Here is a 71133-nt window from a genome sequence, read left to right on the forward strand (position 1 = left end):
CATTTATTGACCATTTTATTACTGTGCATCACCAGTTATATTGAACTTTATGGTACGAGCCGTCCAGAATCTTTGTGCACTGAAGAGCACTTTGGCTCTGAATACGGCGCTCTGCTATTGGATTTGTCCACAAGCAAATGGGAGCGGTGACAGTTTCACTGTGATGGAGAGCCTTTGGCCATTCCCAGCGACTTCCTTCTGGTTCACTGGCTCCGGATCCCACTTTAGAACAAGGTGAAGATTCTTTTGTGATTTCCCGTTTCCTTAATTTGATATAAAAAAAAATAATAATAAAAAAAAATAGAAATGTTGGACTGAATTCAGTTGAGATACAACACAAACGTTACAACGTTCCCGTATAGTTCGGGGAATGTTGAAAAATTATGAATACAGGGTAAATATTATTATGTGGTATTATGAAACTGTGCATGAATGTAAATATTATCGACGGGCGCGGAGTTGAAGAGGAAAGAACGAGTAATAGATTTACAGTTTCTCTTAACAGACATCAGTCATTTCAGACTTCGTGTCCAGAATATAAAATGAGACTTACTCACATAATCGAGAATGTGTCTTTTTAATACGATCGCTGGTGGAAGGATTGAGGGTCACATTGATGTAGACTGATTGTAGCTGTCTTTCTTCAGACTGAGGACAAACGCCGCAGAGGGTGATTAAATCCAGGCCCTACGCTCGGTCGCTTCTGGGGCGGATTTTCCAAGAGCAAGGGACTTGGCGCCGGGGATCCTGTGTATTTTCCACCCTGATCTCTGCTTGGCAGAGGCCTAAATAATAAAGCTCTTTTTACTGAGCTGCTCGGGGTTCCCTGTGTACAAACACAGGCCCCCTCCCACCCCCTTGTCTCTGCTGTTTTAACATGACCCGTCGCCATGGGGGTTTACCTCACACCCCGCTAAGCTCCTGCCCTGCAGTTGTCTGAAAAGTGAGCCCCCACTCTGGCCCAGACTCCCCCCCCCCCCCCCCCCCCCCCCCCCCCCACACACACACACACACACACCCACACACACACATGCACACACTCTGGGGTCAAGCCAATTTGGTCTTGAGGTAATTTTACCAGGACCAAAGTGCACAATGCAGGTCTTGATCAGCGAACAGGGGAGTCAGCTCACAACCATGTCAACTAAATCTTAAGTAAAAAAAAAAAAGAAAAAAGTCCAGAGGTTAAAAAGTAATGTAATTAAATAGTTTACAGTGCAGTGCACACCGTAGTCATACCTATACCTCTCTGCGAGTCAGTATTCCACATATGTTTTCGTGTTGGGACTGTTATTTTTAATTGCATCATGGAGCGCGGTAGTGTGTGAGTCCAGCGCGATCACGGAAACGTAGCGAGCGGTGATGAAACGTCCATTCATGCGGCCATGCGTAGATGTGTGTTTATTTAACTACTGTGCAGGTTAATCTGGGTCCTCAAAGCCTGGTGCTGTGTGTTAGTGCCAAGGCTCACAAACCTTGTGCACTCTGATCAGGCTGCCAGCTTTGAAACCTGAGGCGGGCCAGAGAAACCTCCTCCAAAAGCCACGGCCCAGGCCTCTTCTGCTCTCGGGAGAAAATTTAAAGCTAAATCAAAGATTTTTTTTCTCTCTCTCTCTCTCTCTCTCTCTCTCTCTCTCTCTCTCTCTCTTTCTCTCTACTAGCTGCTGCATGAATACCTCACTTGTCATAAAACGTGTGTTTTACAGTAGAAAATGTTCCCTGTGTCCAACAGCAGCGTTGGTCATTACAGTGTGTCGCTGACAGGATTTGGTAGCACCTTTACCTCCATATGCCCACGAACATAAAGCATTTAATGGAGATCCAGGCTCTGCGTAGGCGGAGAAGCGCGCTCTAAAAGCCAGAACAGTAGCTCGGCGGCGGAGGGAAAATTAAGTGATTTTTCCATTTTTATACCGGCTGAGCCATTTTTCCCATGAACAATAAAAGGAAAACAACACACAAGCCTCAGGGAACACTGGAAGGAATTAGTCCCCAACTGCAGTAGCTAATCAACACGGCCACAACACATGCTGCGACGCCCTCTTTTTTTTTCTTTTTTTTTTTTTAAGCTTTAAGGCAAACACCCGTTTTAGAGTTTTTGAGCTATAACCGCTGTGAGCCACATGAAATTCAGCAGGATGTAAAGTTGTTGATGGTCTTGCGAGAAAAAACACACTCTGGGGTCAAGCCTGTTTGAGGTAATATCACCGAGACCAAAGTTTAATCGTGGTCTCACTAGAAAAATAAAATAAAAACAAGATTTAATGATTTTTTGATTACATCTTTGATGTGGTCAAAAAAAAGAAAAATCACCTTCATCAAAGGGCAAGTTAATTATGTAGAAATATCAGCAGAGGACATTTCTCCTCTTCACATTAACTACTGTAAGATTTGACGTGAGGCCAAACAGACACACACACACACACACAAAAAAAAAATCTGTGGTTCATGTGTGTTTTTGGACGTTCGGAATATAAAACCAAACATTCGTTTCAGCGTATTTATTATTTCAAGCCCTCATCATCAAAACAACTAGACAAGGCCACACGCACTCAAACAAACCGGGGGGAAAAAATATGAAACTGAAGTAAGAAAAATGGAATTCTTCTTTATCTTCTCCGCGGAGTGAGGATGGAGAAAACGCTGGTACCAAGCACAGCTCCTCTGGCTCCGCGCCAGGGTTAAATATCGAGAATCAGTTTACAGTTCGACTTGTCAGCAGCGCCTCCCTGCCCTGCAGTCCATCTGCGAGCGAGCTGAATGCCTCCAGAATGTGCGAGGATGTGGCGCCCGCTCGGCAGCCTCTCCAAAATACACCGAGCGACCATCTGCGTGTGACAAAGTCTCCGCCACACTTGCTTGTATTTCACTTTTTAGCCCCGGCTGCGCTTCCATCTCCTCAAGTTTTCGAGATGGGTCTTCTCCCTGTAGCTGTTTTGATACCCCTTTGATATATTCTTTTTTTTTTCTGTTTTTCTCATTTCTATAAAATGATTTGCTTTATGCATCTCTCTCATTTTTTAATTTTTTTTCTCCCCCCTTCCTCTGTGCCTGCGCTCGGGTTGCACACAGCTCCCTCTTTACTACTGTGTGTCGTACGTGGCCAGCACCATCAATCTGTGTTGCTGTTTGAACAGGCAACACAAACAGGAGGCCCCTGCGTCACGCTGCGCTCCCTCCCGGCCTCCTCCCTCAGCGTTTCACCGTCCGCTCCGTGCCTCCGCGAGTCTGATGCCTATCTGCGCGCTAACTGGCAGCGTCACTGGCAAAAATTAATGGTTTATTTGAAGCTTCTGCAGCGTGACACAAAAAAAAAAGAAAAGAAAAGAAAAAAAAAAGGCCTACAATCTACTCGCTAAACCCCGTGTGCAATAAACAGCTTAGAACTTGCTTACAGAACGCTGTTTTCCTCCTATCTCTGATGACAAGCTAAATATAGTGTTTATCATTTTAGCCGTGTATTTTTGGTTTTGGGTTTGCGGGCGCAGGACGGATCATGGTGCGGATAGTTGATAATATCTGTGAAGCGCCAGCAAGCAGATAGGATCGGCCACACTCGGGGCAATGACGCACTTCGCCATCATGCACTGCAGAATAAATCATCATGCCATGGAGTGAGGTACACCATCACCCATCCTGTGGTAATGCTGGTAATACTGGCTATCTGTGTCATTACTATTCCCACAAGGCGTCTCGGATGTGGCCGTGCGATGATATATATATGTTGAGGTGCCATTTATGTTGACAATTTAAAGGAATAGTTCCACATTTCTTGGGGGGGAGAAAAAAATAAGCCTTACTTCCTTGTTGATGAGGACATTTAACGTAGAACCAGAGGCAGAAAATGAACAGCTTAGCGTAAAGCTCTGTTCTGTCAGAGATGAAATAAAAAATAAAATAACAGAATGTATCTACCAACACGTCTAAGGATGACGGAATATCTCCATATGGTGTTTGACAAGATGATTGGCGCACAAACAAAAACACACACAAAAGCATTTGTGGGTTGAGCTTCAGTCATGTTTTTGTCATTACTATAAATCCGTATATTACTGGGAGTGTACCTAAACTGATACTCATCAGGAAATCACAACACACAACTCCCTCTTAAGCCACAAGGGCTAAACAAATGTGACATAACATGTTAATGTGTGGGATTGTGGTACTGGCAGGCAGATTTTAAAACTTAAGCTAAACTACCTTTGGCTCTGGTAAGCTCACACACACTTAAACGCTCCTCCGTGTCTTTACGACCAGCACGCCCCGGCCGCACCAGAGGAGGGAGAATCATGCCGCGCTCGGCAGCACCGAACGCCGCGTTGTCAGACGCAAAAGGCGCAAAAGAGGGGCGAGGACGACAGCTTGCCAGACGCAGTCAAAGCCGGCTTAAACGGCCCGGTAACGCCGGCCAGGTGTTCCCAGTTAAAGCCCCACGCAGGACCAAGTAAGCAGGCCCAGGTCGCCGGGCTCTGTAGAAAATGAAAAAATATTCCCTTAAACTCAGCCTAATATTATTTAAATAGTCCAGAATGAATATATCAATGAATAAGTGTATAGTTTGTGTTGAGCAGCATCACTTAAATCATTGTCATTAATTAGATCTTTGGATTGATGCGTTTTATCGTCTTTGTTTCTCAGGTGTTTTTTTATTTCTCTTTTGGGAATGGTAATTATTTTACAATAAGCCTAGATAATACACCAACCAGGCATAACATTATGACCACCTTGTGCCTCTGTTACAGATACAGTTTGACTCAGCTTGTTGCAGTGAATCCCACAGATATTTGATCAGTTTGGGATCTAGTGAATTTGGAGGCTAGGTCAACACCTTGTGCTGTTCTTCAAATATTTTGAGTTCTTCTGTTTTTGTGTGTATGCCTGTGTCAGGCTGCATCCCGCTGAGGACGGCTGCTGCCTCTATGGGGCGGTCAGTGTTATTTACTTCTCCTGTCACACTTTATACTTATAACCCAGTAGAGCAAACATGTCCATGTGTCACATGTTGTGGTTTTTTCCGATGTTAAGGCGACGAGCTTTTCCCAAAACAAGGATTGTGGCTTCTTTGTGAGCATGACAGCAAATCTCCCAACACTCGTAAAACCTATTTAATGAAATAAAGTTTCCTCCTCTTCGTATCTAGATCTGCTCTAAACACACATGTCTGAGTGTCAGAGCAGAAAAACACGGGAACCAAAGGAGTGACAACACTTGGAGAAAGAACCGAGTGACCCAACCTTTTTGCACGTAAATTGTTCCAAGCGGCTCTGAAATGTCATACGCATACAAGGGGCCTTATTCAAACACCCATTCCTACATGTGGGTGGGCAGGAGTTTTCCTAATGAGGCCGAGGTCACACCCTGCAGCGCCCTCATCCTTTTTGTGACCTCCATGTGTACCGTTCCACGTAAATTGCTCTCAAAGAAAGACGGGATAGTTTTGACACACAATGCCTTTTACCTTCGAGGCAACTTTGCATCCCGTTCATTCCGCTTCCCGCCTATAACCAGCTTTTAAAAGTAGTGAAATTCAGCATTTCATTCATCAGGTAATTTGTTAGAAGAATTATAAGACACTGAAATGCAGCTGATACTTCTACAGGTCCTTGTGCTGATGTACTTACAGTACCAGAAAAAAAAAGAAAAACTCATGAAAGAAATTTCATAAAAGCGATCCATGCCAAGGATCAGTCACAGGCTAACTAGAGAACAATGAGATCATCAGAGAGTCAGTCGAATGGGAACCGTTCTCCTCTCAGTACTGGCCTTCAGTCAGGATGATCTCATAACAGAAATGCTCAGAGGCAAGTTTATCTCTTTATGACGACGGGTTCACTAGTGACAACCCGTACTTTAGTCATGGCTTATCTGTATCTGGCGTTTTCAAAGTTGAGTTCAACACACACTCACACACAAACACACACAAAAAACACTATTATTTGTATGTAAAGAACTGAAATAAGTTCAGATGCTTCTGGGCATATGTGCCCATTTGTGAGGACAATGCTGTTTGTATGTAAAAAGGCCGCCATCATGTGGCCACATGAGGTGAACACAGCCTTCTATTTATTTATATTTAATACATCAGAGGTCTTCAACATTTTTCAGACCAGGAACCCACAAACTGATGGAGAGATTAAGTAGGGACCCCTACCTGCTATATGTGTTATATATTAAACTCAGCCTAGTGCTATTTACAAATATACATTATTATTATTATTTTACATTCAATATTAAGCTATCCCTTATGCCTTTACTAAAACATGTTGGATTCATGTTAATGTGTATTTAAAGAAATTTAAATTTGTCGGGGGGAAATTTAAAAATATATGTATAAAAAAATGTCTAATCAACCAAAGATTTTGCAACCCCCCTGCAGTGCCTCCACGGACCCCCTAGGGGTCGTGCAACCCCTGTTGAAGACCCACACTCACTGGTCACTTAATTAGGTACACCTCTTCAGTTGCTTGTTAACACAAATATCTAATCAACCAATCGCATGGCTGCAATTCTGTGCATTTAGGCATGTAGAGGTGATCAAGAGAACTTGCTGAAGTTCAAACTGAGCATCTTAATGGGGAAGAAATGGGATTTAGGTGACTTTGAACATGGTATGGTTGTTGGTGCCAGACGGGCTGGTCTGAATATTTCAGAAACTGCTGATCTACCAGGCTTTTAACACACATTTATCTGTAGGGTTTACAGAGAATAGTCTGAAAAAGAGAAAATGTCCAGTGAGCAGTAGTTGTGTGGACGAAAATGTGTTGTTGATGTGAGAGGTCAGAGGAGACTGGACTGACTGGTTGGAGATGATAGAAAGGCAACAGTAACTCAAATAACCGTTAAACCGTTAAAACCAAGGAATGCAGAATACCATCTCTGAACGCACAACACGTCCAACCTTGAAGAAGACAGGCTACAGCAGCAGCTAAGAACAGGAAACTGAGACTACAGTTCACACATGCTCACCAACTCTGGACAATAGAAGATTGGAAAAATGTTGCCTACCTGAGTATTGTTGCTGACCATGTCCATCCCTTTATGACCACAGTGTACCATCTTCTGACGGCTACTTCCAGCAGGATAATGCACCATGTCACAAAGCTCATATCATCTCAAACTGGTTTCTTGAACATGACAATGAGTTCACTGTACTCCAATGGCCTCCACAGTCACCAGATCTCAATCCAACAGAGCACTTTTGGGATGTGGTGGAATGGTAGATTCTCATCATAGATGTGCAGCCAACAAATCTGCAATCGTAGTCACATTAATAACTTGAAATCAAATACCTTTTCTATCTTTCCATCGTTGTTGGACGTTGTTGCGCCGAAATGCTTTTGCATCTTGTGTAAAAGTGTTCTACTTTATCACAGCAGGCTTTATCTGTCAAAACAAAGACATATTCGACCATGGCATTGCCTTCATCTCCGTTTGGTTTATTCATAACAGGATAAGACAAGTTACATGAGCTCCTCCAAACACCTGCATGCAACTTCAGTCTTCTCATCAATGTCTTAGGCATGACTTCACGCTGCGGTTCCTGCAGAGATATCGCTCCTGTTTGTTGCTGTGTGCTCGGAGCTGAAAGACAGCTAAGGGCTTTGTCTTTCAACACACCTCACATTGTTATCAGTGCCATTGCCATCGTGACAATGTGATGATATACAGCACTGCGCTAAAAGTAAACAGTGAATTCCAAGAAAAAAAAGTTAGTGCATCTCAAACTTCCAAATACTTGTTCACAGTCATTTACTGTGGCTTCTATCACCAGTGAGTTGATTAAGTTCCTGGAATCAAGTGACTGATGTTTGTCTGCCACTGGAGTGGCCAATTCAAAGTAAGGAGACTACATTATAAAATTAGGTTACGCTTCAACAATAAAATCTTCCATGGAGGGCAGAACCCAAAATCCCAAATCATACCAGTGCAGTTTAAAACAGCAACAGCTCTGTGCCGGTTTATTTAAACCCAGACCCTGAGTCCATGAAGGGGTCAGGGTCAAACATCTCCACGTCCTTGAAAATAGCTGTGTACGCCTCTGACTGCTCATTTAAGGTGCAAAATGGGTTCGTCTCCTTCAAATGACGGATAAAAAATTAAGCATTTACACCAAAAAAATATTGCAATTAACAATTTGTCTCTATTGTCAGATGTAATGAAGCCGAAATAGCCAATTTGGAGAACTTTCCTAGGGCAGCCTGTACTGAAACCTCAAAAGCTTCTCTGCTTCACTTTATTGTAAAAGACATTGTATTTCTGCCGCTTCTTCATCTATTACCGAGGTGGGTGGAGGAGTTAAAGGTTGAAGACTGAAGCAAACCTGGTTCATTAGACCTACACCTTTCTGCTTGAGGCCTTCATCAGGGTCATCCAGAAACACATTATTAGCACCAGTTTGGACTCTGTGCTGCTGTGTTCCATCTTCCTTTACAAGTAGTCCATATATTAGGATGTTTAGCTTTATTGCCAAACAAAGCCTTGTCTTCGCAAATCCACGGGTCATCTGGGACCTTTCTGTGTGGAGTTTACGTGTTGTCCCTGTGTCTGCGTGGGTTTTCTCCCGGCACTCCGGCGTCCTCCCACCGGCCAAGGACACGCTCGTTAGGTTAGCGGCACCTACGACCAATCTGGTTCTAAAGTGGCCGTAGGTGTGCGTGTCAGCTGCTCATGTGTACTCTCGTTACACTTGAGGTTTCAAGAGGATATAGCCCTCCCCCTCCTCCCTCCCTCCCTCCCTCCCTATCTACACCTTCTGGGTGTTTAGGGACTCTGAGCTAAAGTGGGTGTCCTCTCCGTATCTGCTACCTTCATCCAGGACTCATTGGCGTCTCACTGCTGAAATACTTTAGTCCCACCAGCTCTCGTCATTTCGCTCTTCAATTCCAGAGCCTTTTTTTTTTTTTAATGTACTGCACATTCACTTGCGGAGCATGATACAAAATGAAGAGCGGGAACGTTATAAATAAAAGATTTTATTTCATGTTAAATAAGTAAACACTGATGTTGTTACAAATGCATCTACACAACTAGTATTTTTGCCAGTTCTTCCCTTATTGAGGACTGCCATAGATTAGGACGCCTTTCACAATCTTCCATCGAAATGAATCACAACGCCACGCACGCCGCATTTACACCAAGCACTATTTATACAAAGGCAGCATCAGAGTCAGCTCCTCGGCTCGGCTGTATATACAGTACTACACGTAACTGACCGCACGTTCTAAAAACAGACGAGGCACGACAGGAGATTTAGTGCGAGCTTTAAATTTCCACTTAAATATTAATAAAGTGATATGTCTGATCAGTGACTTTCATGCGCTCCTGCACTCACACAGTTGTACATCTAAAAACTTCCCGAAGGAGATCACAGTTATTTTATTTATTTATTTATTTATTTTTTTAAGGCTTCTCGTGTCCGTGTGCGCGTCTATAACTTGGCCTCTTTGATGAAAGGAGGAGTGTCCAGGTCTCCATCCTGGCCGCCAGAAGGTCCCTGTGTATGAAAAGGAGCAGATTAGTTCGACGGATTCATGGATTGGACACAGACATTTACTTTTGCATCTGCTGCTCTCAGGTGGGTTGGTGTAACGTCGCCCTAGAGTCGTCTAATTCGCCAAAGCCGGTGGCAAAATGTGTTTAGCTAAACACGACATGCTATGCAATGTTGTCCAACAGAAATTTGGTATTCATACACACAATTTGGTATTCTGCACAAAAAACACACAGGGGGACCCATAACGATAGAAGGGAATTTAAATAAGTCAACTGTATAGAAAAGTTTAGGCGTTCTGAATTAAAATATGAAGCAATAATAGCATTAACATTAGCTGTCGTGAAAATGTTTAACATTTTTCTTTACTCTTTAAAATAGAAAACGAACTGTGGCATCAGCTCTTATTTGGAGAGAACAAGAATATTTCCAGAGCTTAATAAAATGGTAATATACAAGCAGCTAAATGAGGATCTAAAACAAATACAATAATATACGGTATAATAATACGTTATAATAATTGCACACTCTGTCCATTGTCTGAAATGTTTTTGAGAAATGGCTGTTACGGGGGACTGTGGAGGATGGAGAAACTTGTCCGTTAAATGGTGCAGAGAAAGGCAAAGAAAGCTCCACGTGTGGCTGCAAAGAAGAAGCTACAGAACGGGGTTAAATGGCAAGGAGTGCTTCTGCTCCGTTCCCCTACACGTCACGACAAAAGACACACATCCGCAGGTGTGGGATTAGATTTTAAGATCAGCCAATGGAAAATGCAAGAAGCGGTAGAGCAAATAAAATAAAATAAAATTTAGAAAGAAAAAAAACAAAAACGTTCCATTGAATATCAGCATGCAAACCATGCAAATAGATAGAAGATAGATAGAAGGGGGAAGTGAGAAGAGGATTCAAGCACCAGCTCCTTTTAAGAAGCTTGTAGACTTCTAACTCTAACGTCACTGGAAGCCAAAAAAAAAAACATCTCTGAGCTAAGTGTGATCTGTTAAAGGAGCAACTGAAAACCACTAAATCAAGAGAAGAGAAGGGTCATCAATCCAAAGTTATGCTGATTGCCTGAAGCTAAAGCAGATAAATATAGATAAATATAATGTATATATTATAGTTTATAGGTTATCTAGGGATACCCACACCTTAAAAACATTCCCTGTAATCTACAGTAACCCAGGCGTCTCTTTTTATTATTATATGGTTATTGTCAGAGATGTACATACGGTATGCAGGCTACGGTGAGGTTAATTATTACTTCAGCTGAGAAAGCAAAGGGGCAGAACACATCAGAAAGTAAAACAGCCTATAAAGATCATTATTTATCGATCTGCAGAAACGAAAGGAGACAGAGCGGGTGGGTTTAGCAGTGAAGGGTGAGAAAGCATGTGCACGATCAGGAAACAGTGTGTGGTGATTGTTCTTGTGCTCCTACCTTTGTGCATCTGTACGGTGAGCTAAGATTTGAGAAGACTTATTTTTTTCATTTTCTTATTTTTTTTTTTTCTTTTTTTGTGAAGGAGAAAGGTTTATAGATCAGGCTTGAGAAGGAGGAGTCTGCTGCTGGGAGATTAGCGCTGTGGCTCCGTAGTCTTGTCCCGACATCTGCCTCTCCGCCTAAAACAACAGCTACTGATCACTTCTTGTTCATTCGGTTTATAGCCGAGTGAAAGTGGCCTGGGCCTCCAGTCTGGGGCGAAGTTTTAAATGGGTCAAGTCGCTTGAGTTACTCCCTGAAAGTCCATCGGCCGCCCAACATTTTTACATATTTAGAAATATGCTAGCATTGAATGCGAGGAACGTTACCGTCAATCATCTATAACTTCGCCGCAGAGATTGGAGACCCACCCAGAGATGAGAGGAACCATTACGACAGAAAATAATCTCATCTAATCTAACCTCAGTGAGCGTTTGCAGTAGCTTTGTTAGTAAATACATTTTATTCATACGTATGCATTTTAAACGACCTAAATGAAATCACTTCATGCAGGACCACATTAACATTTCTGGAAGCGCACCGTCCACTCTGTCTTAAACATGCAGGTCCCTGAAACCTCTCAACAAGCGCACCCATATTCAGTAGCGTCTTTACGCGCGGACATGCAGGCCGCCTGAAAACAACAGCAGAATTAGGCACAATGAGGAGCACACACGAAGCTGTTAGTGGAGCAGCACGAGATGCTCATGGGACTCCGTCCGCATGCCTTCGATGCAAATTTACGACGAGCAGAGCAGCAACGCATGCGCCTTTTTCCCTGCAGACATTTTGATTTGGGACAGCAGGAAAAAGCACACGCGACATTGACAACTTTAAGGCCGCGACTCATGGGTTCAGCTGCCGCCGAGTAGAGGCTTCCATGACTACTTGATGTAGCTGTCGAGAAACGTTGGATGCTCTGTGTTCATGCTTTCATGTTGTCGGCCCCTTAGTTTTACTCGTGCAGCAGAAAAGACTGGACAGAGAACTTCTTTGTTTTTCAAACATGGACGCATACTGCCTTTCTCTCGTGTTCTTTTTTCTTCATTCTAATGGCCGTGTCTGTGGTTGTTCCCTTTCCAGCTCGAGACAGCCTCCAACCAGTCGGCGTTTTGGGCCCCACGCTGTGTAGTCACCCTAGGGCGCAGGTGTCAATCACAGCATAATTTGCGAAGAGCGGAAATTACATAGAAGACTGCAATCTTTCAATTAAAGTAACCGCTATTCCTAGCAGACAGCCAATGTGCCTAAATTGCAAATTATAGGGTATTATGCTGTTATATTGCTGGTCCGGCCCGCTTGAGATCAAATTGGGCTGTATGCAAAATGAGTTTGGCACCCCTGCCCTGAGGCGACGCCATGTTGGCATCTCCAAGGACTGCACCCATTTCTATAGCCTCCACATGAGCTTTATTCCCACATTATGTCAATTGCGGTTGATTTTAGTACTATGCTAATATCTAAACATGCATTTATTATTTAGAGTGTTTGCGCATGTGCTTTCCTTGCTGTTCCACGTCAAAATGCCTTCGGAGAAAACGGTTTATTTCGCTTCATTCTACCGCCACCGCTGCAAAACATCACACCCTGCACTCGCTTCAACACTTACAGCTTCTAAGGCCAGCTTGTTTGCACTTTGCCTCCGTAGATCCGACTTGATTAAACCTGCAGGAAAACACAGACACAGAGAGATAACGATACACAACAAGGAAATAGCAATGAAAGAGGAGAATGAAATATACTGCTGTGAAATTGAATTAGTACAAGCCATATGCAGACAACAAATTTAGAAACTGTGATTGATTGAAAAAATAAATATGGTGTAGTAATGGTGACTATCCACTAGGCGTCTCCTTTGCACAGACACAACCGACTGTTGACCAACTATAACACAGAATGTTAAATATTTCCAAATGCTGCGTGGCAACCGCTGGAAATCAGCAAACAGTTCCACTGATGTGCATGACTATATGAACAGCTTGATTTCGACTTAATAATTAACTTCAATTTCCCAGTCGGACAGTGTTTCACAACAAATCCTAACCTTTGTAACTAAATACACGCAGCCGAGACTGTGCGCGCACTCTGATACCTTTACACAGCTTTAAATATTGTCCAAATAATATAAGAGTGGGAGGCCTGACACAAAAGTCCACTCATATGGCGACTTTGTGAGTAAGTTACAAAAGGCGGTGAGTCAGCCTGGCGACCTTTGTGGACACAAAAGTCTCATCAAAGAGTCATAAAGTGTTTTTCTAGTGAAAGTTGAGCGCTTGAGTGGCTAATTAATTTTTAAAAAAGGTATATCCTGCTCATGAGCCCCTCAATGGGCCGACCATTCATACTAGAAAACACACGTGTGTGTGTGTGTGTCGGAGGCCGTGCAGCAGCTCTTTTAAGCGCGTGCACCTTCCGGATGGTGCAAGCGCTGCCTGCCGTTTCCCTTTCGAGGAAAATCTGCGCAAACTCCAAACACTAAGCGGGGTCCAAGCCTCCTTTTAGGAAACGCTTTCTCACGCATACAATACAAACTAATTTGTCAGTGCGAAATATTGAGTTTCGGAACATTCAACCATGAGTCTGCATTCCTGGAAATTAACAATTCTCCCACAGAGGTTATTAGTAAACTCACAAGAAACTGTGCACTCACATTTTAACTCATGCGTGAGGTAAAATCAATAGCCCGTTATGACTGACTGATTCTATATATATGTATGTTTCTTTGCATTAAGAAAGGTCTTACCTGTCATTATTGTGCCTATAAGAAGAAAGACGCACAAGAAGATGTTTCCTGCCAGCGTGCCGTAGTGGTCGATGATCTTCCCCTGGCAGATGGTAAATATGATGCCAAACACCTGCGTGTGCAGAGTTGAGGAGTGAAGCAGCTGTCTGCACGCACACACATCTGCACACAATATCTAAACATCTAAAGCGGTTAACCTTATCTATGACGAGGAACGCGGTTTTTGAATTGCCGTAACTCACGGTGGTTTGCTTTATTGACGATATTCAAAGTGTGGCTGAGCACTGGGAAGCTGTGCTTATGACTGGAAGACCTGTCTGACATCTCAAGTATATAAGCAACTTAATTTTTTACCAACAGATCTCTCCAAACAACTCTTCTCTTCCTGGGTCAGCCCCGGCCTTGCGTCCCTCCCCAACCTGCAGCCAAAAGCGGTGGGACATCATCGTTACCGTAATGGCAGCTTTTTTCCCCCCCCAGAAAATGCAACTTTCCAGTGTTCAGACACACACACTGAATTTTGTCCATCGGTGAGTTATGGTAAATCAAATATCGTTTTTAATGCGCAGGCTGATGTTCGGGTCTCAAGGGTTAAACTGCGTCCCTCTGCCTCTCATTGAGATTTAGAAAGCATGTGGTTTTCGCCCACTTAATCAGCAGAGATCACGGAAACATTCTCGGGTCAAATATGGCTTGCTAGGTCCACCTCTGCATGAAGACTGAGCGCTTATGTTCTAACAGCAAAAAGAAGATTTAAAAAAAAAAAGTCTTCTTATGTCCTATACTAACAATTTAGGACTGAAATGTTGAAGTTGCAAGTAGTGTTTCAGTGAGTGCCCTCTAACGGCTAAAGGCCTGCAAGGAATTACCGAGGTGTATCTGTGGGTATATTTATCTCCAGGCCTCCCTGGAAACCTGCAGTGATTGTGAGTCATCGGTTCTGGAGAAAGACACTATATGACTCACTTTTTCTGTACATGGAGGGCAGCTTTCACGCTACCCAGTCTGTTGCTCTGGGTTATTTTTGCAGAGCTCTGTTGTCTCAGGAGCGATTGCACTGAGTGGTACCTGTGCCGAACAGTTGAGGAGACCCGAGGAGGTTCCCTCCGACTCCGGGTACGTCAGCTCCACCGCGAATTCAAAGCCGAGCGGCAGGTAGCCCGTCATGAAGAACCTGGGTGCACAGATTACACAAGTGTTACGCAGCTTCATTTTATGACAGTTATCTCTATCTGCTCTGTTTTGACACAATTATTAGCGTCTCCGTCATCACGATAAAACTTTGCACCTTAGTGTGCAACGGGCGTTCCGGTAATTCGAGACTCGCTGCCTTAGGTGCAGTTTTATGACAGCAAACTGTCGGGAAACCGGCGGCGCAATTGCATCAGAGATCGTTCTCATACAACAGAAGGATGCTATCCTTCCATTTTTGTGACGACAAGTGAAACTCAATCAAAAGGTCCTGGCGTGGTAGCAGTAGCAAAACGCATCAGCACATACTGTAAATGTCCCTTTTCCAGAAACATTTGTTTTCTTCTGTCTGCAATGCTGCTTTGGTGACGAGAAAACACAACAACAGACTTAACGCTGTCCATCCTGAGGTTATTTGTTTATTTTTAACAGCTTAAAGCTACCAAAAATACTTTGCAGCTGCACAATGGAAAAAAAGCAACAGCAATGTCGCATGAGTCTTGTACACTGTCCGGCTTGAATGTGTGTACGTATAATATATTATGTAGGTGCCTATGCAGAGAAAAAGCAGCCCAGTGTTGAGAATTCTGCAACTACCACTCCAAAACTGACACAGTGGAGGACATTAAGAAGTGTCACTGGCTGTAAAATCTACTTTTAATCCCAGAAAAAACAGAGAAGCCGCCCCACAAGCAGCAACAAAGAAACCAGTTTAACATTTCACAGGCTTTTTCTTGTTTGGTTTGGTTTTATGTGGTGAGCACAAATCATTTTCATTGTTCTGTTTTTGTTTGCCTTGAACGCGTAGCGTGTAACACAGACGCCCTTGGCAGACGCTGAGGATTTTCCTGATGGAATCAATTGAGTTAAGTCAAATGACATTAACTAACACGGGTTTTCACATTTGTGCGCTCTGCCCACAGAATGCACTTTCGGGAGTCTGCATCGCCTTTCGTTTTAAATCTCTTCGGCAGTCCTGAATTCTGGGTCAGTGTGTGCAGAGGCAAATCTTCACCTCGGGGTTTGTGTGCAAATGCTTGACGGGGCAGCGTTAACAGAAACACAGTTGTAAAGTATTTTTGCAAATGTCATCAGAGACGTTTGGCGCGGAGACATTAACACATCTGAAGCAAACAAAGAGCTCTCTGGGATTCCGCTGTTGATGTTTTTTCTGGATTTGACTAAAACCGCCTCTGTTTAAGAAATGTGCAAATAATTAAGCCTTAAAATCTGACTTTACTTAGCCCACTCCAGCACTGCCTGCTAAAGACAGAATTCAGCTTGAAAGAGGGCAACGCACCATGTGGTTTCTTTTTGTAGTTTTTTTTTTTTTGTCTCTGGACTGACAAGATTTAAGTGATTTAAGTGTACTTTGGCAACGGCATCATATGACTAACACATGAGCGAAACATTTAATTTCACCAACTTCACTATAAAAAAACAAAAAAGAAAACAAAGAATGCATAAAACACTACCCAAGAGCTCCAGCTGTGATGAAGACGACCCAAAGGTGTCCTAAGCTTAGTGTTGCGGCGTAGACGATCATCCCCACCAGAGACATTAGGTAGACTGCGAGGGTCGTCTGCCTGGAAGAAGCACATTCAAGAAGCATATTCAGTTTGAACGGATCAACTCTTCGTGGAGTCCTTTGCAGTTTTTGGCCTCTAGGGGCGCAAAAGAGTCCACATTCTGCTTGCATTTACACATATCGATCACGTGCTCGGATGCAAGGACGCAACGCTCGGGTGACAAAATGTGAATGTAAACTAAGCTCTCTTAGAAATATAACAAGAAAGACTGGAAGTAAACAACATGGGAATACAATAGAAAAATGATGCAGGAAAATTTTAAGTTTCTGTCCTCCATAAAAAAAAACAAAAAAACAATGAGGCACTTTCAGATTCAACATCCATCTATAATAAGCAGCATTCATAAGAACTGAAATCCAACAGGGCTGGTAAAGAAAATGAGAAATCTCCTGTCAGGCAGCAGTTACAATACGAAAGCATGTCATTTAAATAACAAGATTAATGACAAAGCCAGGTGAGGCTGTAACAGCCTTTTGTGCACGTAAGCCGCGTGCACGCCCTCAACATTCCCCCATTAGCAGAACAAAAGCTCAAGTGAGTACAACGAGGAGGGGTCGATTGGGTGGATGCCGCTGTCATTTCAGAGCCCGAGAGCGCGGCCGGTCAGAGAGGTCACCGTCGCAGGAGAGCGCGCCGCAGCTGGATCAACAGATACGGAGACGCGAAGAGCCAAAACACAAAACAAGCCCCGCAGCAAGGCCACAAGGGAAAGGACAACAAACAGGAAAGAACAGAGCTCTTCCCCCTGACATTTGCCTTACTTGTAGGTTTTGGTTCGGTCCAACCAAACTCCGCAGATCAGAGAGCCGACCATCCCAGCGATGACAATGGTCAGGCCGATCCTCCCAGCATTCACCTCTTCTCCCTGCAGAAGGCAAGAAAGACAGGACATGACAGGAGCATGTGACCTGGTGCCCAAGGAAGGGCGGTTTCAGAGAGAGCAAACTTCATTTCAAACAAAAGATTTGAACTAAGGTGACACGCACACACTATTAATGCAAAGAGTATTGTTAAATTAAAAGCTTTAGCCAACGTTCTTCCTTATAGCAGCGGTAGTAGTTATAGTAGTGATAGCTCTGTAGAGAAAACCATTCCCTATTGTTTTATTGATTGATCTTTAATGGCAAAAAAAAGACTTCTAATAAAGTGAAAGAAAGCAGGATTTAGTCGTGTTGAGTCTTTTACCACAGTCTGGTTTGATGACTGTTTGTTTCACTATTTCTGGACAGTGACAGGGACAGTTGAGGCTGCTAATATGAGAAAGCGTGAAGTTACAAACTCTAACACAACTCTTCATGTCTTGAAATGTTAAATTGTATGGAATTCATGGAGAAACTGTAAAGAAAAAAGTAAAATATATATTTATATATATAGTATAGTATGTCATCCATGTAGAAGCATATTCAGGACTTACAGGGTAGTGTAAAATGATCATGCGGTTCAGCAGCGTCCCGACGGCATAGAAACAGCCCACGTTCAGACCTGGGAGTTTGGAAAATCTTTTCAAACAAAGTGTGCCAACAGAGACAAAAAAAAACACATGACAAATCTTCCTGGAAACTTTTTAAAGACGGACAGATCTAAGATCATTAACTGCATTATGACATGCGAGCAGTCCCATAACAAGGAAGATAAATCTTCCCTGCGACCAGCACAAAAACACACGCAGTGATTCGTTTTGTAGTGTTTTATATCACTGTTAAAACACATCCACATGGTTCTGGGCTTTAACGGGGACACCAAGGAGCAGCAGAGACCGACAGAGACAGGTGCGGCGGCTGCTGCGATCAAGTAGAGAGAGCAGCACTGTTCCAAGAGCACCCGATGGTTACTCTAAGGTTCGCTTGTGGAAGGACACGGAGACACTGGCTCTGATAAACCACTAATACTAGTCACATGACCGCGTCACATGAGGTGACAGACAAGAGGAAGGTCAGAGCTGAAACATTTCCTCGCGGCTGTGGGACAGAATACGTAGCACAGCAAAAAACGTAGCAAAAAAAAAATTACGCTTTTCATTATCAGTCAGTCTGACATTTATTTTCCTAACATTATTTCAAATCTTAGAGAATAGTGTCAGTATATATAAAATAACCAGCTAAAATCTAATATCTCAGACTTCTCCTCATCAAATGTCATTAATCGAACACACGTGTTAAACATTATCTGGCTGCGAGCAAACTTTGACCCTCTCTGGGACACGTTCACTATCTCTGTTTCTATGAGTGTTTTAATATCTAATGACTTGTGTGCGCTGTTGGGAGATCGAGACGGTTACACTTTATAGGGAACGCGTCGAGGCCTTCCTGGAAATCGGTTTGAGGTTTTCATGAAAAATTCTCCAGGAGAATCACTGACTGATGTGGGGCATGGAGATGACTTTCACCGGCCGACTTAAGAGTAACCGAGATGCTGATTTAATAAACATCAACCAGAGGCGTTTTCCCCACCCACTTGTTTCTTAATTACAAAAAAAAAAAAATCCCTATAGATAGTACAGCGATTAAAATGAAACCTAAAATAGAGCTGAACATCATTTAAAATTCATCCTAAAGAACGATTTTGTGTCTCAATAAAAACACGTTCCCGTGAAGATCAGCGACAGTTACCAACCATAGGTGATGATGAGGAGGATGAAGGGCCTGTTGCGGAGCAGCCTTCTGATGGAGGACGTGTACGAGTAGTTCTCTGGGGGGATGCAGCGGGCCGCGGCCTGGGCCTGAGTCGGAGGAAGTTTGGGACGCTCCTGGAAAACTGAGAGATGGAGGACAGTCAGCGACGGTAAACTCCGTCATGAAAAACACAAAATGTTTACAGTGAAAAATGTATTTGAATATGCAAATCCGTGTCCAAGTGCATCTCATACTAATAACTGTATTTAAGGACCAGAAACACTAACTGTCAAACGCCACACCCACCAGTCAGGTTGCGTTAATTTTTGCCTTCGGGGAAGGGCCGTGTTTACCGCGAGAAAAGAGAAAAGTCCACACGGCTTGTTGTGTTCACGACCTCATAAAGAGGCTTTTTATAAGGCCAGCCTTTACAAGTCGTGATGTGTTTGTCATGTTTTCAGAAATGGTGGCGGTGGAGGGTAAGTTAGTATACAGTCATTCAGTAATTTTCCTGGAATTTTATGACATAAAGAAGATGTTGATGTTCCCAGCGGCCTCATCCTTTTCATTACGCAATTTCTCTTCCTACACCGAGTTACTGGATATTCGTTTGCTAAACTGGCTCTAGCCCTGTGGTTTCTAGACACCAGGGGCGTACTGTCAAGTTACTCGGCTTGGAATGACACGCATGTGGTGCGCGCGGCTTCCCCTGCTCTAACCAGGAGTTCATGAGTTCCATTTGAAGGCAGTGTGTGATGAATATGCAAAACAATGGGTGCACTTGTGAAAATGAACGCCTCCCACTGCAACAGCCCTTCTCTCAATCCTCCTTTGTGACTGTCACAGTGTTATGTTTAAAACAGTGCAAGAAATGTGGTGATTCAACTGTACGGTAATTGTGGAGAATGTAGTCTGCGATGCATTTAAACTGGCCTCCGAATTCAGAAGTATCTCTGGGACGCACTAGCCCCTTCCCTCGACCCATAGGACCCAAAGGCCTTAACAACGCCACTTTGGCGGCCTGAATTTTATACGCATTTTTTAATTGTAAATTTCTCAAACTGCGTCTGAAATAATTAACCAAAGGCAAAGAGAGACTACGACACTACAACTCCCATGAACACCGCATCCGCACAGCGTTCGCGCACTGGTCCATTCGTGACCGTCGTCACTGTAGTCAGGCGTTATCTTCACGACGACGAACGCTGCTGTGAGGCGATAAAACAGAAGAAAAGCTGAAGATGGAACACAGGATGGGGAGACAAAGAAAAAAAAAGCTGTCCAACGAAAATTAGATTCTGATTGGCGAATCGCCAATGTTCAACAGTGATTATTTCTCAGTGGAACCTCCACTGCCCCTGACAAGGAGACAGACACTGTTGCCGCTGGCAACCAACACCACCCAGCTTTAACTCACTTAATAACTAGGAAAATGGAGCATTTTCCGAATATAACATTTGATTTATTTGAAGAGGACGAAACACTGGATACATGGCTGAAGAGAAACATGTCCCCGACAAAGAAGAAGAAAAGAAAAGAAATAAAATCTCCTTGAATCATTGTTTGCAGTCACATTATTGGATAATTTTAAGTGGAAGTCGTGTTCTAAGCGAGCTTTTAATATGTGATAAGGAACCACACTTTTTATTACTGCGGACTGTATATTTTCAAAAAAAGGAGCTTTAGGCCTACGCAGGACCTTAGCGAAGCTGAATATTTGATAATGACATGCAGTGTTAAACATTTCCCGATATGTGCGTACAAGGGTCATTTACATTTAAAAAGTTTGTAAATCTCTTTTTTTTTTTTGCTAAAGATAGGCACACCCACGGCCATAATTTCCCAACCACAAAATTGCGGCCGGTGAAAATGCTGAGTGACTAGCAACTCTGGAAAACAACCAGCCACAGTGTCTGGTGAACAAAAAGTTAATGTCAGGCCCTGATTAGGAAGGTGGACACGCTCAGGCACAGCTGCACAGCTCCAAGCGCGTACAGTGAGCTCAAAACGCCACCATGTAATGATTAATTCTGTTGAACTGACAGTATCTGGCCTTGAGGTGATAACTGCGATGTGACCTGTTTCAATCTATCTTTCTCCTGGGTGGAAACACAAGCCTCTCACACCTCATGGGGGAGGAGAGCTGTGTCGCCGGTGTTGTCTGAGTCAAAGCACGGAATCCACCCCGAGGGTCTGCGTACGGCAACCAGTTCTCACTAATCCTACAAAACCTATTCACTCTTTAACACATCTTTCCAGCCAGTGGAGGCGTAAATAATATCACGGCATCTGTCGTCAGTGCCGCCCAAGAGGGAATGCAAACTTCTACTGAAATACCCTTTTTTTTTCCCGCTCGCACTCTGTGATTCCCCACATTCAGAGAGAACCAGATTCTGCAGACTCGGAGGTGAACTTGATTCCTTTAAAGAAAGGCAGCCGCGGCCACACTTGTCTTCTCTCACTGCAGATCTGTGAGTCCTGGGACTTGGTCTGCCCTGCTGACTCACAGGGCCTGTTGCAGGGCTACAGATGGTCCTGCCAGCAGGACAACCCTCACACATGGCATCTTGTATGTATGTGTGAGAGTGAGCTGTGTGTGTGTGTGTCTGTGTGTGTGTATGTATGTGTCACGTCATGAAACCACTGCGGCCAACTGCTGTCAGTTATCTCGCTTGAGTAAGCAGGGGCAGCATAGGCTGGAGGCCTTGCTCTGTACAATCAATCACACTACCCAATGCGTATCTGCTCCATATAGAGTCAGCGCTGTTCGTGAAGCAGTTTTATATCCTCAGGCTCCTCTCCAGGGCTGCAAGTACTTGTGTGTCCAATAATAACTTTGACCATTTGCCTTCTCACCAATGCCACAGACATGGGAGAAAATTAGCTTAAAGGGGAAATTAAACATATATGCATTAGTCCTGGTACTGCGAAAGGCCAGAGTGGCCTGGGCTAAATGTTAAATACTGTTTTGTACGTCTTCGACTGTGTGTTTTATGCCTCTCTCATGTGTTTTGCCATGTGTCAAATGGTGGTCTTTGTGGAATGGAGATGCCGCGCTGTGAAGAATAATTTTCCCAAGGGGACAACAAAGCCTAAAGTCTAAAGGAATAACAGCTTTGCTTAAGTAAAATGTTAAAAAGCTACTAAAATTAAGCGTTTAAGAAGTTTGTTTCCTCCAAGCTTGCTAGCTAGCGAGCCGCCGTTTTGAAGTGACGTGAGTAGATTAGATAGATAGATAGATAGATAGATAGATAGATAGATAGATAGATAGATAGATAGATAGATAGATAGATAGATAGATAGATAGTTAGATAGATAGATAGATAGATAGATAGATAGATAGATCCTGTGTCCTGTTGCTCCTCTGTCTTGTTCTATATCTGTGTTCTACTATATTTATCGACCTATGTTTCACAATGTTGCTTCACTACCTTTCGCTATCTGTCATCCTCTAGCTCTCTCTTCTCTCTTTCACTGTCTGCCACTATCGGAATCGCCAAGCCAGCCAACTCACTGATATCAGTATTTTCTCTTTAGATGCTCACGCTAGTCATGTGTCTTATATATTGACGATAAGAGCGGAACTCAGTCTATCAGATTCTGTTTACTTAAATGAGTGCTTCATTTTCCCTTTAACCATTATCTGAAAAAAACAGCATAGCTCATAGCACCTTTAAAATTAACTCATTTCCAGTCTTTGAGCCAAGTAAGAAGACAGGTTATATAATGAGTTAATTAGTGAGCGAAGTAAGGGCTGGGAGGCAAATTCGGAGATGGCTAAGTTACCCCTGCTCCTCTTCCGCTCCCTTTATGCTAAGCTAGCTGTCTAGGGATGCCGTGTATCTGTATTGGTCAATATTTGCCTTCTGCAGTATCGCTTATTGGCCAAATTTTCAACATCAGTATTGGTGTGGACGGGATGCATCCCTGATAATTACCTTAGCAAAGCAAATACGTGTGCAAAAAAATGCCTCAGTAATGTTTAACTATTCAGCAAGAAGAAAAAGTCTGAAAACAAGTCTGAAGGTAAACAGAAAAAACAGCTCAGAGCCCAGAGACACTGTGCAGCTGACCACACGAGCTAGAGAACGAGCTAAAGTGGGCATTCAGGGCGCTTTATTAATGACAGGAGACTATAGAGAACAACCTACACTGACAGTATTAAACGTCGTGCATGGTACTACTAGGAAATGCCCTCACAAGCATCCTTTTGTGTTTAGGAATGCAGAGTACTTGCAAGCGCCCCCACCCTCCCTCTGCTGCCCCGACCGGACAACAGCATTTTCTTCAGTCCTGTTCATCTTGGCCTGCGTTGGGTCCCCTATAGAAAAGGAATGCGACGTCGACAATATGGTTTACCATTTTCTGTAGGTGATTCTTAGGAGGATCGCCGGAGAAAGACAAAAGTCAAGAGTCAAAACGCATGATGCCTGCAGATATACAGAAGACTTCAACTAAGCATTTTTCCTAACAGCTCACATCCTGTCACAATGGGCCACTTCCTTCTACCGCTGTCCTTTTGTGACTGTAGGTTCTCTATTTCTGTCGTATCTATCACTTACATTAACTTCACTGATCTCTGGCTTGACATTTCTCCTGACTTGTCCCACAACGGCTGTGTCTGAGCCTCTCCTTCAGGGAAGGTTTTGTGCAAACATGTAGGTCAGCACTTTTTCTTGTCTGCTAAATGGTGCTTTTTTGTGTCAGAAAGTAGGTCTGGTGTAAATGAACACCATTCAGGTACCCTGAATATGAAACTCCCATTGGTCTCTGAGCAAAAAAAAAGAGGAAAAAGAAAAAGCCCAAAGGCTACAGTGATGGCACTACTGAAACCCACTCACCTATTTAGCCATTCACAAAAAATCCTTGGTTGAGTGGTACAGTAAAATCAGTTTAGAGTCAATGTACAGTGAATGTAAATTCCAAAACTGCCGAAACTGCAAAAAATTATAGCCTTCACAGTGTCTAGCCATGCAGCAAGTTTCAGTTTTATTTCTGGAGGTTTTGAGGTTTTGCTCCAAAATGAGAAGCACAGGGAAATTAGATTAGAAATCTGAATCAATGGCAGACTTTAAATTAGGACAGTTCTCCAAGTGAAAAGCAGCACACACAGATTCATTGTGTGGCCGGAGATGTTTCTTAGAAACGCCACATGAAAACAAAATCTAATTGGTTGGATACCACGAGCACAAGGATTCGTGTAGACCGACTGATCTTACCAAAGACTACGAGGATGAAAAGTAGAGTAGCCACTCCTGCTGTTATGTAGAACATGATGCTGATGTGGTGAGCCAGCTCATCCATGTTGTCCACATTAGGCACCAGGATAGGAGGCACAAGGAAGCCGATGGCGATACCCAGCTGGAAGACAATACACAACAAATTAACACATTATAAAGAAAAAACGGCAAACACAAATTAAGCATGTTGTCTCTTATTTTCGAGTTTTTTACATTCCAACTTAATGTTGTTAGCATCTCAACAGTGGATTGGGTCCAGCTGGCTTCACAAGACACAACATACACAACATGGCTGTTCAGTGTCAGGGAGTCGTCGGTGTGTCTTCGCCAGTTGTGCGTCAGACTAGAACTTAACCAAGACTTTCTCTAGCTCTCTACATCTGCAACTTTAACAACTTTCCATTAAAGTTAAATGTAAACGTGTAAATAAAAGTTTAATGGTAGAGCCTGTGGTAATTATTTAGTGGATTAACCAAAGGATTAGTTAACTAGTCAGGTAGAATTAAAAAGTGAATTGTTTGTTAATTGTTTGCATTATAGTACAACTTTAAAATCCATCTGACCTTTATAAGACAATTCATTTGGTTGTAAAATTTTAACTATACAATCAATGATCTATTATTGTTAACAATGATGTGTTGCATGTGTGTGACAGCAACTTCATCGTCATCTCCAAATCATCTTGCCTAACTGCCAAATCAGCATCTGTGTCGTTTGACTTATTACACCCAAAACGTTAAGAATGGGAAGGAGCAACTTTACATTAAATCCTCTAAGCAGTCCAAGTGTAAGGAAGAGGCTTCAACAAACAGTTAACACGACTCTCTCCGTGCTCTCACACCGAGACACCAGAAGTCCTGTACGTCTCTGGAATCCAGTCGAGCCCTGCTCAATCTACATGCAGCTGCCAGCAGCTCATGTCTCGCAGTACAGACCCCGCTGCGGCGGGGGAAAAAAAACAAAAAAAAAACAATTAAATGCCATTCATCAGATACTTGAGACAAACCTGGTTTCCCAGAACTCCTATGGAACAAGCAGTGGAAACCTCTTCCTCCCCAAACCACACAGAGGCAAGGTAAGAGGGAATGCCAAGGACAAACACAGTGGCTACCGAGCACACAAACTGGCCAAAAAAGGTGACTGCGAACAGGTTGGGACTAGCACTGCCGATTTTTATCCAAGCACCAATGCAGTTGAAAGCTGACCCAACGAGGACCACATCCCGGATGCCCCTGTTGTCCAGGAGCCAGAGGACGGGGAGAATGAGCGGAATGTAAGTGAGCAAGTAGATCATGGACAACCAGTCGATGGCCAGAGAGTCAATGTCGTAGAAGCGCATAAATATGTTGCTAATAATGCCGTACTGGAGCCACATGAAGGCGTTGCTGGCTGAGACGGCGCTGAAGAGAAACAGCATGAACCAGCGACGGTGGTAAAGCTTCGTCTCAGCCACTGGGAACAGCCCTGCCTGGTTAACAGAGGGATCGATGTCTAATCTGGACCCGGCGGAGACGGATCTGCCCAGAGGCCCTGGGCTCCACTGCAGCGAGGCGAAGCCCGGAGCGAGATTCTTCGCAGCTTTGGACCTCGGCCATTCTTCACCACTGAGTTCAGAATTTGCACAGCTGCCTTTCAGAGTGTTGTGTTGTGGCATTTCAATGGTCCTGAAGCAGGCCTCCGGAACACGCGAGGTGAGAGCACTTAAGATTTGGGAGTCCGTGTCCTAACAGCCCGCAGTCCTGTGTCCAAACTGCCTGCTGTAGGAAGATGCCAGACAGCTGGAGTCGCCCTCACAGTGTCCCCTGTCCCTCGCACGTGATGGCATTGAGCCTGTCTACAACTTATTTGTTACCTTCAGTGCTGTCATGTGATGTTAATGCAGGAAATCTTCCAATTCCACCTAAACCACTCCTACCAACTCTAACTTGCGTTGCCTCTCTGGACAGCTGCGCACAGAACAGTCACGACAGAAAACAAGACGAGATGCATTTCATGATTGAACTTTAACTCATTCTTTACAAAAGATAACTCATTCGAATGTGTGGAAGATTTTGGGGTTTCTGCAAAAAGTTAATATTTCCACGTCTTTGTTAATGTTCCCCAAACACTGAGAACACCGGATTCCTCTTATCATTTCTCCTTGAGCTGTTTATAGGATTAAAATGTTTCTGTTTCTGCTGTGCCTGGAAAAAAAAATGTGTGTCTCAATCTCAGCCTTGGAAGACAGAGTGAACGTAAAGATATCATGTCGCAATAAATCCATGTGTAGTATGAGATACGAAGCTGTAATGTGATAAAAACGAGCGCATAAACCCGGCACTTTGGAAGTAATAAAGTGAACAGTAACACAACCAACCTCAGGCCTCATCAACCGGTCGATGGTTTGTCACATGGTCCAGGCAGAAAAGGGTTTCTAATTTAAAAGAAAATGAACCTATTGACCCGAGTGCGTTAGAAGTGAGTCCTTTTTATTCCGTGAAGCTGCTAAAAGATGACTTTTTGGTGGCATTTAGTTGGAGTCGGTGTTAAGGTGACTCAAGTGTTGCTTGTCCAGAAACCTCGAGTGTTAACTGTGATACTTGTTTGTTTATACGGCCAGTGGTGTGCGGCTGAGCTTTGCCGTCTCGTCAGCTTATCTGGCCGCTGATTTTTACAGTACGGCAGCAGCACACTGACAGCTTTGTTTGGCATTAGTAGATTTTCATAAAATGTAAATGGTAGCGTGAGATGTCAAAGGATACTGTTTGATAGTGTGATAACTGGCCATAAAATAGCGTAATTCAGAATTATGACTTTGAATTATGTGCACCAATATACGCTTTTATGTGGCTGCAGTTCTAGATTTAAACTCACTGAACAGATTTCATTTACTTACCTTTGGGATTGTTTTTTGTTGTTGTTGTTGTTGTTGTTTTCCTGAATGCGTTAAGAGTCCGAGGACACTTGCATTTCATCTCAGATCTCCTGCAAATAATTTTCCTAATGCATTGTGCATTGTTTTTTATGTATCCCTTTAGGTGCCAGGACCAAACTCTGTGGAACAGTAGCTTCAAGAACCTGTTCACCTCTGCATGACATACTGTACATGTTATATAGCACTCACACAAGTGCATAAGTGAGAAAAACTTTAATTTTTCTCTTTTTTTTCAATTTCTTGATGCCAGATGAATCCACTCTTCCAGGAATGTGCACCCTCTATTAATGTGTCTCTTTCAAACAACTTATTTGTGCAGCTTTACTTTTGTTTGTTTGTTTTACTATCACCGGGCATAAAACCAAGGGCCACCTGACAAGAAAAGAGAGAAAGCTGGCCAGGCACTTCTCTTGTTTGAGGTAAACCTTTTCCTCAACACTGAGAAATGTCTGGATACTATGGATATGAACAATTCTAGGTTTACTTCATCTCTCATCTTAGCTTGAGGTTTAGTTAAGACACGTGGTGATTGTTGCTTTATTTTAAGGGCATGTTCACCCTTGCACGTCTGTTCCTTGTTTACCTATAGCTGATTCTCCTGCGCCCCCACCAAGCACTGATGTGGCTTGGACGCACATGCGTAATTACGCAAACCAAACAGATGTGGAAACGTCCGGTCCATTAATTACATATTAGCCAAATTAGAGACCAAGCAGGTGACGAGTTCATTTGAAGCACTCATTGACTAGAAGACAGCCTACCTGGTTCCCGAACACTCCGATGGAGCAGACGGTGGACACCTCCTTCGAACCGAACCACACCGACGCGATTTTGGACGGCATCCCGAGGATGAACACCTGGGCGAAAGAGCAGCAGAACTGGCCCAGCAGGGTGACGGAGAACAGGTCGGGTCTGACGCTGGCCACCTTGACCCACGTCCCGACGCAGTTGAGCGCCGTGGCCACGAGAGCGATGACCCGGAGCCCCTTCTTGTCCAGCAGCCAGGTCACAGGGAAGATGAAGGGAATGTATGTGAGCATGTAGATCATAGACATCCAGTCTATGGTGAAGGCGCTCACGTTGTAGAACTTCATGAAGACGTTGCCGATGATGCCGTACTGTATCCATTGGAATGAGTTGCACAGGGAGTATGAGCTGAAGAGGAGCACGATCATCCAGCGCCGTTTGTACAGACGTGTCGGTCGCAGCAACTCGGAACCGTCCTGCTCGGCCGGTCCGTCCGGCCGCTTCTCCGAGTCACCCTTCTCCGGCTTGACATGGTTCTCCGAGTTTATGTGATCCTCGTCCGGTTTAGTGTCTGCCAGCGCTGGTTTCTCGTCCATATTCACCAACTCTTCTCAAAACACTCATGGACCACAAAGCAGACTCTTCACTTGGAGTTAGAGCTGAAATCACCGTGTGCCAAAGTGAAAGTCACTGAAATTCTCCCTGGAGGAACATTCAGCTCTCCCCGAGAGTTTCAAAAAAAAAAAAAGTGACGTAAACCACAGACAAGTTTACAAGTTTACAGCTTCATGTTTTCGGCAGGAAAAGAAGTCCCAAAGTTATGACACCGGTTTATCTAAAGTGGTTAGGCAATAAACACACTAAAAGAAACTACAACCTCCGGTTTGCGCGGCTCTTCCAGATCCATAAATTCATTTCCGCCCCCCCGGTTGGCCGAAGTTAGTTTTGGTAGTCGAATTTACGCCCATATCTAAACCAATCAGAGTTACAGATACTTTAATGGATTGTTGTGGTTGTTGGAGGTCGAGTTTGTCCGAGGGTTAACACGTGTGGGTGCTCCTGCTTGCGACCCTCCACCCGGACCTAAAACGTCTCAGGCACAGAAACAAAGTGCCGTAAGGGCGGAGTTTCATGAAATGTGCTTTGTGATATGAGGACTGCAACAGAACAGAAGTGCAACACCGCGACATCTCACATTGTTACGGTCGCTGAAAGCTTCCGAGTCATTATGTAGTATATATTGGACATAGACTACGTTATAAACATACTCTTTATTATCACTTTATTACACTTATTTCCTTGTCTGAAAACATTACACAGAGCAGGTCATTCATTTGGATTGTGGAATAAGTAAGAATTGATAGAAAAGCCTCAGTTGCGTTCAAAGACAAAAATTAATCCCTTGCAACACGGGACAGTGTGTGCATGGTCATTTTTCTGCTTTATAAATATAAGCTACTGTAACTGCGTCCATGACACTGGTAAACAGTGCCATCTAGGGACGCTCTCTGCAGAGAAATACAATATTTAGGTGGTCTCTCATGTGTTCTTCTTATCAGCACTAATACAGACTCTCCCCACCCTGCTGTCCTGACAAAGAAAAGCAACAACATGAAAGAATAACAACCCCCCGGAGGTCACAAATGATAGTCCAAAAGGCATCACATTTAATAAATATATCTTCTGGGTCTTCTCACACACCGGCGTTATCACCAGTACACAAGCCAAGACCTTTTTCAGTGCCCATTCTTCTCCTCTCCTCACTGTCAACTGTTCTTTTTTTTGTTTTTTTTTTGGTACAACCCCTCCCTCCCACCCCACCGGACATTCTCCCTTACATTCTCTTTGTCCACAATCAAATCTGTCAAAAGCAACCTGAGCGTTATCAGTCGATGCACTGAAACTCATTAATAAACAAGAGAAACACACAAGAAACACGACGGGGTGACAGAGGTGCAATCCATGACCCTAAAAATAAGCAATTTACAAAAATATTGCCTGAGTCACTTGAACACACACGAGGTTTCTCCCAATGTAAACATAGAGTGGTTGATAATTCAACTCATCAAGCCATTTAAGTTCACATACAAACCACCGACATAAGCAAAGAGATGAGCAGAAGCAAAATAAATAGTTTTGAACACTGCGTGGTAAAGTGTGGGATTCTCGTTCCTACACAGACAGTCGTTATGTTGCCCCTTGATCCAGTTTAAACAATGGTTATCATTTGTAGACACATCTCCAGTCAGTCTCTCTCTCTCCGTTGAGGTCAGTCATCTGTTTCGCAGCACGTCTTCAGTAGTCAGTCGCGTCAGTGCTGGTAGTGTGGTACAGCGATGTGCTGGTGGTAGCTGCTGTGATGTGGAGGGTAGAGGAGGTCGGGGGTCTGAGGAGTCAGGCCGGTGCACAGGGGCTCGTGGCTGCTCAGCACGGAGGTCAGGTACTTGGCCTCCTCAGTCAGCTGTTTCACCTCCTTCCTCAGGGCAGCGTTCTCCTTCTCCAGGTTTTCGCTCTCCTGGAAAACGCACAGGAACAGGATATTTTTAGCGGAGCTGTCGACCATTAGTGTCGTAAAAGTGGTTTCATTGTGTAATTAAGTAAGATTGGGAAACACAGAAGTGAAACTCGGAGCATTATGTCATGTTTTTGTACAGATATTTTTACCCTGGCTATTTCCTCCAACGTAGTAAATTCAATTAAATACAATTTAGAATCACATTACAGGCTGTTGGTCAGTGTGGAACAGCTCAACAACTACTACTGCATGGACAGCCAAGATCATTTGTACAATCGTGGTCCTCAGAGGATGACTCTTAAATTCTACAGCTTCATTTTATGGTTTTCAATAAAACACTAAATTTATGTGCCCGTTAAGGAGGATTCCTTGTCTGACCTGGAAGTGTGGTTTATGACCAAACATTCAAACGAAAGCTTGAGGTTTGTGTTCAGTGTGTTCAGTGTGTTCAGCGCTAGCAAGCGAATGCTAGCACCGATGAATTCCAATGCGATCTTTAAGCAGGAGAACTGCTGGCTGGCTAGGCTAGGCCGCTTTGTACAACCGCGGTCCACGGAAGATGACTTTCTGACTTTGATGAATTGAAATGGTTCAAAACACTGATTCCTGTCCGAACATCAGACGAATTAATGTTACTGAAACCAGGCTCAGCGACAGTTTCTATGTGCAGCTAATACAGAAATGCTAGCATGCTGAAATGTCAGTTAAGACTATCAAAGTCCCCGTGATCTTTCTATCTGACCGTAAAATGTTGATGACCCATCCTGCACTAGGGGGCGTGCTCTTATTTTATCTTCAAGGGGATTCCTTCTCAGACTTCCATGTCCCTCCCTCCCTCCGCGCATCTCCTTCTCCAACAGCACTCCCAGGCTGGAAACCTCCGTTTTGCAGGGACGTGGCATTAGGCGCAGAAACCTAAAGCGACGCCTACCGAGACTCTAACATAGTAAACCTCAATATGTCACCTTCACAGTGGTCAGCACCTAGGCCTTTCACTGTAGTTTTGTGGCTGTAAATGCTTGTTTCTAAATCCGTGGCAGACATCATTTTCAAATTTATTTCCTCAGACGTAAGCATCAACCAAAAGGTGGATTCGTGGTTGAATCATTCTGCTTTAAAGTGGAGAACAATTCAGCAAACCGGTGAAGTGCCTGGTAATAACTGTGACATGCCTCCATTTTGAGGTGAAGTTTTTATATTAAGTCAAAGCTTTTATATTACAAAACAGCATCCACTGGGTAAAGTCAGTATTAAGAAGAGTGTGGTGCTCTTCACAGTAAGTTGAAGCAGTAATTCGTACTATGTACTTAAAAATGCTAAAACAGTGGGATGCCACATTTAGTTCTTAGAATCAGGAAGTCAGTTAAAGTTGATCGATTTTACCGTAAATGAGGGGAAAATTTACCAAACTGAAATTAATGAAGACCGTGGTAGCTCAGGGGTAGGACACATATATCAAAACTCTATGCTGTAGGAATAAAAACGTTAAAATACGTATCACAAGCATGTAAACAAATGTCAAGAGCAGGCACTGTTCATCGGGACCAATCTACTTGAGTTTTGATTCAAACATAACAGAAACTGTCTGCAACGACAGTCTGAAAACTACACTAACGTTTTGAGTGTTACATTTTCCAAAACAAGCGAAGGCAAGCCGTCTCTCTAACACATCATCCACCTTTAAATGGTACAAGTGGAGCAAACTATGCGTCAGAGCTCGATACATATTTTTTTTGTGTGTGTGTGTGTGTGTGGGAAAAGGAGGAGAGAAATCTTCCACTTTGGTAAAGAAAAGGTCATCTAACCGTGGCCAAAAGATTTTTTAATGCTGAACTGTGGGTCCTTACTGTCACAGAACCTTTGGGCAAACCCCGGTACTTACGTCACTTAGCCAAATACAGCCCACTGCTATCAGCTCTTTACAAGAAGTGACAGCCTTTTTCTCCCCTCCTGCCCACGACATACAACACTCAGGCTCATTTACACAGAAGAAAAAAATACTACTGAAGAAACAGGAAATAAGCTACGGTGCCATAGAGAGGGAAAATTCGCCTTCCTGTTTATCTTTCGAGACGATGAAAGCCAAACCACAATGTGTTCTGTGGTCCCCTGGTTCACTTGTTCGCTGTGACTCTGACATGCTTTAAAGAGAACACGCACAGCACACTTCACGGGAAGGATTCTCGTGTGTTCACATCAGTTACACATGATCTACTACTGCCTACAAGTTTTTTTTTCTTCTTTTTTTTAAGTTAAGGTCAGATTCTCTTCAGTCAATCTGATAAACTTCGCAGAAGCAGCTGCTCTGAAAGCACCAGGGTGACAAAACGCAGTGACTTCACAGAGCGTTTGTTCAACGAGGAAACAGATACGTGGTCAACGTGCTGCAATACGTGCTTATATGAGAAGTGACGGCATGCAGAGTTACTGTAACTAGTCCATTTGCATTTGCATAAATGCTCTTAATATTACGCTTGTAAAACTGTACGGAACACTCTCGGGGGGGCTTGATATCAGCTGCACAATTTCAGCTGCACGGGTGCCCGAGCACACTCAACTGGCACTGCAGTCCCTGGCGCTGGGTTCTGCTGCAAAAGGGAGTGATTGCCCACACGTGCTAATTTATTCCTTAAGCTTCTGCAAACACGCAGAGCCGCTTCCAAGTGTGCAGCTCGACAGAAGCCATGACACATCGCCACATGGTCAGGTAGCATTTTGTAAATATAGCGCGAGCCCGTTCCCAGAGGCCTCAGGGTGCTGCCAAGCGCCGGGACCGGGGGCCTTCAGGCCGCGCAGACCTTCAAGGCGACAACTTTTGACTTATCCCCTTTGTGACTTATTAATTGCTACCAGGCTCCGCCTCAGGTTTGCAACTGTGTAGTGTAGCCTCTCTGCGGTGCACGAGTGAAATGCGTCCTCACCAGGTGAAGGCTGTCGGCTTTCTGAGTCTGCCTCATCCTGCTCTTCTGAGCGGCGATTCTGTTCTTCTCCCTCCGCATCACCTTCTTCGCATCGTCTGAGGAGCTCTGCCGAAAAACAAATACCCACAGTCAGTGTGTGCGCGCAGTGACATAAACAGCAGACAGGAGGGAGGGGGGGGAGAAGGAGGGAGAGGGAGGGAGGGTTCCTGTACCTGTGAGAAAAGTGAATTTGGTTAATCAGTTTCTGTCACTGACGCGTGAAAATGGAAGATGCGCGAACTTTAATGGCAGTTTGACAGGAGACGGGCTCAGCATTACACCTAATGCGAAGGGCAGGGTCAGGGAGTGGCTGAGTCATCAGTTAGGTGAAACGCACACCCTGTTTCATGTCCTGAACACTCGATTTTCTTGGTATCGTAATAACTAATCCATCTCAAAGAGCTGAGTCAGTTGGGCATCAAAGCGATAACAAATTAATTATCTAACGTCTTCTAAATTCTCTGTTAAGGCATCGGTGAAAAAACACACCCCCACCTCCCCACCCCACGTTTATTTGTAGCGCGTGTGTATAAGATAACACTTGAGTTATTTCCAGAAGGGCTTCGAGCAAAAGAGTGCTGCACTCAGACAGAGGCACACGTGAAACCAGTCAGCTCTGGGGATGATGGGCAGTGTCTCACATGCAGAGAAATGCACAGGACACGCTGCACTTGACACGCTGCCTGTCTCCCTCCCCACCACCACCACCAGAGACGTCCACAGTTGCAAAAGCGAAGAATTCCCACAAGTTGGGCAAGCGGCGAATTTTTGCAATTGAAAGAGACAAAAGCCTACACTTGAAGCGAGTCATGCCTTCCCAGCCCATGTGTGCGTGCGAAACAGTCAGAGAAACTGTGAAAAGAGCCCACAAAGGCAAGGCGAGAGTGCGCCTGGTGACAGGTTCTCGTTGAAGCCCGCAAAACTGTGCAGTGTGAGTCGACGGTGGACGGCCGCTGTAACGAGGCAGAGTTCAAATTCACACTCACTGAGAAAGTAAACGCTCACTTACCGGTCTGCTTCCAGGTGATGGGGACTTGTAACTTGTGTCATTGCTGTCAGAGCCCTGAGCCATAGCCAACCGCGACGACTGAAACTCTGCGCCTTTGTCCACTTCTGCTTTGTGTTTTGGAGAACGTGTGTGTGTCTCTGTGTGTGTGTGTGTGTGTGTGTGTGTTGAGAGAGAGAGAGTCTTTGTAGCAGAACGAGCGCTGAGAAGAAGTTGGCTTACCACTTAATGAGTAATGAGTGTCTTTCTTCCCTCTTTTCTTTCCCTTTCTGTCACTCCTCCTCCTTCTTCTCTTTCACTCTATCGCTCTTGCTCTCTTCCTTTATCTCTCTCTCGCGCTCTCTCGCCTTCTCTCTCTCTCTCTCTCTCTCTCTCTCTCTCTGACACACATAGACTATGTGTGTAAAGCTGCCTGCCCAATTAGCTGTGTCTGATGTGGCTTCTGGTAAGAATCTGGGTATGTTGCATTAGACTGGAAGTCACATGTCTGATGGAAAGTTGTAGCCCATAAGGTAATCGTGTAAAGTCCTGAAAAATAACACGGTGACAGATGAATTCGCAGGTTGAACAAACACAGAGTGGGTTTTACAGACTCAGACGATGTGCCACCTCTGCCTCAATTGAAAACTCGTTCATGTGTTTGCCCGCAGAAAAATAAAAACAACAAAAATAAAAACCATAATAAAACGCTAAATTAACCTTTACATAGCATTTGTAAAAGTGTATGTCTATATGTGTGTGGGCACGCTGGGTATTCCCTCCTGTTTTTTTGTTTTTTTTTCATTTTTTTTCATTTTTTTTTTGTTTGTTTGTTTTTTGTTGCTTTTTTTCTTGGGCCGCGTTTCGACTTAACCCTCAGGGGAGCGCATCCCAAAACTCCACATGGACGGCTCGGTCGCGCGTATTTGCACACGTTTCGTGGTGGTTTCCAGAGCTGTACCACGCTTTGCTGGCCACAGCTGTGAGTGATGTGAGGCCGCGCAGCGCAGCCTCAGCATTGACAAAATGCCCTCGGGGCTCCCCATAACCCCACTCAGAATTCCCTTAATGTCCCTTTTCTCTAAATGACTCCGAGGGTGAAGACGCTGATGAGAAGTCTTCTTCTAAAAAAAAAAAAAAAAAAAAAAAAATGTTCACTCCGAGGAGGTGAAATAGTCGCGGTGGGGGAAAGAACAAGCTGTTCATGAATAAAAAAAAATGTTGGAGGCAATGACTTTAAGCGCCAAACAGATAAATCTTCCTCCGCGCGCGCACGCGCGCTTGAAAGAGTGTGACAGATCCAAAGCTGCCCTTTTACTTGTTGGTCCATTTTCTTGTTTGCCCTCGTCACGAGATAGCATTTGGTGGTGCAAGAACAAGATTTACTTGTGAGAAAAAAGAAAAAAAAAAAGAATCAGGACTAAAACAGCTTTGCTTGGCAGAACAGCCCTCCCACACAAAAACATGTTCCACCATCACAGGAATTTTGAAGAGCTTGGGCAAGGGCAGACATTTCTAATACTTGGCATTTAACGGCGTCCAAAAAGAGCCGAGACTGTAAAAAAAAAGAAAAAAAGAAAAGGAGAGGGAACAAGCTGATTAGTCAAATTCAGCTTTAACAAGAACACAGCGCGGTACAAATATAGAGCGGGAGCGGCAACTAAACATCTAAATGGTCGCTTCTGACCTTAGGTGACCTCGGAGTTCTCGGCTCCCCAGAAATTTCTAATTGTTACTGCGCTCAGTCGGGCGCGTCGACGGCGCTCGCAAAAACACCCACAACATGACTCCAGCTTGGTAAAAGCTGATAAGTATTGTTGCGATGAATTTTAACGACAGCTCACTCCTCTTCATCGGGCCTCGCTTGCCTGGAAAAACCCTCACGGCCATTTATTTAGGTAGAAAGCTGAGATGCCCCCATTCGTGGTCTCCCTTCCTTGGAAATGACCGTGGGAGGTTTCTAATAAGCAGCAAATTCTTGAACAATCTTCTTCTTTCTTTCTCTTCTGCCTGCGAATAACTGGAAAAGAAACAAGCCAGGGCTGTGCTGTGAGTTCAATTTTTTACTTCAAATTAAAAGACGACGCAAGAAGCTCGTGCGCATTGCTGTTGTTTACAGTTAGTCTTTGTGAAGTCACCGTTTGTGAGCTATAGGCTGGAGTGTTAAGTAGTACTGAGATGATATTGAGCTATGTTAATCAGTCAGGCACAGGTTAACTGTTTGTGGATACATGTAACTGATTGTTAAAATATAAATGAAAAAATGTAGTGGTATTGTCACAACAAGAAGTGCAAGGTTGACCGTAAAGTCCACCTGTTTGTCTAAAAAAAAAAAGGGAGTTTCACCTTGTTACCATAATCTGGGGAAAAACATAGATGTAGTGCACCGCATCTTAATTTAGGTTGCTTGTGTATGTGTGTGCAGAGTGTGTTATAAATAAATTTGGATCTAATCTAATCTAATCTGATCTGCTTTTTAGTGCCTACTGAAATGAAGCACTCCAATCAGGCATAACATTATGGCTACCCTTGTTCTTTGGGTCTTGTGAGGTTGAGGGGCCACTGTGGAACATCCCACAGATACTTCATCAGTCTGGAGTCTAGCGAATTTGGAGGCCAGGTCAACACCTTGTGCCCCTGAACTGTTTTTGTGTTTGTGTGTCAGGCAGCGTCCTGCTGGGGGCGGCTGCTGCCACCAAGGAGCGTCATTTCTAGGTGGTGGGGTTGCCTGGTCTGGCCTAGGTGGGTGGTACATGTCTAAGCAACAGTCACACAAAAAAAAAAAAGAAAAAAAAAAAGCCAGGTCCAAAAGTTTCCCAGTAGAACACTGAATTGCCACAATATGAATCATCAGAATCAGAAAAGCAAATTGATTAGGAATTAGCAATTAGGATATGGTGACTGTTATTTAATGTGGGGGGTTTTAATGTTGTGGAGTTTTGCATAGCTGTGGTGCACTGCTTTTATTTCAGGCTGTACTGCCTTCTGTGACAATGTATTGTTCATAGTGTCTCACCTCTTTTGACATGTGGAAACACTTCCTCATCACAACCTCCGTAAAGCTGGTCTTCAATCAATGCATACGTTATTATCTGCAAAGCAATCACAGCCATGAAAAGAGAACTACTAGGAAATCACACTTAATCAGCTACTGTGATCTATTCCAGGTAAGACAAGTTTTTAACAAGCAAACCATTAGTCTGTGTGGGTTTCACAGCAGCGAAGACACATGCAGTCAGTCTCCATTTGGTTCACTCAAACTGATGATTATCAGAATAAATCGATGCCATCAGACGGTGGTTAAACTCAGCACCGTCAGCAATTCACGAGTGGTTGATGGTAGTTGCAGGTGCGCTCCAGGGGGAGGCGGTGCAGGACAAGCAGGGCAGCTGCTGTGTGAAGGTTTTTGACGAGAATAAGAGAAATAAGCATAGACTGAGCTGATGTGTGACGTAAATAAATCATGTTGAATGAGTGGGTTGTGAAAGTAGTTCAGTGATGAGTGTAAAGAAAAGACTGGGTCCCGCTGTATTACTCAGGCTGCACTACAGCGTCTATTCACGGGCGCGATCCCACTACTGAGCGGCACGGGGGCTTTGACCTGCTCCGTTTCCGACCTGGGCCGGTGCACCCCTCCTTAGACGACCTGGTGGTCCCGGGCTCCCCCAGGAGCACCATATCGATACCGAACTTAGTGCGGACACCCGATCGACATAGTCCGCTGCAGCCCAGAGCTCCTGAGCTCAAACGATCCGCCAGCCTCAGCCTCCCGGTAGCTTGGATTACAGGCGCGCGCCACCGCACCCGGCGACCAGCAGCAAGAAACACGAGGGTTTTAAACGCGGTTCAAGTGACGTCGTTGTGCGCGCAGAGCTGCGACTTCTAGCGGCCGAAAACTGGAGCCGCACTCAGATGTGGAGGACAGCACTGCCACTGGATCCTTTCATTCAGTTATTTGTATTTTTTTTTTCAATCCCTTTACCAAATATTCAGATAACTACAGTGTTGTATTTTTATTGTTTTTCTTTAACCTTCATTCAATAAGATATAATAAAAAAAAGTAAAAGCACGCTTTTATACAGTCCTAAAATTTATACATAATATTTGAGAGTAGTAACACGTCATCAAGTTTTAAGTTGTTAAATGTTTGATGGATTAATACTGGTGTATATGTAACAGCATCAGACTTGTAAGCGAGTTTTGCCACATAGCGTAAAGGCGTAAAGTCCCTTTGGTGCATTTCTAGCTATTTCCAGCTAAGTTTCCACTGTAATATGTGAAAGAACTATAGGAAAATCTCTGAAACGTTCTAATTAGCATGCATGGAAAAATAAGTTTGTGGCTTGTATTTGAAGTGTTGTAAATGGCTTTATTTTTTATGTTTAGGAAGATGAAATAATCAATGCTACAGGCTTTGAACAAAGACCGTTTTTATTGTTCATAGATCAAAAATACTGTAATTAACTTAAAGAATATAAATGACTCATACTGGCTCTTAATGATAAAGATAAGTGTCAGTACGTTAGGATTTCACATTTTATCAGTGCAAACTGCTTGTACCATATTTTATCTTAATGTAGAGAACTACACCTATACGAAAGCTATAGCCACCAACTATTCCCACTGACTTGGTGACTTCATGTAAATGAACCATGTGTATGTGCAGAAAGTACCAATAATATGCTGCTAAAAGAGTAAAAGGAAAAAGACACAAATGATGCCATCATTGTAAACGTCACTGTGCCGTATTTAATGTTTTTAACACACCGGGAGAAAAGCTTAACTCACAAAAGACTTCTTTTTTTTTTAAAAAAAAAAAAAAAAAAAGAAAAAATCTGTCCAAACAATACACTAAAATGAAATAAAACAACAGTTAAAACTAATAATGAAATCCCAAACACAAAGAAGGATAATATCTTCCACGTCTTCACAAGTTGACCATCTGGCTTCTATCCTTGGACTCCCTGAAATCACTTAGCTGTGAGAGAGAGAGAAAAGAAAGTATTTCATTTAGTCCTTTTTTTAAAAAGAAATCCTTTTAAACAATAACACACCACAATAAAGATTAGGAATGATTCACATAACCAAATTAGACATAACATAAAATTGTGGCTTTAATGTAAGATTTTTTTGTAAATTATTTATTGGCGGTTCTGTTACGCAGGAGACGCAAGTAAAACACGAGAAGCCGGCGTAACGTGACTTTCTGTTCACCTGCTCTGTGTTTTTGTCCACTTCAGTGCGTGTCTCGGAGGCACGGCTGTGGACGGGTGGTAGAAGGTGCAGCCGGTTCGTGTACACTGCGACGCGAAACGACAAGGCTGTAGATAAAAGAATATAGATTCAGAATTAATCTAAATATAAAACTCAACAAATCTTTTATGTAGTAAACAATAATTTATATAATCAAAGCTACATAAGTTTTTAACCTTGGGATGGAAAAATGGACAGTCCATCTTCTTGCACTCGGGGAAGAAGCGACAAACACTAGTGGTCTGCACTGGCGGCACTACTGTGAATACAAAGACTCCAGTTAGGGGTGGAGACAGGGAGTTGGATTCACTAATTTGATGCAGCAGGATTAAACACATCACATGTTGGTCTCTTTGCTTAATTCTGTGCGGTCGGAGACTTTTTTTTTTTTGTCTGTGGTGGCTAATCTATCCATGTACATGTAAATTCTCAATTTTCTCCAGCCCAAACATACAGTGGCATGAAGAAGTGTTGGCCCCATTCCTGATTTCTTACGTTTTTGCATGTTTGTCACACTTACATGTTTCAGATCATCAAACAAATTGAAATATTAGTCAAAGGTAACACAAGTAAACACAAATAAAGTTTTTAAATGAAGGTTTTCATTATTAAGGGAAAACCAAACCTGTGTGAAAAAGTGATTTTCCTCTAAACACAATAACTGTTTGGTCCACCATTAGCAGCAACAACTGCAATCAAGTGTTTGTGATAACCTTCATTTAGTCTTTTACAGCACTGTGGAGGAAATTTGGTCAACTCATCTCAACAGAATTGTTGTAATTCAGCCACATTGGAGGGTTTTCCAGCATGAACCGCCTTTTTAAGGTCATGCCACAGCATCTCAATATGATTTAGGTCTGTAGCTGGATTTGTTCATTCAGCCATTCAGAATTGGACCTCCTTGCTTGCTTGTGTATTGGATCATTGTCATGTTGCAGATGTTCACTTCAGCTTGAGGTCACCAACAGATGGCCGGATATTCTCCTTCAGGATATTTTGGTAGAAGCAGAATTCACGGATCCATTTATCACAGCAAGTCTTCCAACCAGACCATCACACTACTACCACCACCACCACACGTTACTGTGGCAGTGATGTTCTTTTTCTGAAATGTGGTGTTACTTTTACGCCAGATGTAATGGGACACACACCTTCCAAGAAAAAAAACTTTTGTCTTGTCAGTTCACTGAGTATTTTGAAGTCTTGGGGATCATCAAGATGTTTTCTGGAAAAACTGAGATGAGCCTTTATGTTCTTTTTGCTCCGCAGTGGTTTTGGTTTTGGATCTACATTCAGTCCGGTCTCTTTGTTATTGTGGAGTCATGAACTCTGACCTTAACTGAGGCAAGTGAGACCTGCAGTTCTTTAGAAATGGCTGTATAACCTTTGCCAGACTGATGGATCTTGATTACTTTCTTTCTCGTTTTCTCCTGAATTTCTTTCTTCGGATCTTGGCATGATGTCTAGCTTCTGAGCATCTTTTGGTCTAGTTCACTTTGTCAGCCAGGTTCTATTGAAGTGATCTCTTGATTAAGAACAGGTGTGGCAGTAGTCAGGCCTGGGTTTGACTAGAGAAATTGAACTCAGGTGTGATAAAGTTATGTTTTAACAAGGGGGACAGACACTTTTTCACACAGGGCCTGAGATCATTTATCCATCTGTTTTACATATATGGTATGCAGTACTTTAAGACCAACTTGTTGTAAAACATGTGATATATGTGTTCAAAACTGCATTAGCTGAGGCAGAGAGAGGCTAAACAGTGAGTGTTTAATCACAAAGGAAAAGAGAGAGTACCTGGTCTCGGTGGAGGAGCGACGGCGCTCCTGCGGCTGACATGAGTGAAGGGACAGTCTGGCTTTGTGCACCTGGCATCGTATTTACAATTAGGGTGCACAAAAAGGCATTTCTCCCCAAACTTGCAGTTGGGAAACGTCCTTTGAAGGAACACAACAATAAACGCCATCATCAGTTATGATCCGAAGTGATAAAAACTTTAACCATTTCAGCTGTTTTTAACAGTGCTACTTACTTGCACTGTGTCGTTGGGTGATGGTAGAGACATTCATCTCCACTTTTACAGACGGGCCAGAACTTGCAGCGCTCCAAAACCCTCTGTTTCTTCAAAGGAACGTCACTGTCGTCTGCCATATCAATGTCCATCATGTTATCTATTAAGAGGACAGAATGTAAAGTGAGATATAAGACAGGACTAAACCAGTCTTTCACAAGATAAGCTACAGAAATAAACAGAAATCACACCTTCTGCTGATGTGACTACTCCCTGTAGCCTGTGAAGGATGCTGACTTTGGGCTCTCTGTGGACGTGGCCAATCGCCTCAGTCATCTTCGAGAGCGGTCTCACGTCATCCAGCTCCATGTCACCGTCTAGAGCGTTACCCATCGGGCTCGGTACGCCATCTAATGTCACTATGAACTTAGGGCTGGCGGAGTCGCCCCTCTCCTTACTAGTTTCAGACACACAGGAGTTGAGAATACTACAATTCAGAAGTGGTAAGCACGTATGGTAAGACATAAAGAGACCAAAGAACGTAGAAATGCAGCGTTGTGTGGCACCTGGCTTGGACTGTGCGTGGTATGGCAGACTGGACGTGCTGCTGAGTTCTTGCTGAAGCTTCATCCAGTTGTGGCCGACTCATGATGAAGGAGCGTGTGTCAAATGGCTTTCCCTCGTTTCCTACAGTGGCCTCCACGCCTAGACGCGCCACAAAATCCAATACGTTAACAGAGATTCCAAAGTATACTTTGTTTAAAAGTTGCGTGCATCAATAACAGAGGGAATGCTTACGAGTCTTTTAACAGTCAAGCATTCGTCTATTAACTGCCCCATAAAATACTAACCATAGGTACTCTGCTCTCTTTCAAGATTCCCTTCCAACTGCAGGCGTGAAGCTAACGATGATCTGGTCGGAGCTGCGAGTAAAACGCAAAATTTAAACATTAAATCACCATTAAAAACAAGATGGGACTCATTATTCATTCTTAATAAAGCACATAAAGAACCCCACAATGAGAAAAGACATGTCAGTCAGTGCATCTACTGTATCTACTTGGCGGTGAAGCTCTTGCAGCTTTGTTCAACGTCATACTCACCAGATGCTCTGGAGGGAGGGAGATCTGCAGAGGTATAGGCCTGCACCCTGGGGGCCAGGCTGTGGAGGTGCTCCTGGACGAGCTGGATGGCCGCAGTCATCTCTTCACTGGAGGCCAGGCGAGTGCGAGGCGCCACAGGAACTGTCTGCCTCTGAGGTACTGTGGGAAATGTCAATGTCAGAGTGATAACAGTAGAGATTTACGTGCCAAGGTGAACACGCTGAATGTACGGTGGAGGGGTAACATACTTGTCGGGTAGGCTGTAGTTTTGGTGATAGAGTCCTGCGCCTCAGAGATGGCCTTGAGTATCAGGTTTCTGTTGGCTTGCTTGGCTGGTGGGAGAGTAGGTCTGACACAAAACAAACAACTGTCAAAGCCAAAGAACAGTAACTGTCTGTTTTTTTACTTCTTTTCTCTAACTGAAATAAAACTGTGGTATCTGTGGCTTAAGCACTTGAATAAATAAATCCATGAGGCTTTTTATTTACAAAATATCCACCAAATACTGATCCTGAACATGATACGAGGAGTAACACTTACTTCCGTTCTGGTTTGGAGGGGAGGGAAACTCTGCTGGACAGGCCTCTGCCAGCGTAGCTCACATCGTCTTCCTCCCCATCGTCACTGTCTTCGTCTGCTTCTCTGTTCACTCGCACGACAGAACTCGCTACTGGCGCCTTCCTCTTCCGTGAAAACTCGTCTTGCTGAGCGGCACAGGAACAACATTGTTTTGATAACTAGCACAATGCTAGTGTCCTTATTGAACACAGCAATAACACGTATTGAGGCAGAAGCAAGCATTAGTTATTAATCATTTGATTTATAAGAAAGTGTCAGAGTACCTTGCTGGATCCGGTTGTGATGGTTCTGCTGCTTCTGCTCTCTTGCTGCCTGCTATGAGAGGATCCCTCTACGGAACGACTCACGTCCACAGAATTTACCGATCTAAACTTGCTCTGCCCGGGTCTGTAGATCTCAGCGGTTGGTCTGCGACCGTGACTGTTACCAATCTCCAGATGATCCTCGGCGATGAGATCGTCGTCCATCTCTGGTTTGATGTCGATAACGGCCTCAGAGGGTAGCAGCTCCATGAGGGGCTTAACCGTGGAGGTAAGTCGAGAGGAACTCTTTTCCAAGGCCCCCCTCCTGACGACAGATATATTTGAGTTTGAGAATGAAATGCAAACAGCACATACGTGAGCATATATATGAATATAAAGACGCCACTAGGGACCTGCTTTCGTGAGCAGAACTGGACACACGGGCTTCAGTCCTGTCAGAGCGTGAGCTGGACACCGTCAACACCTTCAGCTCCTCTGCTCTGCTGTTTTCACCGACGAAGGATCGACTTTTCCCAGCTACAGGGGCACTGTCAGACTGCAGCTGACATTTGAGAGGTGCCGGCTCTAAAAGAAACACGCACACAAGCAAGAGAAGAAAGCAACATATTCAGCACATTAAAGAAGGCAAAAAAAAAAAAAAAAAACACTCAAAAACAATTACACTTTTTTCTCTTTTGTTGAATTATTCAGTCTTACCTCCTGCAACAGATCTTAATTTCTCCAGGACACCATGTAGCCTTAAAGAAATCATCAGATTAATTTAAAAAGTGCACGCTCCATCACAGATCCTTAAAGAAGAAAGAGAAATAAAGGCTTTTTTACCAGGTTGTGAACTTAATAGTGTTGTTTCCAAGAAAAAGAGAGAGATCGTCAGTCATCTGTTCTGAAGTCTTCTTGTTTGCAACCATCACCATAATATAGTCAGGGAGCTCTTCGTCTACAATTAAAAAGACAGGAAACACATTCAGTGATGGTTTGACTGCGGAGACCAGAGTAGATGTTGTTACGAGTGCACTTTTGTTCACTTACCAATGTATGCACCCAGCTCTTGGAGTTTGCCTTTGATAGCAGCCTGAAACAGAGCAAACGTGCAGGATGGTTGATAGTGTCAACACAGATTATGGATAGCATGCTAGCCACGCTGACATGATTCATTAGCAAAAACCCAGTAACTGACAATATTAAAGAGGCAATCTCCTCAAAGATAAAAACCCCTGCACGCGTCTATCAGCTAGATATGTGAAGCCGTACAGCACCCGGCCGTACAAACAGTTAGATTTGCCAGGATAATGTTAGTGTTCACACCGATTGACAAATTTCAGCCAGCAAGCTACTGTTAGCAATCAGCGCCTGCGCTACGCTAACGTAACGCGTGCAAACAAACCCGTCAAATTCAAACCGTATTGGTACTCACTCGAATTTTCTTGCTAATTTCGGTTCCAATTTCCATGTTTAATCCAAGCAAATGGGTTATAAGGGAAGCAGCTATTTCTCCAGCTCCGCCGCTAACCAGCAGTGGCTAATGTGACGTCCGATCACCTGACTGTCGAATACCGGAAGTGAGGGGGGGCGAAGAGCATCAATCTAGCTGTTGTTATGGGAAGTAATAAAATAGCTATAATATTACAATGAAAACCATTGCTCATATTCTACTAAATTCAATACATTTAAAATAAAATAGACACAAATATAAACGTCTATATACATCACTTTAATGTCTAAACATTAAAGTGATTTTAATGTTTACATACACTACTGTACATACTGTACTGGTACCCGGCTATACCACCTCTCTGACCCTCAGATCCACCACACACTGATTTTATGGATTAAAGGACGGACCCAAACAGGTGTTTTTAAATCCAGTACACTGATTTTAAACATAGGACTGTCTCCAATCCTCTTTTCTGTTTATACTAACAACAACTCTTGTAGCTGAGAAGGAATGAGACTGCTGAAATATGCAGACGACATAGCCCTGGTGGCCCACCTGATGGACATCCTGTCCCAATATCAAGAGACTGTCAACAGCCTGGTCTAAACATTTACAGGAAACTGGAGCTTAATACCTTGAAAACCAAGAAGCTGTGCTGTGAAGCCAAAGGGAAACCCCCATCACCCTTGTTCCAGCCCCTCAGTATGCAGGGTCAGCTGGTGGAGCAGGTCCAGGCCTATCTGGGGACAGGGGGGAACACCTGTCTGGCCCTCACACAGTACACTGACTCTGTGTACAAAAAAGCACAACAGCGCCTCCACCTGCTCAGGAAAATGTGGACTTCCAATGTCAGCAGCACTATTTTGACACTGGTGAACAGGTCAAACATTTAATCAGTTCTCACCTTCATTATGTCCGCCTGGTTCAACTTTGTCACCATCAAACAAAACTCTCCTGCATTGTTAATCAGGCAAACTTCTCAGCAAAATAACTGAGTCATCCCAAACCCAAACACCCCTATGTGAACTGTACAGTCACTCAGTGACAAGGAAAGTCATCCTGATCACTGAGGACCCATCACACCCAGCCCACCACTCCTTCATGTTACTGCCAGACAGACGCTATAAGCATCACTGACCTGCTAGAACATTTACCAGAAATCTTTAGATCCCTCCACCATAACCACACTGAATATGAAATAGGCCCTATTTAGTAGTTTGGTGCTGTTTTTGGATGTGTGTCTTTTATTATGTGTTTAGACTGATCTGTCTTTTTAAAAATATATATATATAAAAAATATAATTTTACAATATAAAGGTGCCATAGTTACTGATTCCAATCTGCTTCCAAAAGTTATTTGTGACATCTCATTGTCCTAAATAGCCAATGAAATGTTATATTTGCTGTAAATCAGTAGTTGCACGGTGTAGTGATCAAATCAGTTTGACTCTGCTCAGAGTCTAGTCTGAGTTAAATCAGATGAAAAAATTGTTTAATTTTTAAGTTAAAAGCAGAACGACAAGCACACATAGCGCTTAAAACTGATCCACCAGATGGCGCAAGAGACCACTGAGAAGACGGCCCTGCGGCGAATTTTTAAGCACAGGTTGCAAAATAAAGATTGAAATTCTGTGTTCATTCTGCTAAACTTGCATAATACATACCGAGTACTTAATCTTGGGTAATTTGTTAAAATTCAGAAGGTGCACTCTGAGTTCATTTTTGCTGCAAGTAAAAGTGCACAAATCTCTCCAGCTTTGTTTACACACGCATATATGCCAGGGTTAGAATTTCAATTTCATTCTGTTTAGGTTAAAAACACTCCTCCAAACGCTTCACTTCGCTTCATCTGCCTTTGACTTTCTAATGCTCATAGCTGTGTGTTTTTCATCACAGATTATTTCCTGTTTTCCAGCCCCTCAATGCCAACCAACAATGACGGGAAGGATCTTGCTTGCCGTCTAGACCAGCGTCTAACACACTCGGCTACGGTCGTCTGCTTCACTTCTGTCTCCTTTGTTTACTGTGTCTGGGTTAATCGCAGCTGATGCACAAATGATACATACATCATGTCACATGTTGTGTGACTTGGTTATGAAAGACAGCATGTTTTTATAATTATTAAGTATAAAGTATAAATTAACACTTATAATTATTAAGTGTTGACAACACTGTCACATCGTATCTGCTAAAATACAGCTTTTTGGTGCTCCTGACAAAGACCACTATTAAAATTTGGTCCGGTTTGTATTTACATTCACTTCTTTTTTTACTTGGTTTAAATAGACTCTGGTAGGTCAGACTATGGATTTTAATAATTGAGCGCATCTGTGTGATAGAGTTAAATTACTCGTGCTTTGTCTGGTTCATTTTATCACAGGACCACTGTTAGTGGATGAAAAACGTCCTTTTGGAAAACGCAACCAGTCACCATACCCGTTCTCAAGTTTTGTGTTACAGTCTGTCACATTTCCCGCCTTCCTTCACACACACACGCTGCAAGAAGGTGAATTCAGGATACAGGCGAAGAAGCTGTGGATGTCTGGGAGAAGGTGTCAACAAAGTCTTCTGAAATAAAATTTGGCTATGTAAACCACCAATCTAAAAACCAGCTGCCAAACAAACAAACACACAAAAAAAGAAGAAAAAAAAAGGTGCATATTCTGCTGTGCAACAACTTCTGAGAGGACTGAGAGTAAGTCACACATTTTTCTCTTTCTCATCAATGTTTGTTAACCAAACATATTTAGCATATATTACTTAAATAAATATGCTGTGCGTGTTTTTGGATGTTAGTTTCAGTTGTAATACTGTGTTGTGGAGCTGGGTTGCTCAAACTACACAACCGACATGTAGATTTAGCAATGAAACTCTACTCACGATTCTTCAAAAAGTGAAAAAAAAACATAAAACCCACAAGTGTGGCTACAGAAGAGGAAACAACCGTGCAGGCAACAGAGAACCAGGGTTGTGGACAGAATACATGACATCTATACATCTGCCCCATAAGAAAAAAAGAGAAGCCTCATATGGCGTGAAAAAAAAAAAAATGTAATGGACATGACGCAGGTTCCCACGCCACCCATTACATTTCTCACGCCAAAAAATGGTACAACTCGTCGCACATAGACTTTACAAGAGATTTGTAATTTATGAATAAATGAGGCGAAGGCAGGCTGGTCTGCTTCAATTAGTGATCAATCAGGAAATATTAGCGAGTATTTGTCATGCTAGGTGAAATAGGAGCGCCCTAACCACGCATCAAAGAAGAACTGGAAGTGTAAGAGCGTGATCTGGTAATCACTTAATCACTTAATTTATTATCATTATTACTGTTTTTACAATAGTTGCGTAGTGCAGTTTAAGGACTATGCAGGATATTTGCTTATGAATCCTGTTAGGTTATCCTTAACCTCTACTCCAATTGGTAGGCTACCACTTACCATGTTGACGCTAGTTAGCTTAGCTACAGAAATGGAAAGGCTACCAGCACTGTTTTTAGCATTGTTTTGATACAACATTACTGAAACATTTTGAATACGGTTAATATATTGGAAACTCTATTATTTTCTCTTAACTTTGAACATATGAAAGTATTTTAACTGGTTGCGGTCATCCACACAGTCAAATCCATTGGAGATGTTTCTTTATTTTTTCTTTAAGTTCTGAGAAGGATTGCACGTGGATATATCGAGGTGCTGTTAAAGCTACATGCACATTTTTTACTTTTACTTTTCTATTGACTACATGAGATTTCCTTTTTTTTTAACTGGAAATATGTTAGCAACAGTAACCTAGGAGCCCTCTGGTTGGGCCTCATCACACTCATGACAAAAGTGCATGTGCATAAACCCCTCTTGTGGTACTGGCAAACTGGTAATTTGGATTTTTTGGTGAGGTTCAATTTCATGACTTGCGATGTATTTAGGGCATTTTAAGAAGTCAGTTGCTGTTTATTCATTACCCCTAGAAATGCGCAAAACCTAAATATAGTAATAAAAAAATGGTAATGGAAGCACCTACATTTTGCAAAAAAAAAAAACTCAAATATCGTTAAAACATTTGTACATTCTCATGAGGTGGTTTTTCAGATGTATCGCTGTTAAAGTTTATCACAAAAGTGCAATGGAAACACTTTTTTTCACAATTCCCTGTCACCGGCGTTAATGGAGATGACACACGGGGTCAGGTGACCAGTTCATTTGAAGTCAGTCCTCCTCAAAGCGAAGTGACGAGAATTTAAAAGAATAATGGTTTATTGCAAGACCAGACTTTACGAGAGCCACAGCTAATTCGAAAAACAGCTTTCCATGGAAACACGCACAAACTTAATTGAAATTTCAAAAATATTGCTTTAAAAAAAAACTGTGATGGAAACACAGTGAGGATGATGCTGAAATTCCCAACGGCTTCATCCTTTTACTTTGCATCTGCATGTCCCAGAGTAAGCTAGCGGCCATTAGCTTGCAATGTTCAAGGCTGCCATTGAAACAAGCATTTCGTGTCCACCACTTCCCTCTTCGTAACCATAAGCTCACAAGTTCCATTTGAAGGCTGCAAAAGTTATGTTATCTTGTGATCAACAATGACCAGACATGATTCTACGTAGGCTATATATACAGTATACAATAGGAGCATTACAATCAATGTCCACGTGACAGAGCTTGAGATGTGGCAAACCAAGTAATGGGTCACTTCTATTCAAAATTTCCATATTAAAATAGGCTACTTTGCCTGGCTATAACAACATATTTAAAGGGGCATGCACATGTACTGTTCTTTTCTCTACCTTGAAACACTGGATGTGGCTCAGTCTCAGTTAAGAGGGTCTTGACTACCTAACCCTGATGCCCCTTGTAATTTGCATTTCTGTGTTTACCAAGTAAGCGACTGGGATATTTTGCACACATACTGTACCGAAACCTGATGATCACTTTGGCCATTTGTCACGAACACCATATCCTTTACGAAAGTTTCCATTCATCTTCGAAGGCAAGCGAGGGTGAGGTTGTGAAGAGGCCAGCACTTTGTGATCTGTTTTCCAGGGGAATGAAACAGAACCTTGAATGACCCCGGCGGAAACCTTAGAGCATGACTAAAACAAACTCCATTCTCTGCAGAAAAGTGCTCCATCTCATTGTTGTCCACTGTTACTTAATTGGATAAAGGGAGAGGCAAGACCTTTTCAGTGATCCCGGTAACAATACTCTTGCAACAACATCCATCAGCAGAGTGAAAGCACTTCTTGTTCTGAGCCATCACGCAGGCAGCTATGGCTATGTATTGGTCCTTGAAAAGTTTTGTGTCGAAGCCTCATTTTCTCAAATGGTTACAGAAAACTCCTTCGAAAATCTATGTGCCATTTGGGAACCTGTACTAACGGTGATTTAATGTCTGTAGAGATGGACTAAGTCACTAATTTGTCCCTCTGGTTTGCACATGCAGTTACTCACTTCTTCTTTTTGTGTTCTTTTGCGGACCACAATTCCAGTTTCTACAACTGCTATGTGCCATTTATTGGGCCATTTGTGCAGCATGCACCAGGTTAAAAACATCTGAGGCAACAAAAACTCCACACACCATAACTTTTACTGCCACTTCGGATGCACAGTGGTGTGAAGAACTTTAAGCTGCAATGTGTTTATCCCTGTATGCGTCTGTGCTGTCCTTTTATCAGATGATAATTTGGTAATAAAGCTGAACTATTATCTTTTGACACACTAATAATTAGTGGATCTCTTCTACATATTGCAGCAAAGGTGAGACTGGATGATGGTGAAATGCAAGAAACTGCAGTAATTCAGTGAATCTGAATAACCCCTTACTGTACGTGAGCACTTCTAAGCACATCTTGTTTATTCCATCACTGTGCAGAATGTGTGTCTTTGAAATGTCAAAGGTAACCTATATTTGCATGGATTTTTTTTTCATTTACCTTAAACAACCAGTAGCACATCAAGATAAGAGGGCTGTGTAATGAAAAACATTTCTGAGAATTTTTCTGTGAATTCCAGCTGCAAATGCATCGAGTCACGGTCTTCACTGTATGCATGTAACCGCAAATCTGCTATTTTGCGGCTGGGAGAGGTCGCCCCCCACAACTACACAGAGGATTGTGGTAATGGTGCTTCCCTTTTCTCTGAAATGTTGTCATAAACGAAGAGACTTCAGTTGTGAATCGGGTGATAAACTTCTGCAAATTCATAAACCACATTGCTGTGATGACGATAGTTCTGCCACCAAGGCCTCTTGCCTCTTCCTGAGCCAGAGACAGAGTGAAGCATTGCACTAATCTTCTTCTGAGACTCAAGGAAAATAATACTCTTTAGAGTCACGTTACAGTTAAGACAGGTCAGGATTTTGCCTTGAGGCTGGAAAGGGGTAAAAAAAAAATGAAAAGAAAAAAAAAGACAAAGGTAAGAGGTTACATAGGAAAGCTTTTACAAACATGAAAATAATTCATTGCACCTGCTCTGACAATGTCCAGTAACCTTAGACAGGCTTTCCTGAGCAAGATGACACATGTATGAATGAGGCTGCTGCAGCTGGGTGTCAGCACACAATCACAACTCCCGCAAAACCATATGAATAAAGGGGGATTTACTTGTATACACAGTCATACAGTGGAACAGACACTTAGCTTTTGAGTACAACCCCACAAGAAATTAAGGTGATGTCAAAAGAGCACTAGTGGAATTATTAGTTTGCAAAGAAAATAGACACACCATGCAGTCACTTAAAAGTGCAGATTAACCATGAATCCTTTAACTTTTTTGATGTCAATAAATCCAGAGGAGGCTTTTAAGCGTTAATCCACTTTTATTCATAAAAGTTGAGTAAGCTTTTACTCATTAGTCTGGCGAGGAAGTGAAGCCATATAAAGTTTTACAGCTGGTTTAAACACACTTGCCAAACCTGCTTTAGGTTTAATTTTGGGACTTGGTGGGTCACTGGATGCTCTTCAACATCATGTCTGGATGAGTCAGGGTTACACAGCTGGTAACATTTGAAAATGTCTCTCACTTGGTTGCACTGGATTATAAGTCATGGCTTGACTTTGAATTTAATTACATATAAGGAGAATGATGCGATCTGGAAATTGCTCTCTATATAAAACTCCAATTTAAGGGACTTTGTGAACTCTGTACTGAGCAGATTATTATTTGGCTCAAAGGAGACCAGCATCATTTGTAAGAACTGAATGTTTTCCCTCTGTCAATATGCACCTCCTTTGTGTGTGTGTGTTTTTTTTTACATGTACCACACACCCACACTGAGTGGCTATGTTTGGATAAGTTCTTCAGGAGACACGAGCTGGTTGCTTAAAACGAATGCACAGTCCTTTTATTACATCCATACGAGCATAGAAAATGAAGCAGCAATAAAAGCAATCAAAAGAAATAATATTGGGTCTTGTGACTAACTGAGGTTTCTCCTATTCAAAAAATAATCAGTCTCTTGAAGATTGAAACCATTTTCATGCCTACATGCAAAACAGAAAGCTACTAATCATTAGCCAGGTTAGCTTAGCTTAGCATAAAAGCAGGAAATGGCTAGCTTGACCATGTCATCATGTAACTACATCCAAATGCAAGCAGCAATAAAATTACCTTGCAAGACAGCAAGGTTTGTGAGATCACGCAGCAATCCATCTAGCCTTCAAACTAATGTCGTTGCTGCAGATCAGTAAACAACAAAGAAATTTAGGTGTGACGACACTCAATGGTGACACCAAGAAGGGCCTCTTTGAAAATAACCATGTGTGCAGTCGTGAGCAAATCTTCCTTTTGAGAACGGCAAAAATCGTCCAGTGACATGTTAACTACGTAGCTACTTACGCTAAACGCTTGCTAGCTTTCGAAGCTCCTCCGATGATTTGTTGAATAATGTCTTTATTATTTTTTCGTAGCGTAGGATCACACATGATTTTTATGCCTTTGACCAATCCATTTGTTCAGACACTAGTGTGTACACATGTAACACATTGTATTCTGTTCAATTAATCCCTGTTAAATGAGTGTGTAAAACTGAAATGTTGTTGTTTTCCAAGAGGTCGTGTCGTGTTTTCCTATAGCTATTTATTTGTCAGTTACATTAAACTGTGGCTTGCAGGATACACTTGGAGTATTACATTAAATTCAATGATTACACTAACCCTTCTGTTAATTGCTTGGTTTGTGCAGATGCCGTCATAATAATGTGTGAAACCACCGATTTTGGAGAGATTAAGTAAAATCCATCAGTACTTTCAACTGTAGAAGAAGATAAAGTACGTGTTTACAGAAATGAAACCTCCACCTGACAGATTCTTGTCTTGAAGAACACCCGGTGCAGTGTTAGCTCAATTAAAAATACATAGATCAAAAAAAAATGTCTGAGCACAGCACAGTAGAATTCTAATTTAGTGGTTGCAGGTGAAACCAACAAAAAAAAAAAAAAAAAACAGATGCATCTGGTTTATGTGGAAAAACACAGTGCCACAGTTCCAGTAATTTTAAGTACACATGTTAATGAGAGCTGACAGGAAACCAGACACGGGCAATACCACATGTTTTACATAGTATCCAAATCTTGTATGCTGTCAATTTGTTTGTTTGTTTGTTTGTTTTTTTCTTCTTCAGACTGCTCCTGTAACTGAATATGTTACAGTGAGGTCATTACTCACCATAACTATGTGCATTACCTCAGTTACGACAACAGTGCAATCATTTTAAAATGATCAAACAAGAGCCCTAGGTTTGTTGAAGGGGCTAAAGTTGACCATGTGGCTTTCCCACCTTTTATTACTTTTCTTAAAGTAGTTTATCATGCTTTATATGGATTTCCGTCTGCCCTTCTCTCAATTGATGCTTAAATGTGTTTTTAAAAAGTGTTTTGAGCAATGTATGTCTGAGATCAGCTGCATACCATTTAATGCAAAATTATTCAGATGCCCTTCTCTGTTACAGCATTCAAAGTGCATTAACAAATGTGCAATTGTTCTTCTCTCTGGAATGTGCTTTGCTGCTTTCAGACCACAAGCACAACTCATGTGCAATTGCACGGTCATTTGTTGAGGCTGCGTTGAGTCAGTCAAATCAGTTCGCAGCTTCTCAGAACACTTTCAGCCGAAGCCTGTTAAAAATCTTTGCAGCTTGACACGCCTCGCCGAGTCGTGGAACAACCTCAGCTGATTGCATTTGCAGCTGGTTGGCTTCAACAAGTGTGTTTTCCCATTTGAACAGACAGCATATGTGGAGTCTCTTTGTTTGCGAAGAGGTTAAACCCCTGGCTTTTCCTCTTAGGGGCTGGCTTTAGCTCCTGAGGTTCCAAATATTTTGCAGAATTACACTAAATATGAGCCTGAAACAACATTAGAGAAAATATATTCCAGTAACATCATCAACCAGTGTAGCCATTAAGATTGCGTTTTCTTTGGCCTTATTGAACAAAACTCTCCTCACCTCTCCTTTTATTATAAAGCACATTGTGCTCAGGCTATTTTAGCTAATAATCCGCCTGTACGGAGAGAGTAATGGAGATACTACTTCATGTTGTGGGAATGAATCTTGGTGAAGGGGGGTGACTGATTATGTGGTGCAGCAAGCTGTGCGCCTGTTCGGCTTTAATTAGAGTACTAGCAGGAAGCCGAGGTGTGCTTTCAGTGGACCAAAGGAGAGGGAACTTTCACAATGAGGCACCATGCCGAGCTATCTCTGATGTCGATACGACTAATTCCATTGAGTGTCCAGATACGAAAATCTTATGACAATTAACACGATGCTTTTGATTATATCCAGAGATGTTATTAAGATGCTGGTAATTATGTTGCAGTTCACGGTGAGAGGTATGTGCTCTGCCCACTCTTACCTATCATTTTACCGGCTGTGATCAAAGTACAGTTAGACCCTTGTGTTTAGTTTGGCGAAAGATTTATGATTATTTGATTAGCTGCATTCAGAAACTTATAACAAGATCATTATTTTCTGCTGTAGTGTACTTTTGCTGTCAATTAGTGAATTCTCGGGGAAGTACTTACACCCACTCAGAGGACTTTTCCTTCAACAGGATATATTCACTTAGACAAGCTGTGAGTGTGAAGTTTCTCACTATGACTGACTCACTGCAAAAACATTTAAATATTTTCTCAAAGTTCCCTAACACGGACAGTGCTCGTGCTCTTACTATAAAAGAAGCTTGTATTTGTCTTGTATGAAAACCAGTTAAAGCGCTATACACGCTAATAACTCCCTCTGTGTTTTACATGTTGATTCTTATACTTCTCTGTCAGTATTACTATTTGAATGGGTGACTTCTGGAAATTCAGGATTCAGTGCCAGGATCCGAGGCAAAACACATTCAGAAGCCCAGTCCAACTGAAAGAACAACCAGCAGGCTAGCAGTCAGCTACCAACTAGCAACCAACAAGAAGACACCAGCTAACTAGCCTAGCCAACAGCAGTAGGTAGGTAAGAAGTGATGGGATATGCGACTACATGTCAACCAAGATGTCTCCCCTCTGCAAAACATGAGAAATATTAGAAACAAGTCCAACTGAGAAACAATATAAACAAACAAACAAACAAAAAAAAACGACCAGCAGGCTAGCAGTCACTTACCAAAATGGCAACCAACAAGAAGACACCAGCTAACTAGCCTAGCCAACAGCAGTAGGTAGGTAAGTAGGAAGGTAGGTAGGTAAGAAGTGATGCAATATGCGACTACATGTCAACCAACACTTCTCCCCCTGCATACAGTTATCATGAATAGAGGAATTAATCTAGAAATATTTTGAAAATGGTTTTTGTACCAGTCTATAAACATGTTTATGTCTGCTCCAGAATTGTTGTTTTTTTAACATGCAGGTCTATTATTAGGATTTACTAGCTTTTGGAGCCAGTGACTCCAGTGGCATTTGGAGGATTTGCATTTTTCGTAACTTCACTGTTGATGCCCTTTTTCCAGAGAAGTAGGGAACTATATGAATTTAACATGTATAAGTAACAAAGCCTTGTAGTAGTGGTTAAGTAGCAACCTTCCAACTATGAATCTATTCAAAATAGATGGAAAGATATTGTATAATTAGATGTTTGCTAACACTGGTTGTATATTCCTTTTGGAGAAGCTGTTGTGCTGAAACATTTCAGCAATAATCATTATCCAAACAGCAATTAGAAGAGACCTTTTTAACATCTGAATGTCTAGCAGATGGATTTAATCAGGAATCCCACAGATGTCGAGGACTGTCCAAACAACAAATATGTCAAAATGGTCATTTTGTGGCCGTGGCCTCCAGGTTTGAACTGTGACCCCGTGCACTCAATTCATCTATCAGCACCCTCATTAACACTGCTCCACACCTGCACCACCCTAGACCTCTGGCCCTGACCTTCTGTGAGTAAAAGTGGGGGCAGGACTTGTATAAATTGTTCTTTTATTTTTTTATTTAAAATATGACTTTATCTTCCATTTAGCATAATTAAAACTTTAGTGCCTTTCTTTTTTTTTATTACTAGCAGTTACATACTATTCTAACTGCAGAATAATTCCCATAAGGTCAGCTGTTGAAGGAGAAAATGAAACTCCGGAGGGTAAAACTTTTCAGTCTCTCATTTAAACCCATCTTTCAGCACTTTCATTGCCCTTGTACCTACAAAAGCCTGTAGCTATAATTATCTATCTGGTCTGCTGTGAATGGGGAGCAGGCTTAGGTTTCCAGATTAATTACCTTTGTGTGAATTTCACTGCTGGTGTTACTGCATGAATGAAGCTGTCAGACGGCACCTGACGGAGGGGAGAGCACTGAGTAGCTGGACTTATCTCGGAGGGTTAGACGAGTCATGTGAGATTACGGGTGCTAAATAAACCACATGTCTGATGGCACAGACAGTTTTTTGTTGTGGTTGTTGTTGTTTTTTACAGAAGAAGCAGGATTAACTGACTCCTCGTTTAGTTTAATTTGTAATTAAATTTGAAGTTGTCCTCATTTTAACATGGGTTTAATAATAAATTACTGTTTTATTTGATCATTATGAACATTCAAGAGGACAGTTTCACAAACTAATAGACTTATCAGATCGTAAAATCTTCTCTAATCACACCGTAATAGCTCTATGCTCTAATTTTATTCTTTAAAAATGGTTAACCAGAATAATAGCACATTATTCTAAAACTGGCTGTATGCAATTCTATGTGCAAATTAAACTTTCAAGCTTTTTCTGACCTATTTTTGATTACACCTGACATTTTTTTCTTTCTCCTGATACAAAGAGTATCTTCAAAAGCGACAGAATGTCCATAACATTGTCCCTAATCCTTTTTCCAACTGTCACCTCCTGAAAGAAAAAGCCTCCAGGGACGGTACCTCCAAAGTCTTTAACATATTCAATTTGAAAGGACTTGAAAGAGAAATTCCTTCATAATCTAGTTGTATAAGTCATCCTGATATAAATTACACCCGAATGCCCGCTGTGACTGAACCTGAATAAAAAAACACAATTTAAAACACGTTATTATATCACAGTGAAATCGATGGAAAATTAACATATTACGGAGGCACAGCATCTCTGCGGTTAGCACTGATATCTCCCAGCAAGAAGTTCTGGGTTCAAGTCCGGTTCGGGCCTTTCTGGGTGAAGTTTGCATGTTCTCCCTCTGTGTGTGTGGGTTTTTCCCCCACCTCGAGAGACCTGCTTGTTTAGATTAATTAGTGATTCTAATTTGACCCTAGGTGTGAGTGTGAGTGCAAATGGTCTCTGCGATAGACCGGCCACCTGTCCAGGGTGTACCCCGCCTCTCGCCCTATGACACCTGCGACTCTAGTGAGGATAAGCATGAGATGAACATACAGAAAAACCAAAAAGGGTGAATACAGCAACTCTTTACAAGTGTGAAAAAAAAAAAAAAAGATGTCATTAATGAGATTTGACTTTCACACAATTGTTAAATTGCTGATGCCATACTTCTGATTTTTGTCCACCAATAGAAGACTGATTTCCCTTTTTGATTTTAACTGTAGTAAACCTTAGAGAACTCACAATTGTCACCGACTTTAAAACAGCAGCTTACCAAGTGCCTGATTCATGAAAAGTCAATTCTTTAATTAGAAATTCACAAAAATCAGACATTTTTTTAAATGGCCCCATTTAAAAAAATGTCAGATTTTTGTCAGACAGTTCTTATGTGTGCTTATTCCTGACACTAAAGTCAAATACATGGGTTGCTTTTAACAACTTTCAACAACTAGTTTTATTTGAACTATTTTTTTTTGTTTGATTTTTTATTTTTTATTTTTATGTTTTCAAATGCACACTGACCTTGCAGACAAAAACGTTTCAACATTTCAAAATAATTCAGTTTTTGTTAGATCTGGGGTCGGTCGTCTGTCTGGGGCCTTTCTGTGTGGAGTTTGCATGTTCTCCCTGCGTCTGTGTGAGTTCTCTCCGGGTACTCCGGCTTCCTCCCACCGTCCAAAGATATGCTCGTTAGGTTGATTTTTATATTTGCCGCTGGGACAGGCTCCAGCCCCCCAGCAACCCTCCGGAGGACAAGTGGTTACAGAAAACAAATGAATGAATGTTAAATTTGGCTGCTCAGTATCGATTGACAGTTGTCATAATCAATATGGACGGACGATGCATGAATGAATCCACCCATGCTATTTCGTCAACCAGCCATAATTCAAGCAAATGAATTCCGTCTGCTTTTATCCACCGTGCTTATCTGCTTTTGTTTTTTGTCTGAATGTACTCGTGCGCACGTGCTAATGAGCCTATATGAAGGGCATGAATATGGAGCTTGTGCACGGGGCCATTATGCTCCGTGTCACTGATGCGAGTTGAAAGTTCAGCGCGAATGCCGCGTGAGAACGCCTCGGGCCGTCCTCTGGGGAATCTAACAACCATCAGGGGTCACTGCTTTGTCTGACGCTGTGACACATTAGCAGGTAATTACAGAGCACATACTCTGCAGCTGTATGGAACATGTCCGTGCGTGCAGACACAAACACACAATTACAAGTGCATTCATCACACTGGCCACAAACCCTGTTGCTGGATAGCTGTAATAGCATTTAATTAGCTCTGCTTTTTCCAATGCAAATCCCACCGCAAATGCGTTGTAGGTGACGAGTGCGCAAACAGTATCTGGAAACGCTTCTTTGTTGTCATGGGACGCATTCATCTGCATGTTATTGCGGTCTCAGATATGAAAGGTTAGAGGGGAGGTGTTGTTTGATATTGCCTTCAAGTTGCACGCCGTGTTCTTATTATGTTTGGCTTCATGTGCCAACACAGTGTGGCATTACTCACCACGCAACATGACCATATTTTGTGTGTCATGTTGGTTTTCTTTGCTTTTGTCTTCAACTTAAAAAAAAAATATTAAAAATTGATTAAATTGAAGCATTAATTTAAGACAGCATACGATGAGCATTTGCAGTCGGGGGAACAGTCATACTTTCTGCCTTTCTCACGCCTGCAAAGCTTTAACAAAGCAAAACAAAATGTGCACAGGATGCCTCGGGAGCTTTCAGCTCTTCATTCGCCACAGACACGTGGGGTCTGGATCAACATACTGTGGATCTATGATGCAGACGAAAGTGAGTCAGAGGAGTCATAGGAAGTCATCACCCCAATCTGGACCCTGTCTGGGAACAACAGAATCAGAGACGCCATTGTATATCTCCTTCCTACAGAGGAAACAACTGTCAGTAGTTATTCACTGTATTTTAACCTCATCTTTCAACACCGTGCCCCAGGGCAATAACAAATGAGAGTAGGATGACTAACAATGGGACCAGAGACATATTCACATCTGCACCATTTCCTACCTGAACTTTTGAATGAAGGTAAGACTGTGATGGGTTGATGACTCAGTGGATCGCCATCAACACCTACTGACCCTGCATAGGATACGCGAGTAAGGAAGGGAGATGGATGGGAACAGGAACAAATGGAACAAATGACATTTCCCTCCAAGTAGCCCGGTATGTTACCCTATCATCCGCTGTGCACTGAAAGAGGCCGAGACAAAGCTAACGACCTTCCCTCAAGGTATTCTGTGGGAACACGGGGTGTCAAATCTGTTGTTACATGCCAGCACTTCTCTGTATAATCAAAGCGAGAGTCGTGTCCTTACACTGGGCAGTGAGTCAAACTTGCTTCCTGTAAATGTTAAAGTCCACCAGGACTGCGCTTTTTCCCAGATTGTGTTCCATGGAGACAAGCTCAGAAACGCAGATAAGTAAAACGTGCTGTATATCCAGTTTTGTGACCTCATGATTGGCATCATCTGCTTTTTGCTTGCACTTCCGAATCGGATGTTGCTGTGAACCCACCAGAAAATGGAACACTGCTCCCTACAGGTACAGTTGAAAGTTGTTGTTGCAAGGGAAGTTCAAGCTCAGAGACATGTTCAAGAGCGAAGATCTGCAGGTGGACCGGTGCTCCACTGATCCAGATGCTTTAACCCTCTGTCACGTCCGTTCTATGCTCTGAACCTCTGTGGATATAAGCAAGAGAGTGCAGATCTGGACACCTCCTTAGGGAGGTATTCTGGAAACATTAAATTCAGACTAAATTACAAGGCAGACCCAGAATACACTAAAGGGATTATACACCCCTACTGGTCTGGGAATGCCTGGAATCCCAGAAATAGATGAAGCTAGGGATCAGGACCCCTGGGACACACTGGTTGTAGTCCTCTCCCTGTAACCCAGTTCCAGCTAATGACATGACTGGAAGCTTCAGTAGTGACTATTAACTGCAGTTAAAGCGGCACTAATCCACATTTTAATATTAACGACAACGTAAATGGCAACTTATTAGTGTCATTGTTTGGTCTTACAGTTTCACGTACTATTGTCGTCAGTCCCACTTTCAGCTCCAAACCTGTTCTTTGTTTTTATGACCAGTTTACTCTCATGTTATCTGCCAAGTACCAAAAATTAGACTGAAAGGATGATGACAATGTTGGAGGATTTAGCAGATATCATGCTAGATATTTCCTTAAGGGGGTCAGTTAAAATATTGGTGAATACTGGACTTGTTGCGTGGCAGTGATACACAACAATAAACACATGAGGAGTTTCTCTGGCTCAGGCACAAAAAAGATGATGTGCAGGCGAAGATCTGATTAGATTAGATGTTTTTCAGCTTTCAGAATACGATTTCTATGAAGTTGCTGAAAAGAATTTGGCCATTTCCTGAAATGAACTCCCACTTGTTGTTATATAAGATGCTATAACAAACACTTATTTCGTGGAGGGACCTTTGTATGTACAGTTCAGTATTGTGAGTGGCTTGTTGATGTGTACATGAGGCTGCACATTCACAGCACATGCAAATGTCTGTGTGATATATTGTGTGTGTGTGGGGGGGGGAGGTGAGGGGTGGGGGAGTGGGGGGGGGGGGGGGGGTTACCATAATTCTGAAAAGAAAAAAGAAAAAACTTCAGTCAATAAACAATCAATAAGTCAGCACACTTTTGTCAGGACTGTAACACAAAAGGCTTCCTTTGATCCTGACACAAAATGTGTTGCAGGAGTGGAAAACTCAGCCTTGAGCCTGTGTGTAAATCCACCCTGACAGGACTGCTGATATAGCTCTGCGTCCACAGCAACGCTCAGAGAACTGTCTGCCTCGCCGTCCACACGGCAACAAAGCTCACACGGAGGGCTCAGCCAATCAGGACGCTCTGAAGGTGACAGGCCCGGGCCAGGTCTTCCTTTGCTCTCTGTCGCTATGGCTGCTGTGTTTTTTTGTTTTCCTGAGAGAAAAACCTGGAGACAGAGGGGGAGAGAAAAGAGACAGAGTGTCCAGTAAAGCTTGCATATGTTCACCAGAAAAGCCCCAGTGCACATGTGTGCTGTTGTGTTCGTGCTGTCTGCATCTGAGTGTGAAAGTTATATTAGAGGATGATGTGTGGACTGATGAGTGATATCCTGTGGGTGGGCATGGTTCTTTTGAGTTTGCACCTTTCTCATTATGCGGTTTGCAGAAGCACACAAGGTTTTATGTCTAAATCGGCGTCTGTCTGCTTTTCTACGTTTGTCTAGACTCTGGTGTCGCAGCTAGACGATACGGATGCGATCGTTCTGCTGAGTAATCTTTGCAACATCAGTCAAGCAGACATGTCATCTGAACAGAACAACCTGCTCGTGTTTGCACAGTGTGCTTCGAGCATATGTACACACACACCGGGGGCGGCGAGCTCTCCGCCCTTCTTGATCGCCGTGCCTCGAGCAGCCGGCTAACACTGCTTCTGCAATTCGCCGCGTGAGCGTTCAGATCAGCATGTCGGACACGTTATTTAACCCTCAACAGAGGGTAATTCAAAGCTGAGTCGAGCTGCAGCACATTCGCGCTAAGTTCTCTCCCTTCTAAAACCTTTAACACAGCGCGCTGAGAGATCTGTTTAGTCAAAGCAAGAGGTGCAAACAGTGTCTGAATCTCGGTTTCGCTCATCAAAGTTTTTAGCTCACTGCGCGCTTCGCCCCACTCGGCTCGTTCTGAAGGACCTCGTCTCTGTTTTTGTGCGTTCGAGACTAATTGTTCGCCGAGTAGCTCTCCTCAGTGTGCTGAGGTAGATAAGGTCTGCGAGCGGTGAAATATCTTTGAAAAGAGACAGCCAGTCACAATGGATTTATTGTGCACGTATCCTGAGGTGACCTCCGTTCTCCCTCGGTGTGTGTATTATTGCTGGAGCCCGTTAGAGTCCATCTGGGTGTTTGGACTGAGTCGCTTCTATCCGTGCCAAGAACAATACTCCTTCCTCTTGTGGCCTGGCTATTCTGCTGGCACCGCTTCACTACTTCACTCCCACATAGAGTCTTGGCACCGCACCCCCGGCCAATTAAGAGACGCTGTCAGAAAATCTACAGCCACTCCAGAGTGATAACCTTTGGTTTTTAGGATTCTACTTTCTTTTTTTTTTCTTTTTCTTTCAGTATTTCGTGTAGCCAGATCCTCGTAGGGAACTGGTGTGAGTGAAGCCATTTAGACTGTTAGTTGTAAAACTTGTAGAATTTATTCTCACCTTTTCACTGCCAAAGTCAACTCCTTGACTCATCATGATTCGCAAATAGAGAGACGTTTTTTTTTTTTTTCTCTCCTGTCACAAAGGGATTATAAAAGGTGTTGGGATGGAGACACGGACCAGGTGGTGAATGAACACATACCTCATATCTGCCTTGAAGCTCAATAGAACAGACGGTGGAGTTAAACTAAACTGAAGTTTCAGTTGCACGACCAGTTAGCTCATCCTTCAGTTTAACAAATGCACAGTGTGAGGTCCAGAGAACGAATAGATACGAGCTGCTTTATCATAAACTGCAGATGTTATCGAGTTTGTTTAACTAGCTGAAATAAAACCGTCTGTGTAGTTGTGCTTCTCTGTGCTGTGTGGGAGCCAGTCAACCTTTTGTTGGAAAAAGCTGTTTTGGGTTTGAGCAACTCAGCTATGTTGACCAAGAGGCGTCTTGTTCGTCATCCACATTTTCTGTGACAAAGCTGACCACTACTTCTCTTTTGAAACAATGAGTTATCTCACAATCCGACACTACGAAGATAGTAATGAGATGTCATGTGCTATCGCACGCATCATGCGTTGGTTAAGAAGTATCTTAACATTTCTCGGGAGTTCCTCAAATCATTGTGAGCAGTTAACTCGAAGAGTGTTGAGTCATCACGTGCAGACGACCTCGGCTTGGAGATAGACATCTCTCTTCCACCATCCGAGTTCAGACAGTGTGGGTGACGTGTGAGACGCGGTACGCCACACCTCTTCAGCTGTCCTCTTGTGAACCACAGCAATAACAATACAAGCAGGGCTTGACATTAACTGTTTTGTTCACCAGCCACAGTGGCTAGTTGCTCCCCAATGTTGCTAGCCAATAAGCATTTTCACTAGCCACAGTTTTGTTGTGGGGAAGTTATGGTCCTCATTGCAGCGTGGGTTTGATTCCCCCCATCTAACACAGCTGCAAAAGCCTCAAGAAGAAGAAGAAGAAAAAAAGAAAAAAGAGATTGACAAACTTTTTAAATGCAGGTGACCCTTGCACACACATCAAGAAATGTTTAACACACGTTCATGTAAAATTAGCTTCCTACTTATTTTTGCCTCTCTTCTCTGTTCTGCGCTCTTTTCTTTTCTTCTTCTTTGCCAGGCACATGTTACTCTTTTTCTTTGTCGCCCCATCCTTTGCTTTTGTCTGTCCCCTCCCCGGGTTTTTTTTCTGACACCTTCAGCACGCGTATGGCCTCCACATTAGCACTCCACTGCCTCACAACCGTGTTCGCGGTTGTGAAGAGAACGCGTGACTACAGTGACGTCAGTCATGAACACTGGCGCTCACGGGAGTTGTGGCGTCGTAGTCTCACTATGCCTTTGGTTCGTTATTTCGGACGCCGTTTTTAGAAAACTACAATTAAAAAATGTGTATAAAATTCAGCCTGCCAAAGTGGCAAGTGGGAGTGGCTGTGCTGCCTGCCGCTGCTGAAATTCACCCGCGTATGTCGGGTTGGCAGGTGTTGATGTCAAGCGCAGGCCATCAAATACGAACAATTGACACCTTATTAAAAACCCAAAACAGCTCTTTCTGCAGGGTCAAATGCAATTTATTTTCCCAGCTGGACTTTCCTATATTAAAAAGATGGCAAGAATCTGGTGTTTCCTTCTTAAAGGATAATAATAGGTCAATCTGATTGTTTTTTTTTTTTTACATCTTTCTGCGATTAAATGAGTTCTTCTTAAAATGCCCTCATTCCTGCTGATCTCTGACACTGAGTTGTGGCACATTTGGCTCGTCAAATGAGCCGGGCTGTAAATTTAGCTCGTATCCCTCAGCTGGCAGGCCCTCTCCGCTTCACTCAGCTGAGACAAGCTAACAAAACATCGCAGCACCGCGCCCCCCTCCAAGTTTTCCCACGACCGTCTGTCCTCAACAGTTGTCCCCGACGGTTAGCGAGACAGGTGCTCGCCCCTCACTATGCGGCGCTCAGTAATAATGACCTTGAGTCATTAAGTGAGCTGGGAGGACCTGCTGTGTGTCACATCAACATGAGCAAACATTAAACTCATATTTCCACTGTTTGACTGCAGATCACTCACTGTCGGCGTGTGTTTGTCCGGGTCTTTGGCTCTGACGAGGCAGATTAATAAACTGGGAGTTATTAAGTCGTTAATAACACGACGCCAGAGATGAAGGAGGTCGGTTGTGAATTTCTGTGCCAGTGCGGTCTCATGGGAGTGAGTGAACTCGTTTTTGGTGACACGGGGCATGACCTTGAACGTAACGTATTTCAACTGAATGGGCGGTTTCTCCACTGAGGGCGATTGAGCAACGTCCCACTAAAGTTAGAGAGAAAGGATTTTTTTCCCTCCCAAATTCAGTCACAGTTTGGCTGTAGCTGGGAGCGCAAATTGCAGAAATCATCCTCGTAAACTCTCAAATTCAAAAGCACTTGAGTGCAGTCTAAAGGACGTCTGGGAGGGAGATTCCCTAATATGCTTTTTATCTTACGTAACCTCGCGTAACCTTTTAATTTGAGTAGCGGTGCATCCAGTTAATTTGAGGCCTACCAAACGCAAAGGGTCAGGAACTGACTTGCACCAAAATCAAGTCGAGCGCTGTTTTGCTGTGAGTTACGCGATTGCGCTCAAAATGTTCTTTTTATTTTGTCTATTTTGTCTGTTTGCACCTGAAATGAATTAAGTGAATTAAGTCACTGATGGTGACACCTTATACATCACCGTAAGAGCCGCCGGCGCTGACAGATTTGGTAGGAGCTGCTACTGCCAGTAACTTTCGTGCCGGCGCCACATTTTCCAAAAAGGCTGTATTTTAACCCAAAACAAAGCCATCCTTAACCTAACCGACTGTTTTTGACGTCCAAGCCTCACAAAGTGTTTCTGTTCCTTGAACCTAGCGTAAGTGAGAGAAAGAGGAAAAAAAAAAAACCTTGAGTGAAAATGAGAGTTAAGTTTGAAAATGAAACAAAAAAAAAAAAAACAATGACCCCCAGTGACCTAGGTGAAAGTTCTCTGGTGTGTGACGAGAGTGCACATGGATTTGAATCAGTCAATTCACTATCTCGACTGTTTCACAAACTGCCGAGAAACTCTGTTTTTGCACGTGTTAGCAAGCAGTTGTGGCAAAGCGACTAGCCCACCACAGCCCAAAATTCAAATGATAGTTGGACGCTTTTAGTCACAGTTTCACCCACAAACGTCTGCACGTAACGTTAAAGGGCATAATGGGCATCATGGGATAATTTCAATCTCCTCCACGAGCAGGAATGAAGCTGCAGCGCCGTCCCGCCCCAAACCCCCGGGCCCCGGGCCTGCCCTCCAACTGAAAGTTTCGACCTTGCCGTTCAAATTGCTGACTTTTTGACCCCTGTTGAAGTTTATCTTGACTCCTGCACAAGTGCACAGTGGCCCTGGCTTGGGCCTGGTAGCATGCCACAAATGTCTGGAGCGTGGGTTTACTTATGGAGCGCGGCATTGCCAGCGACACGTACATAAACAGAGCTGCAGCTGCCGCGCAAAGCTCCCCCCGTTATGAGCGTGTGATACTCTTACATACCGAGCTAACAGTGAGTGGCACGCTCGGGAGGAGGGGGTGACACAGATATGGGTGTAGCTGATGTGTGAACGTGTCCCGTGTGTGCGCGCCACTGTGTGTGTTCAGCAATGTGCCGCGTATATAAATGCGATTGCTTTTGAGCTATGAAATGCATGTGCACAAAGGGCATGTTTGATTATGTATTTTCATGCTATTATTAGCTTCTGGAACATTGCTGACACAAGTCAAATACTCCGAATTTAGCGGTTGTGTAACTTCAGCAAATACTGCTGCGTGCATGCCGCTGTACCAGCAAAGCATAGAGGAGATGATGCGATTGTGTGTCTATACATGTTTGTACAATACACCCTCCTCCACATGCTCGGAGGATAGGGTTGCAGGGTGTAACGGGAGCCGAAAACGCCGATGGAGATACAGTGTCTTAATGAGGTGGGCCGTGCAGGGGGAGAGCGGCAGTGATAGCAGCAGCGCGGCAGCACAGGGCCCCCGGTGTTCAACCCTTAGCCTGAAAAGAGGCATGTGAGGAAACAATGCGCGATGTTTCCTCGCCACACGGACCATTACAGCGCGGCCTGTGATACGAGCGATAACAGCCTCTCTGCCATGCTGAGCTATTCTTAGAGGAGTGGGATCTGGAAAAACAGGATATCCCCCTTTGTTTTGGTTGGTGTTGGTGTTGTTTTGCGTGCGTGCGCACGCAGAACAAATTTTTTAATCTTTTTCATCTGTCTCTTCTCATTGTATTGGTTTTCCAGCAATAGTGATGTCGTAAAGCCGCGGCTCATTTTTCACCCTGCCTTGTCTGCGGGTTGTGATGTGGGTCAGAGGGGTTATGGGGGTCAAGCGCGGGGGTCACAGCTGGCGCTCCCCACGTGTACCGAGACCATCCTCTCCTAGCACTCTCTCTCAAATGTTGTGAAAGCACAAAAGCGACATTTCAAGATTTTCCCTTATCTAATTTATGTGACTTTCAGGGTCATCAGAGAGCTAAATTGATCACATTACACAAGTCTGCCTCATAATGGGACTATTGATGTTGTTGTGGTTTTCAAGCTGCATGAGAGATCTGATACAGTGGCTCAGACGTCACAAGACATGGGAGAAAATCTCTGTACCTGGTCTCTAAAATACATCTGACAATGAAACAAACAGGAATCGATGAAAGACGGCGCATGAGGCGGGAACTGGATATGTGCAAGTAGCTAAGCAGAAACAGAAAAGAACTTGGAGAAGAGATTGATTGAGGAAACATGGGCACCAAGGACAGTGTATTCTCCTTTGACATTCTGAGGTAAATAAATGCTTTTGGCAATGAATTCTATTCTGTCTGATTGTGTCTTGGCTCAACCATGCACTGTGTATAAAGATGCACAAAAAAAAGCGGTACTGAAACACATTGTGGGGGCCCTGGCCACTCCCAGCTTTAGGCTAATGTTAATAAAGGTCAAAAATTTGGACGGCAACAACCTGTTACTCCAAACATTCACACCCTTAATTATGCATACGCCTTTGTATCGCCAGCTTCAAGTGGCCAATAGAGGAACTGCAGCTTCATGACCAGCACACGACCAAAGTTACAACTTAAATCTCCTCGATTAAGTTTCCTTCACCCTGTTACAGAAAAAGTTGGGTTTTTGTTTTTCGTTCTCTAAAGTCTCCAAGTAAGTGGAAAATCATATTTAAAGCTGTGCATTTTAGACTTGGAATTAATTAGCAGAAAAACAATGAAAGGAGTTTAGCGGGAGTGTTTCTAGTTCTGAATACCCTATTTATAATGTGGACAAACTGAAGAAGTTTTTCCCATTTAAGCTGAAATCACACCAGTTGTTTTTATGCAGCCCTTCTTGATTCTGTAAGCGTGTGAATATGCGTTTCGACTTCACGGCACGTTTCGTCTTTTCTTTATCTTCTGCGTTCTCCATAACTCACCTCCTCCCTTGCAGTTCTCTGTACGAATGTGAATCTCGGGGAAGGGGGAGGGATGCTCGACCAGCCCTCCCTGCACTAATCCATCCCACTCTCTTTAATACACGCTGACAGCATTGGAAGGATTTGTTTTTCTGCAACCCCCCCCCCCCCTCCCTGTGCCTCTGATCTCGGGTTACACTGACTGTTTTACTGCAAGCTTTGTAAATTAAAAAAAAAATAAAAATTCCCAGCTGAGACTTTGGCTTGGACGGGGGGGACACAGCTGGTGCCCCCCCTCCAAACCCAAAACAGTTCCCCTCTCCCTTTCCTCTCAGCTGACACTGAAATTATAACCTGCCACGGTCTCTTCATTTGCAAGCTTTTAAAATAAAAGTGGATCACGAATCACACAGTTTTGTGACACTCTCATACATAGGATGTTTATACTTGTACAACTATAACTTTGCAGACCATCACAGCTGCTCCCATCTTATTCTCATAGGTTTTCACGGCATAGATAGAGGAGATCATGTAATCTAAACAAAACTTTGACATGTACATGCTTAATGTCTGTATAGCTGCACTGTAAATACTGTAAATACTTCAAGAAAAAGGACCCCAAGGACAGGCAAATAGTGATTAATGATGGCTTTAGACCAGTTGCTGGCAGTAAGAGTTGAAATACACCCAAGAAGTCGATGTGTCCTGTGATGAACTGCTGGCCGCTCAAAGGGCTTTTCTTATCTGTTAACAGTATAATTTGTCAGAGAGTCCACTCTGTCTGTGACAATTAAAGGGAAATTCCACTAATTGTCAGGCAGTTGTTATTCTAACTGTTTTGATTCGGATCCATGACAAGAGACGTCATCCTCCTTATGATTTCCTTGAACTGGATGTGCTGTGTGACCACATAACCTGGATGGTACCCAGCTTGTTTTAATGAAAGACTCATTTTGAACGTAACATTTGGTATGGTATATTTAAAAAAAAAAAAAAGAAAAAGAAACGACAAGTACTTTGGAGATGGGAGATGGAGATGGACCAAATTGCTTTTTGTTGTTGGTTCAAACCATAGACTGTATAAATATGGATGGCGTGTCCCTGCTTGCTTGTATTGGCCAAACTGATGCTATTTTCCCAGTTTTACTTTGGCCCAACTCCCTTCTGCAAACATGGAGGTGGAGTTTACAGCATATACTGCAACCAGACACCAGGGGGAGCTCTACTTGCTTTGGCTTCACTTTTGAGGAGCTAATCTGCTTCCATCTTAATATGTCTGTGGTTCAATCTATGGCCACTGAGTTAAAAACTGCCTCCGACTATATCAACAGTTATATGCTCTTGGTATGTTTAAGCCTAGTGTCTTCCATATGAGAACCATAATCAATGACTTTTGGAAATTTTACCTGAACCTGTTTCATTGTGCCTTTAGTTGAAGGGCAGAAATGGAGAGTTTTAGTAGCAGTTTTTGAGGCAGCAACACTTAACATAATCAGTCGGTACGAGCCCTTCCCTCATATTACGTGATGTGAGGGAAAAAACAAAGACATCAGCCTAGATTATCAGGAGTTAATTCAATATGGGTAACAAACTGCATGAGTTTCCGACCCTGTTATCTATGCCGGCTGCTGTTGTGCAGCTAAACTCTTCATTTTATCATGTGACTACTCCTTATATGTGTGCAGGGGGAAAGCCGTTGTTAATTATTGATGAGACATGTTCCATACCTTTATCCGCCCTGCATGACTCACCGGTGTTGGGTGAGGTCAGGAAGACCAGACCAAGTGCCTGGTGGCTTTTTGTTGTTGTGTGAGTTAGGGTTAGTGAAAAAACTATTGAATGCCAATATCAACCCTGATCGGCCTCAGCAGGTCACGTTATACACATTTTCTGGTGTAGTATGGACAGGGATAGTTCCTGGATTAATATTTACATTTTAAAAAATTAACATGTGTTAGTCTGGAGTTGTAGCTGTGGGCGTGGCTTATTACTACTCTAGCATGCAGGGAAGTTAAATAACCCTCAGTGCCACACCAACACAAATAAAGCAGCACGCTTCAACACAGCGCAGAGGTCAGCTTGTTGAACACTGGACTTCTCTCCTCCTTCTCTAGCTTCAGTTGTTTACCTGTTCTTATCTCTGCTACTTATGTCACTAAAATGAAGGTAACATCTTATCAGGATCACCATAGCAACCTCTTGGCAAAGACTGTAACTCATGCCAACTTGTTTAGTGTTAGATAAGAGTCACCTAGAAAGTCCCCTGCGTGAGACATGCCCAAACTCATTTAAGGAACTGGTTAAACTGTGGTCTCTCTCCAAGAAAAGTACTTGTGTGGTTATCTTTTAACAGAAATAAGCACACACACACACACACACACATCATCTGTTTGTAGAAGTAAATAACATTGACAATACAATGTTCTGATGCGGAAACCTTTGGACTGGCAGCAGCCACCCCCAGCAGGATGCAGCCTGACACACACAAACACACATAAACAGTTTAGGTACAACTCAAAAAACATGAAGTACAGCACAAGGTGTTGACCT

The 71133-nt window shown here is 43.0% G+C and overlaps 3 protein-coding genes and 1 long non-coding RNA gene across 7 annotated transcripts; 1 reads left to right on the top strand and 3 right to left on the bottom strand.

The window, feature by feature from the left end:
- Positions 1 to 8956: 8956 nt before the first annotated feature.
- On the bottom strand, positions 8957 to 29100 carry flvcr2b (FLVCR heme transporter 2b). Of its 3 annotated transcripts, none has more exons than XM_047573232.1 (11): positions 28021 to 29100; positions 24325 to 24466; positions 19107 to 19247; positions 17908 to 17975; positions 17255 to 17358; positions 16380 to 16490; positions 14782 to 14887; positions 13714 to 13825; positions 12580 to 12635; positions 10929 to 11110; positions 8957 to 9493 (listed from the first exon to the last, which is right to left on the bottom strand). In XM_047573232.1, exons 1-10 carry the CDS (start codon positions 28600 to 28602, stop codon positions 11030 to 11032), a joined length of 1503 nt encoding a protein of 500 aa, XP_047429188.1. In that variant the 5' UTR covers positions 28603 to 29100; the 3' UTR covers positions 8957 to 9493; positions 10929 to 11029. The 3 variants fall into 3 exon arrangements, with proteins under 3 accessions (XP_047429188.1, XP_047429185.1, XP_047429187.1); XM_047573229.1 differs by lacking the exon at positions 28021 to 29100 and adding an exon at positions 25352 to 26172; XM_047573231.1 differs by lacking the exons at positions 10929 to 11110; positions 28021 to 29100 and adding an exon at positions 25352 to 26198.
- Positions 19685 to 38280, top strand: LOC124998742. Its single transcript, XR_007111096.1, has 4 exons — positions 19685 to 19699; positions 21867 to 21870; positions 29222 to 29228; positions 37982 to 38280. It is a non-coding gene; the product is annotated as an uncharacterized LOC124998742 (long non-coding RNA).
- On the bottom strand, positions 30199 to 34663 carry batf (basic leucine zipper transcription factor, ATF-like). Its single transcript, XM_047573241.1, has 3 exons — positions 34491 to 34663; positions 33443 to 33547; positions 30199 to 30521 (listed from the first exon to the last, which is right to left on the bottom strand). Exons 1-3 carry the CDS (start codon positions 34551 to 34553, stop codon positions 30318 to 30320), a joined length of 372 nt encoding a protein of 123 aa, XP_047429197.1. The 5' UTR covers positions 34554 to 34663; the 3' UTR covers positions 30199 to 30317.
- Positions 38281 to 39280: 1000 nt separating the features above from the next.
- Positions 39281 to 45232, bottom strand: zc3h14 (zinc finger CCCH-type containing 14). 2 transcript variants are annotated; one of them, XM_047573227.1, is made up of 17 exons: positions 45090 to 45232; positions 44705 to 44747; positions 44498 to 44612; positions 44372 to 44412; positions 44068 to 44239; positions 43676 to 43979; positions 43374 to 43537; positions 43082 to 43182; positions 42834 to 42992; positions 42582 to 42653; positions 42297 to 42435; positions 41982 to 42187; positions 41752 to 41890; positions 41517 to 41656; positions 39896 to 39978; positions 39681 to 39787; positions 39281 to 39444 (listed from the first exon to the last, which is right to left on the bottom strand). In XM_047573227.1, exons 1-17 carry the CDS (start codon positions 45123 to 45125, stop codon positions 39441 to 39443), a joined length of 2025 nt encoding a protein of 674 aa, XP_047429183.1. In that variant the 5' UTR covers positions 45126 to 45232; the 3' UTR covers positions 39281 to 39440. The 2 variants fall into 2 exon arrangements, with proteins under 2 accessions (XP_047429183.1, XP_047429182.1); XM_047573226.1 differs by having other exon boundaries at positions 41982 to 42217.
- Between the last annotated feature and the right edge of the window lie 25901 nt (positions 45233 to 71133).

Source organism: Mugil cephalus, chromosome 21 (genome assembly GCF_022458985.1).
Source record: "Mugil cephalus isolate CIBA_MC_2020 chromosome 21, CIBA_Mcephalus_1.1, whole genome shotgun sequence".
Classification (NCBI taxonomy): domain Eukaryota; kingdom Metazoa; phylum Chordata; class Actinopteri; order Mugiliformes; family Mugilidae; genus Mugil; species Mugil cephalus.

Bases quoted from the DNA above. Each gene is read 5' to 3' on its own strand.
- flvcr2b (XM_047573229.1), bottom strand. From the start codon at position 25,999: ATGCCACAACACAACACTCTGAAAGGCAGCTGTGCAAATTCTGAACTC. The intron at 24,467-25,351 runs GTTTGTCTCAAG...ATTGTCTTCCAG, and splicing joins TAGGAGTTCTGGGAAACCAG to CTGGGTATCGCCATCGGCTT. The intron at 16,491-17,254 runs GTAAGGCAAATG...TGCTTCTTCCAG, and splicing joins GACCGAACCAAAACCTACAA to GCAGACGACCCTCGCAGTCT.
- batf (XM_047573241.1), bottom strand. From the start codon at position 34,553: ATGGCTCAGGGCTCTGACAGCAATGACACAAGTTACAAGTCCCCATCA. The intron at 33,548-34,490 runs GTAAGTGAGCGT...GTTTTTCGGCAG, and splicing joins CATCACCTGGAAGCAGACCG to AGCTCCTCAGACGATGCGAA. The intron at 30,522-33,442 runs GTGAGGACGCAT...TGCGTTTTCCAG, and splicing joins AAGCCGACAGCCTTCACCTG to GAGAGCGAAAACCTGGAGAA.
- zc3h14 (XM_047573226.1), bottom strand. From the start codon at position 45,125: ATGGAAATTGGAACCGAAATTAGCAAGAAAATTCGA. The intron at 41,891-41,981 runs GTGTGATTTCTG...TCCTCTTAATAG, and splicing joins AGTAGTCACATCAGCAGAAG to ATAACATGATGGACATTGAT. The intron at 39,788-39,895 runs GTTAAAAACTTA...TTTTATCTACAG, and splicing joins GTCCATTTTTCCATCCCAAG to CCTTGTCGTTTCGCGTCGCA.